The sequence below is a fragment of the Erithacus rubecula genome (genome assembly GCF_903797595.1).
Source record: "Erithacus rubecula genome assembly, chromosome: 1".
NCBI lineage: Eukaryota > Metazoa > Chordata > Aves > Passeriformes > Muscicapidae > Erithacus > Erithacus rubecula.
In genome coordinates, this window is record NC_136658.1 from 23299055 (window position 1) to 23370425 (window position 71371).

A 71371-nucleotide genomic window follows, 5' to 3' on the forward strand; every position below is an offset into this window, starting at 1 on the left:
CATAGCATTAGGGACAATGCCCTTTGAGTACTTTACTGATCCCCTTTTTCACAGGGGCTTGGCAAGAGAAAGCACAGGGAGGGAGTGAGGCACCAGAAAGATCTTTGCTTCTGTCCAAAAGGCAGTTTGTAATCTGATTCCTGAAATGGGTCTTTCTTTAAGCTGAAATGGGTCTTTAAGCTGCAAGGAAGTTCTCTAGCTTTTTTTTTTTTTCTTTCTTTTTTTTTCTTTTTTTTTTCCTCCTATAAATAGCTTAGCATCTTTTAAACCCAGCAGAGTGTTCTGGGAGCTGGGCCAAGACTTTGCCCCGGACCTTCCCCCATGGTCCCCATTGTCATTAGATGTCATCTTCTGCCAAAGAGGTGTGAGAGTCATCTCACAGCTGTACCCCAGGGGTGCGGACCAGCAAGGGCTGCTTTGCTAGAGGTCAGTGGTACAAGGGGCAGCAAGAAGGCAGGGGATGATGCAGTGCAGTGGATTGACCTGGAGTCTTTAGTCTCAGGTAGGACACAGTCCTGCTGACACAGCCTCATTACCAGCGTCACTGCTGTGCTCTGCTGTTTCCAATTGCTAGTAGCTGGTCTGCACTGCATGGTGTGGATGTACCTGGGGTGTGAAAGCAGCCAGGAGGCAGCCTCAGAGGGCTGCTTCTTGTGCTCAGAAGTGTGCTTCTTGCCTATTTGCCCATCCTCCTCTTTGGCCCTGCAAGTCCAGGCATTGGTGTGCAACTGGCTGTGTGTGAGACTTCCTCAAAGCCAAAGCTTTGCTGCAGTGGAGAGGAATCCAGATAAAATCTTGGCCTCTTTTCACTGTAAGACTGTAAGTCAGTGGCAGCTGGGAAGTAATATGTTCCTGTCTAATTAATTATTTTCCTGGGAATAAAAGGTGATGTTTTCTATTTGGTCTCTGTAATGAATCCATCATTTATTTAGGTATGATGTGCAGACAGACATGGACAAGCAGCTGGTGTCCTCAGCTCTGTGTTCATGTTGGTGTCTGGCTGAGCAGCTTCATTCTGGGATGGGAAGCAGCTGAGATCTCTGGGGCTGTTCCTTTCCCAAGGGAGACAGGAGACTCATCACTCCTCAGAAACATCACAAAAAATACTGACCCTGAAAACATGGAGTAATCTGTGATTTCCAGAGTGCCTCCCTTGTCCTTTCCTCCTGCAGCTGTTTCCCAAATCATTGACATAACCTCTGAGCAATTTTGGGTCCACAGAACCTCTATATTAGTGACTGCTGCAAAGCCAGAAACTTTCTCCTCCATGCTGCATTATGGGAGCTGAAGTATGTTGCTCTTGATGGGTTTTCCTTCTCCCTTAATAGCTGGCCATGCGCACCCCAGGGTGTGCTGTGGTACAGCACCCCAGACAAACCCCTCAGCTGTGCTCTCCATCCAGGACAGGGAGAAGGTGCTCTATAACTTCGTGTTCTTGCCAGATATCTCATGTTAGGAGGGTCCTCACTGTCACTGGGGACAGGTTAAGACCAGGTTTTGGAGTACTTTGGATATTAACTTGACAATGGTGGGTTAATGGTCAGACTCGATGATCTTAGAGGTATTTTCCAACCAAATTAATTGGATGATTCTGTGAAGAAACTGATCAGCTTGAAGCACTTCGTGAGCTTGAAGCACTCATAATACAATTGTATTATGAGGGCATAATACAATTCCCAACTTTATCTGTATAAATACCTTTCCAATATTTCTAGTTAATATGCTATTATATGTTTTTAATAAAGGGTTTTTTTGAAGATTCCTCATCCAAATGTGCTGATGTTTTTCTTCTCAGTGTGGACAGGGTTAGGCTGGCTTTGTTCCTCAGGGCCAGCAGTGTCTTTCAAATGCCTGTTGTTTCTACTTGTGCCAGAGGAGCCCAGGAGCACCTGGGTCTGGGGTCCTGTGCATCATCTCCATACCACTATGTTACCCATCCCTGCAAGGAAAACACTCAAATTCAAGCTGCCATCTTCTTCACAAGGGGCATTGCATCATTCAGCAGTTTGGTTATTAGCATTTTGGGGCAGGTGAGGTGCTATGGGTAAATGGGAAAGGCTTTGCTGCCTACCCATCCTCATTGCTGCAATTCTTCCTCTGTGTCTATGCTTTCCTGACTTTTTAGTTGATTGTCCCAAAATGCTAAACAGTTCCTGTTTGTGGGCAAAGACAACAATGAGAACTGTAATGACAGACTGAGGGAAGAGAGGAAGGGCAACCCCTTACCTGGCACCATGAAGGAGTAGCAGCTGTAGGATTAGCTCTTTCTTGCATAACTCAAGGGAAATTTTCCATAAATGACTGGCACCACTCCCCAGTATGAGTTCAGCCTTTACACTTCTACATTATTTATTTCTTTTTCCCCTAGAGGTCTGTTGCTTTGAAGTGTTTAAATACCTGTGAAACACCTGTGCACTTGAACATGTCCCTGGTGCTGTTTGTAGGGTCTGCCTGCTCTGCTGGGGTAATCTGTGCCTCTCAGAGTATCTAGAATAGGCCACTTCAGAACAGAAGGGCATCCACAGTGGGCAAGGAGCACACAGAAAGCACTCCGGCAATCAGCATGTCTGGAGATTATGCCAGTTAGGAAAGGCAGTAGAGGAACTTCTCATCATTCTTCATGTTTGGAGTGACTGATGAGGAGGCACGTGGCCAGTGCAGGCTGTTATCTTGTGCAGGGTGAAACTGTGTGTATTTTGCTCCTGAGAATACCCAAAGCTAGTTCTTTTCTCAGGTCAGTAGTTTTCCCTTAATCACAGGCCAGGAGACTACCAGAGGGCTACTTCCTGCGTCCTTACCAGTGCAGGTAAATGAGACCTTGAGTCCTACTCCCTCCCTCTCTGAGTTGGGTCCTCCAGCAAACCTCTTGAGTATAAAGCAGAAGGAGAGTGCTGGGCACCCTGTCAGCCAGCAGAGAGTAGGGTGTGAGTGGAAGAGAGGAGGAGACCTCCATGCTGAGAGCACTCTGAATTTCAAAACTTTTGAAAGTTGTTCGTCATTGCAGAGGAATAATTTGGTTATTCTCCCTGAACAAACTTGGTTCATCTTCTAGGTAATCATAAGGAAGCATGGAAGAGCAAATGGTTGATGTGGGGGCTTTGCTGCCTTGTCTATTCTTCTAACAGACTGTATCTGAAAAGCACATGTTGAGAATTTGATGCTCAACAAGAAGCTTACTTGGTCTACAGTCATCTACCGTGTATTCATCTACAGTATTCATTCAAGTGCAGAGAGACAGAGAAAAATCCAGCTATGTGTTGTTCGTACTGGCATGTTCCACCAAGGGGATATGGCACACATGGGAAAATATCAATACTTCAACCTTTTTATACCAGTACTTTCAAATTTCTATTTCAGCTAACATAGAGAGAGTCAAAGAAGCTGATCAGCAGGCAGGAGGAAAAAAAAATCTATAAAATCTTGCTTTGCAGTTTGTGTGATAAAGGAAATATATATATAGTGTGAGAAATATATATAGTGTGTAAACCTTGTTTCTCATCAGGCTGATTCACATTTGTATAGCTCTGATTTTTCTGTCCCTTGCACTGTTATTTCCCCTCACATCATGTACTTCTGTCCTAAGCCAGTATGGTCAGATGGTCAGAACAATGTTTTTGTTAGTAGCAAGAGAGGAAATGTGTACGCTACCTTTTCTAGCAACTCTGAACAACTGAAGAACATTTTTATAAATGTATTCATAAAGATAAAACCATCTCTGAACTCTCCATTCATTGCACTATTGCCAAACATAAGAAGCTAAGACAATTGAAATTTGTCAGCATGGGAAAGCAGGGAGACCTAGTGCTGCCACAGTGACCTGCACATGGATGGTGCTGCACTCGACAGGACTGTGGTACGGACTCTTGGTTTTGTGAGTCACCCCCTTGACTGCAAACTGGTACACTGAGCTCCTTCTCTGCCTGCAGTCAAAAGAGGCTTACATGGGATATCTAAGTCTCTAAGCAGCAAGCAACTGTGCAACTAAATACTCAAAAGCCAAACAGAATCCTTCCACTGGTCACACCCCAAAGGACCTCAGCCCCTATCTAATATGTTTGTATGGATGTGTTCCCTCCCAACACCTTGATCATAGGAAAAGATGCTACATGGGCTTTGGGTGAAGGGTCAGCAAAAGCTGGAAGGTCATGGAAAATAGGAGTGCTTCAGGGACAGCCCCTATGAATGTTTCCATTGATTGATTCAGCTTAGTGCCCAAGCTCAGTCGTCTGGACTCCCATTGGGCTCAGAGCTCTACCGGCCTGTCCAGCAGTTCACGAACTCATGAGTTTTTTTGTCTCATGTCAGGCCCCCTGCACTGACTCCAGCTGTGACCTGAGCTTTTAAGAAGAGAGAGGTTCAGACAGGGGACCCTGTGTTTGGTTTTGTATTGCACTGCCAGACAAGAATATCCTGTCATTATGTGGAATCACTGAAAACTTTAATAGCATCCCTAGAACCTCCCTCCCCTCCCAAAGCATTTTTCTGGCTCTCAGCATGTTAGGGAGTAGCTACAGACTCCCACAGCAGAACTTGCAGGATTGAGTGGTCTTGGCAGAGTAGCTGCAAAGGGTATTGTGTTTAATAAAAGGGCTAAACTTTACAGTTACGGTTTTCCCTATGTCTTGAAGTGAGATTTGGTCTTTGGATGTTAAGTGCTGGGCTGATGAACACAGAAAATACAAACTGGCTCCCTGCATCCCTCTGGCAGCAAGCAGGCAGGCACTTTTCTCCTGCCCTGGGACACTCGGGGCAGATTCCCTGAAGATTCCTACTGTCCTTACTAAGGAGGCATGATTTGCAGTGGTGCTGGGTGCCTGCAGGTGCTACCCTCTGCAAGGGCAGTCCTGGTGGCTCAGCACCGCTGGGAATCAGGCGAGGGGGTCCCAGCAAGGGTGAGGGCAGGGGTAGCGGGGCAGGGCGGGGGAAAAAGAGGAGCAGCGGTGCTTGCTGATGCTCAAACATAGGTCTTCCAGTGGAGGGACCTGCCACAGGGCGAGGGCTCTTGGGCCCCACAAGTCAAACTGCACAGAGTCACAGTTAGTCATCATCATCTTCATCATCATCATCGTCGTCATCATCATCATCGTCATCATCGTCGTCATCGTCATCATCGTCATCTTCATCATCATCATCATCTTCTGTATTTATCTTCCCAGAAAGCACGTCCTCTATCCAGTCCTCCAGCTCCTCGGCTGTGGGCAGGTCATCATCATCTCTGATGTCCATCCAGATGCTGTCAGCCTGTGGGGAGAGGTGATGAGGGATTAGCTGTCCTCAGGGACACAGGGAAGAGACAGGGGTACATGGCTATTGGGGGGTGAGGGTTGCAGCTCAGGTGGGATGCAGGGCATTGTCTCCCTCTTTCTATAGCCTGTGGGAAGGCTCAGCCAGAGCATCTCTCTTCCCATGCATCGGGATTCCCACTTCCCCTTGGACTGCTGCTGTATCTGACCAGGGGCAGTGGAACTGCTCAGCAGGTTTGCAGGAGTGTGTGGTGCTGAGTGCCCTGATGAGATGTGTGCCCACTGTCTATACCTGTGAGCAGGAGCATTGCCCATTTGATATATTCCTCACTCTATCTGGACAGTTCTGTAGACTCCAAGTCTATATAAAGAGATATCAAAGAGACCTCTGCCAGCACCCACTGCATCACCCCAGTTTGAATGACATCACAGTGTTTCCCTCCATCCATCCAGAGCCCTTCTGGAGCCTCTTCCTTGAAGCCTTCACAACTCCCTGTCAGCACCCCTCTCCCCAACCTCTTTTACAATCACCTTTACCTCAGGACCTTGCCCTGGACTCTCCATATGTGATAATGGTTCCTGTTCTTGGAAGACCTTTCCCTTAGGTCATCTCAACCATGCTCCCATGCATGGCCAAGATAGCACACCATGCATCTCAGCTGAAGAGTGAGAAACACAAATTCCCTGGACTGCAGGTGACCCTGCTCTTTCCTTCCAGCTACCATTACTTCCATAAACTAAAGGGGATGGGAGAGTTCAGTAAGAACATGACAAATTTGTGACTATTACCCAGGAACAACAAGCTTATGTGATCTCTGAAGTCTAGAAATGAAAGTTTTTCTCTCTGCTTTGCTATATGTTCCTTGGGTAAATGCCTCTCCATTCACTGTTTCCTCTCCATAAAACAGGATCAGCCTCCTATTTTGCAGAGGCACTGTGAGGTTATCTCATTGAGCACTTGATGCTGCAGAAGCATCTTCACATACCAGAAGATAACTACTAGGTTTTGCAAATGCGTCCAACTTCTTTCCCTGTCAGTGGTACCTAATTCTCTTTGATTTATGGCTTGCTAAAAAGCCAGACCAATTTCTGCTCAAGGAAAGCTGTGTCTCCCATACAATATTTTCCTCCTAAATCACCAAAACTGTAATAAAAAAGAACCCTGGAGAGGTGTGCAGCTCTTGATTCACTGAAATGTTCATATCCCTAACCCCAGGGCTGTGTGTGTGGAAAAAAAGTGACACTTAAATAATGGGAAGAGGAATGGCTCCATTTCACCTTGAGACGGTGCTGTGCAAATAAAGCAGTGATATTTTGCAGGGGATCATGGCCCTAGTCCTGAACCACAGTCACCACAACGTGATGAGCCAGCTGGGGCTGCTGGGAGCTCTAGTGTTTGCATTGGCAAGTTTTTACAGAAGCGATGGGGTCATGAGGATTATGTCCACTGAAGCCAACAGCAGTGTTTCTTTTCACTCTGTTGTGTAAGTCCCACTTTGTACCTGTGTAACTTGGCTGAATGCAGTGATGTAACACTGAAATAACAAAATGAGCTCAATGTTTGTTTTAGATATCACCCACCAACCTAGAACTTTCCTAAATCTCTCTTGAGAAATAAAAAAAGAACTTAAGAGTAATGAAATAAAACCTGCAAATACTGTAATCAACAACCTGAAACATTTACTACATCAAAGCCAGATAATGCATGAATTTTACAGGTCTCTGAGTGATTGCTGAATAACAAGGCATATGTTCTTACCTAATTTTGCTTTCCATACGATTCTCATGCCGCTGACACTCCTTGACTTCCATGAACTTCCATCAATTGCTGTTTAATGTAGCTTTGATATGTCTTAAACATGAACAGTCACACTAAGTATAATGAAGGGAGATACTGCACTAAGGGCTAGTATTAAGGGCAAAAGACTGGAAGATTTGGGCTCTCTTTCTGGCTTGTCCATTCATTTCTCTCATGATCTTATGTGACAGGTGCTATTTTGGCCCTTTTTCCTTTTGTCTCTCCCTTAACAATTCTGCTACGAAGCATTAATTCACTGGGTCTTCACTCTCTAGGTCATGGTCTGGTGAAGTACTGCTCTATTACAGGCAAAAAGCTCACATGCAGCCAGGGCTGCAAACTACTCTGTGACTCCCAAGTCAGCCTCTCAACCCCCTCAGTGGGATGAGCAAGATCCAGGGGCTCTGCTTTCTTCACGACACCCCTGCTTTGCCTTCCTCACCAGGTCTCCCATGTTATAGCCTTGCAGCATCTGTTAGAACCAGAGGCACAACCAGCCAGTACACCCTCGCTGTCCCTCTTTTTCTCAAGCGAGACAGGAGAGAGAATGTGGAGGCTGGAAGCAAGGTCAGTGTTGAGCCAAACCAGCACCCAGCCCCACACACTTGTCCCAATTTTAAATCCCTCTCTGCTCTTTTCTGATGAAACATCAAGTTCACTTATGACTCAAATTTCAAACATTAAGTCAAGCACCAATTTACAAACACTTCTTTGGTGAAGAGATTTCTACTTCCAGAGACACTTACATAGCCACACAGGTTTATTTTAGAGAGATTAAAACAAACACCCAGCACTTAAACATTAAAGATAAACTAAGGTAATAGGTGAGCCAGGCATGCTGCATTACGGGGTCTCTGATCATCTGGACTGTTATTGTCAGAAAGAGAAAAGAATGGTTTCTCTCTGTGTCAGGGCAGTGAAACAAGTTACATAGCACTCAGCAGCTCTCCTGAGAGCTCTACTGGTGATGCTCAAATGGGTTCCTCTCCCATCTGCCTTAAAAGCTCACAGTGTGTGGGTAACACTGGATCAGTCCCATGGCTTTCTGGCTTGAAGGCAACCACAGTGAAAACAGTAGCTGCTAGAAAGTTGTCCCAATAGCACAGCTGTGGGTACTGTGGGTACTGTTGCTCCCTAAGCTGTGCCAAAGTAGCACCTGCCTCTGAAGGTCTCCCTCTGCAGCTGCTGCCTGTGGGATGGCACAGAAACCTTCACTATTACCACCTGTGGGCCAGGCAAGTCTCCTCTTCCCACCCAAATCCCTCCAGCACTACCTGCACAGCAGCGGCTGAAGGGAAGGATGCCAGTTCACCCTCCTTACTGCAGCAAGATCCCTTGATTACCAGTTTATGCTGTACTTCTGTTAAAGCTGTGTGTTTATTTAGCTTTTTTCAAGCTGTGCAGTTTCTCCTGTCATCTGTTGGGGACAATCTTTCCCTCCTATACTCAAGCTGTGCCCTATTGCTTCTGTAGAAAAAAATAACCTCATTTTTCTCCTCTTGTCCTCCCCTAAGCATGGCTTTCTTTTCCAGCTACACGTACTTTTCCTCCACAAAGCCACCCAAGCTGTTGGAACAGGGAATGGACAGACATGCGTGTTGTGAGTCGGGGTGGAAAGGCAAGACCTTAAAACCAAAACTGAGCTAAGCCCTGAATCCCATGCCACAGAGGCTGGTGCTGTCCTCAGCAGATGTGGTTTGTGTGTGATTTGGCAGCAGAACCACACTCAGACTAAAGCCCTCAAGCCCAACCTTAGAGGTGTTAGAAACCCTGCAGCAGGTGTTACAAACCCCTGGTGAGTTCATCATACTTTTCCCCAGGGTAAAAAGCCTGTTCTACCTGCACTTAACTGTGGAAATCCCACTGATTCCAGTGTACCTCAGGGTCCAGCCTTTCCAGCACCCTAATTTTGGGATCACTGAATTTTCTGGGCACATGCTACTCACATCCGTGACATTCACCACCCCGATCTGTGGTCTGAACAGGTCGATCTTGAAGGTCTTCTCCCAGTAAGTGATGAGCTGCAGGAGTGAGACAGAAGGCTCAGACAGAGGTGCTTGCAAGGCCCCCTTGCATTAGTTCAGTCAGCTGGGCTGTGGAGTGAGGAATGTGCATCCATGTGTGCACAGGAGAGAGGAGAGGGTGAACGCAAGCTAGGGCTGCCATACATGGCAAACTAAAATGCAGACTCCAGGGCTGTTCCCAAGACAACGCCTTCTTGGGAGAGAGACCCAAACCAGCAGCTTTCAAGGGGATGGCCTGTGGTCCAGTTTCCCATCTTTCCCTGTCCCAGATTTCCTGGGGCAATTTCTGCACTTGTATGTGCACATGCACACCCCACACACCCCCTCATGCCCACCCCATCCACAAATTAAACCAAGAAAGGCAAGAAGCCTCTGATGCTCACCAAAGGAAAGTCATCAGGGTCAATCCAGACAATGCTCAGGTCGGGATTATCGGTGTTGTCCCTGGCAACCTGCTTCAGGATTTCCAGGAACTCAAAACCATCTGAAATGATATATGAACCACTGCAACTCTCCTGCAAATACACAGGCACTTTTCGCTTGTGAGGTTTCCAGCTTCCCTGGCTCCCCTATGGACACAGGAGTTGTTTATAGTTCTCATTAAAATGCTGTTTCCCAGAGCTTTCTTTTGATAATAAGGCTTTTAATTTCAAGCATCCTCCTCGGGTATTGAAATTAGTTACACATGAATTAAGCTCTATAATCCTCCAGTGGAATGGAACAATGTCACTATTTTCTCATGGTGAGGGAAAAACTGAGCCCCCAAGAGGTCAAAGCTTTCCAATTTGCTGATGGCTCTGAGAAGCACTCATACCACGGCTTTTCAGGAGTTGGTGGCTTTGGGTTTCCCACATGCCTATCCCACACTCAGCCCTCAGCACTCTTCCAGAGCCAAACAGCAAGATGGATGCAGAAGTAGGGAGCAGATCCTGGTACTGGGATGGAGGGAATTACCTTTTTTTCCCAGGCAATCATCCATTTCTATCCAAAATTTGAGTTCTGACTAGCACACTTGCTAGCATAAACATCCAATGGGTGTTTACAATCCAAACAAAGCAGATGAAAATACACTTTCTTGAAGAATGGAGAGTCACACAAGGAAGAAAATGGCCTCCTACCTGGGTCATCTTCTTCAGCAAAGGCTACGATGTGGATACCCTCCATGTCATCTTCCTGGAAACAACACAACTATTACTGAAGGTCTAGGGAGGGAGGACAGAGTCTGGGTGGTTGCTGGAGATGAGGAGCAGTGGGATGCCTTCAAAAAGGACAGTTACAAAGGGAGGGTTGACTAGAGCCCCAGTGAGAAACCAGAAATGGGAGCCGAGGTGAGGTTGACTCATGAAGGTATTTAGTGCTGAAGGGGGTAGTTTGGGTAGTGTTGCTGGAGCTCTTCAGATAAAAAGGAGGTGAGCACCATGATGGCAATGGCAAGGATGTGAGGCAAAAGCTTCTCTACAGAAAAGGTCAAGGGCTCTCTAGCACAAAAACAGAGGCTCCACCTTCATGCCTGTGGCCACCTACCTTCATAAATTTTCAGCTCCCAGAAGATGATTTGCAAGGAAACAAATGAGCCACCATGCTCAACCCCAAAACATGCTCCTTTAGGGCTCACAATTGCTTCACAATATAAGAGGCAAGATGGCTCATTTGGGCTCCTTTTTGGAGGTGAAATGTTTCTGATTTAGGTGAGGGTCTCCATGAGCAGTGAGGGAAATTGAGTGGGGGGCTCATTTCAGGGCTCCAATGAGTGGAGGATAGTAATTACAGTCTGGTGGATTACTTTTCTCCATGAAACACGAGTAATGGTATTGGCAAAGACCAATGGATCTGCTTGCTGGTTCATCATCTGTCTGCTATGAATGTCGTCTCTGAATTATCTCATGGATCGGTTTCACCTTCCTCACCCGCTGTTGGTCCCAGCTTCCACTTCAATTGGCTTTAATGAAAGAAAAAAATCCCATCTAAATGCTAATTTCCTTTCCCTTCTGAGCCCAGAGGTGATAAAGCCACCATCAAATACTGAAAGGGAAAAAAGCCCTGAAAGATTAAGTGGAAAATATCATCTTTAAAAATAATAGTGGATGCTCATCCTTTGTGGACGTCTTCAAGGAATACATTTTTACCAGGACATTCCAGGCAGATTTACTTGGGATTCAGACCACTTACAGCTGGCAAAATTTACACTGTTGCTTTTTCTCCATATTTACCAGCAGCATTGTCAGACAGCAAAATAAAAAGTATGTATCTATATGCCATATATAATTACGTGTATATACCAATATAATGCAGCTCTATTCTGGCCTACAAGGTAGTGAACAAAACTGGACTAACTCCAGTGAAGGCAGGGAGGATGTTGTAAACTTGCAGTGAGATCAAAATCCAGCCCCCTGTCTTCTGTAGTTATGAGTCTACTGCTCATAGCAGAGGCAAGCTCTGTATTCCCAGGCTGCTGGTTGAGCAAGCATCCCACCACTGGTAATTCACACTTTTTGTGAGGCTACTTTAGAATATAGTCAAAATGAAAGTGAAATCACTGTATGTGTAATTTGGGACTCACTAAAATTCCATTAAAAACTTTGGATGGGCTTTGGTGGATCTTAGAAGCTATGCTCTATACGTAATCTGTATTTCAAAACAAAATGAAAAGCTATCTTGCCTAAGTGACTCATAACTCCTGGTTCAGTTTTATTACTTCTTGTTTTGCTGTATTAAAGACTCCCAAGGTTTTTGCCACTTTGGAGTCCCATGCTGTTTCATGTTACACAGCCAAGAAGGGGACATCTGAATATTGTTATACATGTGTTGAGCTTTTTGGAAAAATGACTGCATCTTCCTTATGTCTGTAAAGTACCTGTTCAGCTTTGTTTTTCAGCATTCATCTGTCAGTTGAGACCCTCTGACTAGCTTTTAACACCATATTCACTCACAGTGAAGGGATAATTTGTTATACACAATTTTTCTTTCATTTTCACCCTTCTCTTCTCCCCGACCCCTTCAGACCACATGAGTGCTGTGTGTGTGATAAGGGCCAAAATGGGGGTTAGTTCTTCACAGTTGCTGATTTGCATCTTGCTTGCACTGTGAGAAGTACAGTCAATGTACGATCTACTTTGAAATCTGTATAATTAACTGTACTGCCTGCCTTCACTTCCATTTTGAATTGTACAACTGTTCTGGTACGTTTACAAAGACATGAAGTGACAGGATAGGGGAGAATGACTTTAAACTGAAAGATGGTAGTTTAGACTCTATATTAGGAAGCAATTCTTTACTGTGAGGGTGGTGAAGCACTAGAACAGGTTGTCCAGAGATGTTGTGGATGCCTGGAAGCGTGCAGGGTCAGGTTGGATGGGCCTTTGAGCAACCTAGTCTGGTGGAAGGTGTTCCTTCCACATCAGGGGGTTGGAATCAGATGATATTTAAAGTCCCTTTGAACTCAAACCAGTCTATGATTCTGTGAGTTTCCATGAGACATCTGCGCAATCTCCATAGCTCACCCAGCGAGTAGGCCACAGAAATCACCCTACTAGCACCATTGATGTCGCTTAGCTGAGATGGAGCATCCTTGGGTAGGATCACTACAAAGGCCCCACACCTGCCTGGCACATTGCTTAGCCTTCCCTCTTCCTCCTGTGAAGCAAACAGGAGCAGATCTTCGTCACTGCTGCACAAAGCATTTAAACACCCTGTTTGAACTGAGGCACTAGGCATCACAGCCAAGGCTTTCCCTTTTTCCCAGAAGAGGGAGAGTAATTTTGCAGGGAAGGAAAGATAATGTTTTGCCCAGCCAGAGGCTAGAGCTCTTGAGCAGCAGTTTCTTGTTGGAAGCTGGCAGAGGACACAATGGTTCCCACCATGTGCTTACCCATGTCTCAAACATGTCCTCTGGGCGCAGCTTCCTCAAGGTGGCCCTGAAAGGAAAAGCGAAATGCTCTTTGAGGAAATATCCAGCACTGCCACACATGACACTGTCAGCATCACAGGAAAGATCACCATGGCACATTTAGCTGGTGGCTGAAGTCAGCCACTACATTTTGAATGCAAGAATGGGGGCACTGCAGGTCAATTTATTCCTCTATTTATGGCAATAAAACCCTGCCCATGTCTCATTGGAGTCACTGCAGCCACTGTTTTTGCTTGGGAAGATGAGACACTTCTCTGTGCTGGGATATGTTGATGCATCAGTCCCACACATGGCAGATTGTTCTGTCTGCTGACAGCATGAGACAACATTCACTTTTGTTTCAGAGTCCCTGGGACATTCCTAATTGGCTCTGTCTCCACATTCTCCTGGTTTCACCCCACATAATTTCCAAGCAGAAATCCTTTCTACCTCCTGAAGCAAAGAAGACAGAATAAACTCTGAGGAGAAAATTTGGATGCTAACAACCACTAAACCCTAAGACTGGTCAAAGCAAATTTTTTTAAGTAGCTCATAAAGGAAGAAAGATTCATAGCAAATATTTTCAGACATGTCTGCACCAGGAAGCCTATCAGAGAGCCTGGCAGGCAGAGAGTTGACTGGTGTGTTAGAGGCACCCAAGGAACACAAAGCCATAGAAGACATGCACAAATATTTTGCACATCTGCTTGCTGTGACATCAGCTGTTTGGGGAGGATACCCCAGCAGAGCAGGTCTCCCTGGCTCATCTGCCCCAAGACCTGGTGCAAAGAGAAGTGTCAGTTTATGAGGTTTTAAAACAGATTGGTAGGAGTGGCAGCATGTTGCCAGAACAGGTGGAGTAAGTGAGATATGTAACCTGTCGCTTCAGTTTGCCTTACAAACAAAGCAATGAAAACAATGGAACATTTTTTAGAGGTTCCTAAAGGACTTGAGGAGCCACAGAACTGAGTTCCAGTTAGATCAGAGGAGGGGAATCTCCTGTAGATTAATGACATTGGAAGGGTGGAAATGAATGGCCAGTTTTCATGATAGAGGGAATTAACCAATTAAGATTCATTGCATATTCTTTGGCATGATCATATGCATAACATATCCTCATATAATCTGAAAAAAGATGGGAAATAGGAATATGGCAGCATTTGCTTATGATAGCAAATTCTCTGGCAACCAACAGAGGCCTGACTATGAGTTGATACAGAAGATCTCCTGAAACTTGACTGTGTGATAGGCATATAGCAAGTAAAACACTTGCAGAAAACCAACCCTGATTGCACAGGTGCAGCAATTGGTTCTAAATTAGCTGTAATTAATTATTGCCTCTCAGGAAAGGAGCCCAGGTGTCACAAACTGAGAAAGAATCAGCTCCAAAGGAAAAGCACCAAAAGAAGGTCACAAACAGTTGGGAAATGACCAAGTAGTAAAACATACCACTATGGCAATGGACACTGTGAGCTTTGACAGTAAAGTTATGTGTTCTCTGGTCATCCCTTTCCAGAAATTATATAGAGAACTGACAAAGACACTTGCAAATGTGGGAATGGTGAGTGAAAATATGGAATTACCTCTATATAGGTAAGAATTCTTTATCTTGTGAAAGAGGTGACTGAAGAGGGTTTTGGCAGGTATTCTAAAAAAATGGGAGTGGTAAAGAAAACATTAATAGCTTAGAACATGGCTAAGGTTCTAATAACATCAAGGTTGCAGATTTGATTCCTGCACAGGCCATTTATTTAGGAGTTGGACTTGATGATCCTTGTGGGTCCCTTCTCAGAATGAGTTATGATTCTCTGATTCTTTCCCTGTAGATAACTTTAAGTATAAATCATTGTTCCTCTTAAGAGTCAGTTGGTGTCCAGAGAAATATTTAGGTAACAAGTATAAACAAAAAAATAAGAATATTTTGTTGATACAATGTATATTTTAGCTGCTGAACTCATTACTATTTGGTACATTCAGCATCAAAACAGAAATAAAGTAAAAACAGCTACAGAAATTGAAGACATAGCCACTGAACACAAGATCAGGGGTACAATTTTTGAACCAGCAAGTCCTTTCATTGTTGATGGTCCAATACTAGAGATTAAATCAGGTGAGTGCATATTATGTATTTAGACATACTTGTACTTGACCTTTAAGACAGCTTCCCTATCTGTTCTCTGGAGGAAGCTCTTGGAGAAAGGAAACTCAGTGGGAAGGATGTGGTCACACCACCGGAACCGATTGCTGTGTTGACTCAGGATACATCCCTGTGTTGGACGAGTGAGGCAAGTGGGATTTGGGTAAGCAAGGGGAGCAGAATTCAGCCCCTGTGTTGCTGCACCACAACTGCAGAGAAGTGGGGGTCCAACCCCAGCATTTTTGTATGTGAAAGAGGCATCAGCTCGGAGGACTGCACAATGTAATTTGTGTTTGTGCAGCTGAGAATGAAATGTAGGCTGAGACCTTGGTGTGGTGGTGACCACTGTGCCCAGCTGGACACCCATCTGCACAGCTATGGACGCACCATCCCACGGTGCTGCACACCAGCTTTCTGAGCTGCTGTGGAGACTATGAACTTTCCCACCACAGCCTGCAGCTGCACAGGGAGGCCTGAGCTGGGAGCCTGTGCATGAGCTCCTCCTGGGCATCTGCTTCAGCTCCAGTTCGAGGTTGCAATGAAAACTCAGCAAATCCCAGTTTCTGTGCAGGGTTGGAGGAAGTGGCAGTGAATCCTGCCTGGGCACAGTAGTGAGAAAGCTGTTTCTGGAAGGGCTATTTAAGGTATGCCGAGGAGCCTGGGTACAGCTGCCAAGTTCTAGCTTTTCTCAGTGATGTGATGGGGCTCCTTCAGTGGGATGGAGAAATGGCAGTGGGGCTTTGCATGTCCAAGGAGGGATAGTCGATCTCTAGGAAGAGAGAAAGTCTGCTGTGTGATGGGGAGAGAGCCCCTGGTCCCCTATACCTCCCTGCGGGAAATATCCTGCTGAGCTGTCTATAAAGAACTAGCACATGGCATCTGTTGAAGTTGCTTCATTTTAATCTACAGATCATCTCCATGTCTGACTAATTCCAGCCTGTGGCTTTAGGTCTTTTACTGGTGGCATACTGAGAAGCTCAGCATGAACTACTGGTAACACATCACCGTCACCCCAGGCTTCTTCCCCTGCCATGGCAGCACCCTGGCATGTTTGGGATTTCAGGCATACGATTTTATGGGCTCTTTTTAATTATTTTCTGAGCTTTGGCACTTGCAAAATATATGGCCCATCCCCTTGCTTCTACCAAGCAACACAAAACCTTTTGATATATCTAAGACTTGGGGGAATTCCACTGCAATTTTGTGCTGGTGAAGAATTTTCTTTACTAGGATAGCATTTAAATGGCTGTGTTTAATCAGCCTTCTGGTACTGCTGCTTAACAGAAAGAGCTTGGGGGAAAAGAGAATGGGAAGGACTAAGGCTGAGAAGCCTAGAAGGTCAGCAAAATGAATTGTGGGTAGATGGAACATAAAGGAGCCCTTCACATTTCAGGAAAAGCAGAGAACTGTTTCTGCTGAGTCTCAGATTCTGGAGATGATCTCCTGTCTGTGTGAACACAGTCCTCCACCTGAGCCTGGTTTGAGATCCCCCCTCTAGATGAGACGGCCCTGCTGTCCTCAGACTTGTCTGGTCCCTTGAATGTCTCCTGAGAAATGCAGTTGTAGGAGCAGCAGGAAGCCTGTGTCACTGTCCTGAGTGGTATTAATATTTTTCAGTGAGGACTAACCAGGGAGGAGGAAGAGCAGGAGAAAGGAAACTGTGTTATCACAACTCCATTGTGGTGAACTATGACTGCTGTGCAGATACATGCACCTCTGGGAGTAGGAAAAAATCAGCAATTTCACAATTTCAAACCTGGGTCAGAAAATAATCAAAAGTGGTCATCATCCTAATTTTTTTTGAGAATGATGTCCTAGAGAGGCAAGGTCACAATGACAGATACCTTAATCCACTTGCCTTGTCCAGGAGCATCCTGTATACTACATACCTTCTGTGCTCTCTCACAAAATCAACCAGCTCCTCTTCTGAGTAAGGCTTATCAGGGATGTGAACAGGCTCATCCATAAACGGTTCATAGAAGTCCACCTCGTTCATTTTTAGGCCTAGCTTCTTGGCAACCTGTTGCAGTACAGAAGTCACAGGTGAAAGAACCTCATGTGCTCCTTTGGCTACCCAGAGTCTGCTGGTGGCAGAGCTGGTGGCAAGGTACCTGTTCTCTCTCTCAGAGCATGAACTCTTAGGAGTGGTCCATAAAATAGACTGGATCTTTCCTTTTTAAAAAACCCACTGATGTACCCTACACTATTGGTGTCAAGCAGTGAGGCAGAGCAAAGCCACAGCCCAGGACTTGCAGACCTAGAGGGGCTGAGTTCCAAACCCACATCAGGACCTGTCTTCATGCTGCAGAAATGGCCTTTTATCTTGCAACAGGGCCAAAATATCAATGCAGGCACTGACATCACAAAATCCAGGAATGCCGAAAATGAGAAGCTGAAACCAGACAACAAATCTGGGAACATCCTGAGCTCTCAGCAAACAGATGATGGTATATGTGAGCTACAATGAAGATGTATGGATGCTTACCCCTTTGTCAAAGGTGGCAAAGAACTTGATGTAGGGCTGGAATTGTTCAGCAGCTTCTTCAAATGCCTTGAAATCTGGAAGGAGAAAAGGGGAATGAAAAAGATTTTTCACAAACAGCTGGCCACACTGCTCAGCCCAGAAGGCATTGAGGAAGAACAAATACAAATTACTGCGAACTCCATCAGGTGATTGCCCAAATGTTTCTTCCACTTTTACAAAGAAGGATGATTTCATGTGCAGCAACATTCTGTGCAGTCCCACAGTGTTTAGGAAATCTGCAGAGCCCAGCATGGCACACTTAACTGGGGCTGAAATCAGCAGTTATGTGAAGCAAGTCCAGGGTGGTTCAGCCTGGGAAATACATGGACTTGCTCCAGCATTAAGGATTGCTGGCATTCTCTAAAGAGGTAGTTAGAGAGGAGGAGGATGCAGGAGGATGGGGCAGAAACCAGGCAGATCATCCTGCTACCAGGTCATCCTGAACCTCAGGGTTCAGGAAAGATCATCTCAGCCTACAGGGGATTTTACAACAGGCATTTCCCACCTTTCTTCCAAGTAGTTATTACTGAACAATGTTGGGGTCACAGCCCTGCTCAAACTGCCCTGCAGCCCAGTTTAAGAAAGATGAAGGGAGAAGTGGGTGGGCCATTGCATTGCAGACCTGGTGATATGTGGCTTGTTTACATAGAAATATGTGTCTTTCTGCTAAAGACAGAACATGCCAGGATGGAGTGCATACTGCCAGCACTACTCAGAGAGCAGGGAGAGTACTTGGGGCTGGCAGAGGAGACTGCAGGGTTTAACAGGGAATTACTCACATGAGGATTTTTCTAGGCTTGTGAAAGTTGGGTTTGCCCAGAATGGTCCCTGGTTGCACGTCCCTCAGGTGGGAGACCAGCCTCTTCCCAGTCTTGGGGGTCAGCAAGCAGGAACAGGTCAGTACCTCTGCCAGGCTGCCCCAAAGGGACCTGCTTACTGCTGCTGTATGTTTGCCACAGTAGTGGTAGTATTTAATATTTTTTATTTTAATAGTATTTAATATTTCCCTTCCCCACCCTATTCTCTCCTTCCTTCTTTGAATCTTTGGGCTCACTGCTTACAAGGGAGATGTCTTTTCGTTGCTCTCTCAGTGTAACTGTAACCTCAGCTGTTTTTTGGGTGAAATAAATTCACTTTACTGCAGGAGTCCCTGGTTTATGGCCCTCTTCTCTTGCCAGCAGACACCTTGCAGAAGGGTCATTGATGTTGGTGTAGGACTGGGCTCATGCATTGTACCAGCAGAAACCTGCCTTCCAGTGCACATCCTCCAGCAATTTTTTCTCTGTCACAGGTTGCCATATACCACAACACCCTTCATGTTCATGCAGAACAACCAGTGCCCAGCCCCTAGAGCTCCCAGACAGACTCCAAAGCCCATGAGGAACATGTTTATCTTACGTTCTGAGTCTTCTCCCTTGAAGTAGCCAATGAGTTTGATTTCGTCATCAATCTGGTCAAAGGCCTGAAGCTCCAGCTTGCTGTTTATGACCTCCACGGGGTCCTCTAGCAACTGCCATGACAAATGCATGTGGTAACGAAGTGATTTGCAGCACCAACCTATGCCTGGCAGGGTGTATCACAAGCAGCCTAAGCAGGGAGAAAGAGGTCACCCAATTTCTCTGCTGTTGGAAGCCCTACTTAGTGCTCTCTGCCTTCATGTGAAGAGCTAAGAGAAGCAGGTCACCTTCCAAGGCAGATGGTAATAGGTTAACTGCAGAGGTAGAAGCATAGAGAGGGAGGCTCATAGAGGACTGAGTAACCCAAATGAATGCTCAGGAACCTACTGTAATGAGGGTTGGTAGTAGCAATTGCAGCTGGCTTTAAGGAGATCAAGAAGAAAGAAGAACAGTTTAAAGGAGCTGGTATGATCATTATGAACATCTGTGAATGATATCTGTGTATCTAAATCTATATATACTTTTTTTCAAGTGTCATTTGCTGGAAAAGATCATTGCAAAGACCTTGCTTTTGAAAAACATTAAAACCAGCATGCTAGAGGGTGGCCAAACAGTGGTTTGGAGCAGTAGCAAGTCTAGATGTGAATTTTTCTGGCTGATTCTCCTCTTACACAAAACAGTTTGGTCCTACACATATCACAATGTTAATGAGAAAGTTGGAAGACCTGTCTGGCACTTTAGAGTGTCACTGATCCAAACCTTGTTTCTCTTTTCTTAACTAGTCACTGCTGATGAAAAGGTTCAATCTCATTATTTTGCGCAGCATAAATCAAGTGTGTTTTCACCAGAAGAAAAAAAAAAAGCAGGCAAGCTACTGCCTACAGAGGAGTAGAGAACCTCTGGGTTTCTTTTACTTTTCAGATCAGGCTGCCAAGGTATCACAGATGTGTCTGGTTGTATTTCCTTGCCTTGACAGGCATTTTCCTTCCTGAGAGGAAAATGAAAAACCAGAAATCTTCTCTTTCTTTTCACAGGACATGATTTTTCAGTGACCCACCTCATGGCATAGCAAGCAAAACCTCATGAAGTGCCTTACAGTGTTCTTCAGAGTGATGCTCTGGTGTGAGGCTATGCCTCTGCTGTGCCTGCAGCAGCATGTACAGTTTCCTGCTGCCAAGCCACTGCCAAATGTTTTCATTTATCAAGCAAAGACCATGGTTTTGGTCTGTTGCCTCTTCTGGAATAAAAGAGAAGAGAATTGCCTCTTCTGGAATAAAACATAAATGAAGAGAAGTGCAACATGTAGATGTGGGATTCAGCATTGCTTTTACATTTAGGCACAATGATGAGTACATCATTGTGCCCATGCAAAAAATGACCCAAGACCGTTTTAGTTCTAGGACCCTGATCTCCTCTCACTTGTGGCAGTGCAATTTGGCAAGTTTATTGAAGGGATGCTATGTTGCTTGTGTCTAGAAATGGGCAAATAGTTTGCAACATAAGCCTTTTTCAATGCACTGAGGTCTTTTCAGTTTCTCTATGAAAATCCCACTTCTTGAATATTCTTTTTTTGAAAATAGCTCTTTCTTAAAAAAGAAAGAAAAAACATGAAAAATTTTGCAAATGGCAAAGTGTTTGTGCACAAGCTTGCTAACTGAGGTGGGTGAATAGCAGTCAGTTATATGGATCATAGCTGATTTCCATTCAAATACTCTGTAAATAGGAAAGAGAGGAGGTTATCTCTAAGATATAATAAAGTGTTTAGTGGCATGTAAGGGTACCACCTTTCCTGGGAACTCATGGTCAGACGGGTATTAGGGAAGATGTCAAATGCCGTCTCTACCTGTGAATAGCGAACAGGCATGAAATTTCAAACAAAGGTATAATTGGTTTTTTTGCAAACTAAGTGCTTGCAATGTCTTCTCTGAGAGGTTTTATCTAAGCTTATCTAAGGTTTTATCTGAGCTTATATGTGCTTACATCCAAGAGGAATTCCACCAAGACATCTGCAGATAGTTCCCCATCAAATTCAACCAACCGCTCGTCCTTAAAGACATAAAGACTTCCCTCTTCAACCAAGCCTAAGAGAAGAAGAGGGGAAACAATAAGGTGGTTAATATGTTGTTAAAAGCGTGCTTAGTGTAGAGTGTCTTGTTTGTTATCCAAGAAATTCTTCCTGGAAAAATATGCAATTTCCAGTTTGCTGTGGTGGTCTAGTTAGAAACAACCTGAGTAATGCCCTGACTGATGTTTCATGACACAGGGGACAGACTTCAGCCAAAACTGGTGTAAACTTCTCAAATGTTGAATTTTTCATTCGGGTTACAGTTTGGTCTCAGCTGGAAAAATTCTGCACCAAGAACTTGTTTTAGCTTGGCTGTCTGTCTTGCAGTAAACACTGGGTTCTCACTGGCACCTCAGATTTTAACAACCAGTTGCTATATGGAAACTGGATTTTGATTTGGGTTGTGCTAACAGTCCGGAGAAGGCTGAATTATGTGAGCGTCACCAATGACCTGAAAGTGATCTTCAAACTGTCTGAGACTTAGCTGGCCTTGGCAAAAGGGTTAGAAACCAATGATGGAGATACCACAAACTGCAGGGTGATAGATGTTAATGCTATATCACTAAGCTGAGGACTGAGTGCCACAGAACCTTGCTGGAGGTTCCAAAATCAACAGCACTGGCCTCCTGCAATGCAAGATATTAGGGTACCACTGGCCAAGGAGGTTGGTAGTTCATTCCTTCTTGGAGAGGCAGAAGCTCTTGTCTTTAGTTTACTCCCATTAGTACTCACAGCCACTAATTTAGGAAAGAAAATTACGGTCCAGTATGCTTAAACCTTAGGTTTTGTGGTATCTGTGTGAGCTGTTGTATTAATGTGACACAGTATTTCATTATTGCTTTGTGAGCTAAAATATGAAGGGACGGCCAGACCCTGGAAGGCAGCTGTGTCCAGGGGTGTGCAATGCATCAGCCTTCCACCTTTATAGCAGATTTCCTCTTTCACTCTGGTGAACAAGGCAGAATGATTAGCGCCTGACTGACATGCCATTGCAAGGCTGTGACTGTCCCAGTTGTTGACAAGGGGTCACTGTGTCATGGGCCTGATGGTATTTGGGGGACTTAGTGTTTTGCCCGTTCTGGTTCTGCACTGCTGTGTCGGTCTTGTCTCTGTGTAGGAAGAGCTGGAAGTTACTCCATGGCACATACTTACTATTTCTGCACAGAAAGCTGTAAACTTACACCTTGTCTTCATTACAGCATGAATTGCCTTTCTTTTTCAGTTTGTGTGGTTTGTTTTGGCAGATAGACAGACCTTTTTTCTAAAAGCCCTTTCTTTGGCTTATTTCTCTCATTCTCACTCCCGACCCCTGATCCTGCCCCTCTTGGGGTGGGCAGGTGGTCAGTGTGCAAGTGCCACCATCATCCTCCCCATCCCGGTAACAAGGATTTGGTTGTCCTGTACAGGGCTGCCTGTTGGACATCACTCCCACAGTCTCTCCAAGCTATTCCAGAGATGTCAGACCTGGAACTCACCTAACTTTCTGGCAAGTTTGGCATCCTTCTTGGAGTCCACCATCCCAAAGCCAATGCTCCTGGGCTCCAAGACCTGAGCTGCCAGCTGTGAGAGGAAGCAGAGAGACCAACATTAGTAGTGTTAACACCACAGTGTAGCTAAAGAGCATCATGCCCTGCTAGCATGACATGACAGACACAAGTGACCCATATTCTGCTGTTGAACCAATGAGTTGGATGTGTCACATGTTGCCTCTTTGCTGAGATAACCCAGAGGTCACAAGGGTTGGGTTTCTTCCCATTGTGTTGCATCAGGGAGTTTGCTGGCACTGCCATGTACTGTTTACTGCTGTTTGACACTGGCCTCAGAAGAGGGCTCCTGAGTGAACTGGGGACATGGCTGGAAGCAAGTCCACTAATACAAAGCAAAACCTGTTTCTCTGTGGTGCCTTGGCGGCCTCCTGCAGGGGAGCGCAATGTGGGCACCATGGATATTTTAGCTCTGGAAGGGCGTGGTGCCAGGCAGCATGGACTCTGCAGCACCATGTTTTCTTCATGCATGCGATGGGGTGGCCAAAGCAGGCTCCTTTTCCTATGAAGTGCTTGAAGTCATGCCTCCTGTTCAGGATTCAGTAAGCCCCCAGATCCTGGTCCCCTGTTTTTACTAAAGAAATCTAAGTCCCGCCATGCTCATGTTCACCTCACAGTTTTGCAAAACCACTGCACCCTGTTCCTACCATCTTTGATGAAGGGGTCTCTTGAAGATATTGAGTTCCTGCCCGTTTTGTGCAAATAGATATATGAGGAAAGGAGAGATGCTCTGGAAGGGCCCCATGGTGAGAGCAATCTCGGGTGAGACCCTGTGAATTCCAAATTGGCTCCTAGAGATGCAGTGTCCCTGTAAAATGGATCCACTTATGGACTGGATGACTGACAGCTCCACCACAAGCATACTAGGGACCCTACAAGGTAGTAATGATGCTCTGAGAACCACCAAGCAGCTAAGAGCCTCCTCCTTCCTTTCTGCTGAACAAATGCCTCTGATGCTGATGTCTTTTTGCTGTTCCTCCTCCTAGCCCTGCTGGATGGCAGGGGATGATGGAGATGAGGGGTCAGGAGCCTCTGGGGCAGAAATGTCCCTATTAGGGCACAGCTGTCAGTGCTTGGCAGCAGGAGGCTGGAGGGGGGCAGGAGACAGCCATGGCCAGAGAGACGGTGGATTGATTTATGAGGAAGCTCTCCCCTGCCCAGCCTCATTTTGGCTCCCTCCCCCAGACTCAAAGCCAGTTTGAATGTCACCCAGCACTGCCGCCACTGTGGCCATGTAGCCTCTTGGCTCCCCTGCTATAAATAGCTTCTGCCTATGCCAGGCCTCTGTGGGAGTGAGTGGTGATTAGAGGCATCGGGGTACAAAAGTGGCAGGGCAGCCACCTTGCCTGTGCAGCGAGGTGTCATGGGCCCAGCCAGCTCCCTGTGCTGTCATCACACAGCCTGTCCCTGACATTCTGGGGGATGGTAGCAGGCACCTTGGTGATTGGGGCTCAGGGACCTTGCTTGAGCAAAAGAGAGAAATGGAGAAAGTAGTTGTTTTTCCCTTTCCACCAGTTTCACTTCCTCAGGCCTGTCCCAAAGCCCTCTAGGAGGACACAGACTCCACCAACCACCACAGCATTGCTGCAACTTTGATCGTCCTGCAGCCACCTTCCCTATTGTCTTTAGGCAAAATCCACCATGTGAGGCAAAAGGGATGCCTGTGTTACACAGGAAATGGGCGTCCACGCTCTTTCCTTGCTCTTTGCTAGTGCTTTGAAATGAAGGTAAGGCTGCACATTCAGAGCTTGTGCTTACAATGGACACTACCTGAAAGGGGCAGAGCACTGGTTTGTGTTTGCACATCCATTTATTAGGCTGATAAGGCACTAGTCTGATTTGACATCCTATCTGGTGGTTCAGGCCACCTTGGAGCACCTGTGAGCAGCTGGAGCCCCGTATTTGCAAGGAGAGATGGACACCTGTCATGAGTTCTCCAGACATCTGCAAGTGAGTGGTGGTAAGAGAAGAGTTTTTCTGTTTCCCATGATGGAGATCTGCCCTGACTGGACAAAAGGATGGAGCCTGTAGGATAATCAGCTTTCTGAGACATTGTCAGCATGTTCCTGCTTTTTGGTGGTTGTATATACCAGCAGAGGTTCTTGAGAATCACCACTTGAGACTCGGGCTGCTCTGTGACTGGAGGAAAACACAGAATGGCCACAGGAAGAAGACTTGTTCAGTCATTTCCAGTCCAGTCCATACTTGATTTAATTACAGTTACATCAGCCATGTGCCAGACAAAGTCAGGGCAGTTTAAGCCCAGTAGTTCTTGACTCCAGCACACTGGAGATATGTTTAGGGTTTCTTGTGGGTGTTAGAAGGTCAGAAATATGTAGAAAAGCTGCAACACCTGCTACAAACAAGTGGTTGGATGTGAGCTGGGATGTGTGCAAGAGAGGAGACATTGATCAGGAGTCATGTATATCAGCATGGAGCATGCACAAAGTAACTCTTCAGAATGGTGTGGCAGAGTGGCAGCTCTGTAGCTATGAACATAGAAGCTTGTTGAAAAAGAGTAAAAGTGTCAAGAAAAGGTGGGTGATGTGCTGACAGCCTCTCTGTGTGAGACTGTGGGAGTGCTCAGTAGTCAGAAATGGTCTTAGTAATGCTGGAGGTGTGTTTGTATGGCACGCCTTGTGGGACTGTGTCTAGCAAGACTGTCTCTTGGAGGTGTATGTGTGCTGGGTGAGTGTTTGGAGGTGCTCCTCTGAAGAGGCTTATCCCCAGAAATTTGCAATAGTTTGGGCATATAGGAGAGTGCTTGTGTGTGGTGTGTGAGTGTGCCTGCAGGGATAGAGCTGGGTGCTCAGTAGGTAGCCTGCCTCCTCTGCAGGGACCTTCATGCCTATGAGATAAGGAGGAGAACAGCACAGCCTGAGCTCCTCTCCAGAGCAGGGTCTCACAACAGGGAGGTCTTTGTGCAACATGAGAATTGTGGCAGACCCTGGAGGCAGGAGATTTTGCAGGGTGTTTATGGTGGATTTTGCAAGTGCAAGCTATGCAGGGACTGGGCATTCCTTTTGGCCTTGCTTTCCCTGCTTTCCACTGCAGCAGGTGAGTCTAACTCATGCATAGGTGGCGATATATTCCCACACCTATATCTGAACCCCCAAAGGCAGCAAAATATGGAGTATGCCAGAGGCACAGCAGTTTGGCAAATTGCCCCCTACTCATTACAGTATCAAGCCTTTATATATCCCCTTACAGTATTTTCTGATTCCATAAAGCTAGTGGATTTTGAATGCAGATAATGTTTCTAATCTTGACAATCCTCTTGGCTCAGGACCTTGGGACAGAGGCATCTGTAATCTAAGAGCACAGCCCCTCCTCCTCCTCCTACCTTTAAATTCATATTGCTCAAAGTCTTGGCTAGCCAAAGCCCTTGTCTTTGTGTCAGCCTCTATCTCTATACCATGTAATTTAGCTTCAACAGCTGCACGGAGACATGGAGGGTAGAAACTGCTCGGGAAGAACTGAACATAACAGATCATGCAGTCCCTGAGGTAGAGCAGGAGCCTTAGGCTATCAGAGTTGGCTGAGCATGAGCAAAGAGCCTAGTAGGCTGTAAGTTCATGTCCCATGAACATTTTGCAGGCTTATTCTCATGTACATTAAGTCTTTGCAATGCATACTTTCTACCCATAGGATCTCAAGCTGTGACCTGTGCAGCACTAGGAAAAGGAGGTGCAAGCTCAGCAGCATTCTTCCTTTCTCCCATATCTCTCAGGTAATAACCACACTTGAATTTGGGTGAGTTTGAGAGGGTGAATGGCCCTCTGGGATGTGTGAAAGGTCCAGCCCAAAGTGAAGTTTGAGTACTACCAAGTATGCAAGAACCCTGCCATCTTAGATGGTGTCAGCAGTTGCAGGCACTCAGAATAATAGATATGTAAAGGCACAACACCCTGCCCAACATCTCAGCTTCACACTCCTATACCTATCTGAGCCTAGGTGTGATGCTGGGAAGTTTTGGGAGATTTAAGAAGTCCCAAATGCTCATTCTGAAATCCTAGGTTATACAGCAGCAGAAATGTCACTGTGTGCCTAACTGTGTTCCTATTCCCGCTGCAGACAGCACTGATTGTACCAAAGCTTGCATTTGGTGTCAGTTTTGCTGCTAAATGGCAGACAAAAGCCCTCAGAGAGGGTTAAAAATGAGGGTGGGAGGAGTGGCTGTCTCAGCATGGTCAATTTTCATTGTAAAGGGACATTATGGCATTCTGGCCTGGATTTTTTTCCCACTTCTCATGCCCAGAGCTTCCACAGACAGTAAGACTCATCCCTCCCAGCTGCTCAAGCTGGGAGGAGGGAGGCTGGGGGAATTTGGGTGTCTCTGAAAGCCATCATAAGTACACTTCTGACCATGGGCAGCTTTCTGTTTTGCTGTTAACAGTGGAGGAAGAACAAAACTCCAGCAATACAGGGAGAAGAGCAACACATGATGATGAGGAAACATCCCTTAAGCAATCTACACTCCTCTGCTGCTTCCCTTCTACTCTCTTTAATGCTGCAGTTGATGCTGATGGTCAAGAACCTGGTTGATGAAATGATCATTATTTTATATCCCAGAATGTTAGGTTTTTGTTTTCAGAAACAGCAGGAGGATTTTGCAAGCTTTTAGTGTATTCCCCCAGAAGTTTTGAATCCTTGAGCAGGATTCCCACCTACACTATGTTGGCTACTTGTTTGAGACATTGGGCAGTTTCTTGGAGAACAGAGGCTGTTATTTCTCTTCCCTAATGCTGTGCTGTCCCCATTAGCATCCCCTTGCATATCACACTAGTAATGTCTTAGGCTCTTCCATAATTCAGGCTGTTCTGAAGCTCTGTGGTGATCAAAGACCAGGGCCAGAAGCCCGCTGAGCAGCTGCCACTAGAAAAGGTACTTTGCTGGCAGTGGGGACTGAAGGAGAGTACACTTTTCCACCACCTGAGCTGCTTGGAGAGGCTGAGCCTCCCCTCCTAGGGATCACTGCTCCTTGGACTAAAAGACAAGTCCCCAGATATGGAACATGTAAAGGTCACTCCCTCAGAGCTGGCTTTCACAGGTAATGCTTTAAAAATGCTGCCCTGGAGCTTTAATTGTTGCACAGCCACTCAGCGGGGTCAGACATATGGCAACGTGCTCTTTGGCTGCCTCTCTAAAGGTTTCACATAGCTAGGGCTGTATTTTTATCTGCTCCTGGCATCCCTAATTTTAGCCAGCTACAAGCCAAAGCACAGCCTCCCCAGCCGTGAGTTAGCTGAGGCTGGTGCCCATGCCACTGAGCACCCATGGCTGCGGGGGCCACCTGCCACTGCTCCCAGTCAGTCACTGCTGGCACTACATCGCAGATGTTTTGACAACTCAGCTGTGCAACTTGCATGTCAAGGGCAGACAGGGAAGATTGTGTGTGTGTCTGTGCATGTATGCTGCCCCTGGGGTCTGGGACTGGGCGGGGGCCACACTGCTAAGCTACCTTTTCCAAAACAGAGACTGGCAGTGTAGTTTGGGAGCTGTTCTTGACAAGAGTGAGGCCATCACTTCCTGGTTCTCTTTCTGCCCTCAGAAAAACTGCCTTGAAACTGACGGCTGGATGTTGCTGTGAGGCCCATGCAGGGCAGAAAGCTAGGGCTTTTAGTGGGTGCTGGAGGAAGGAGGCTTAATGGGTATTAAGCCCATTCACCTACACAAGCCTATGTAATTCCTATGCCTCTGGCTCTCAGTAACAAGCCAGATTTCTCCAGTTTCTGACCCAAGTGAGCATAAGCCAGCACCTCTGAAATCCTGGAGAGTCCAGGATGCTGCAGGCAAGAGCTGGGAGCTCCTATCCTGCATCCACAGGAAGGATCAGTGAGGAAGGGCCCTGGGGGGAGCACAGTGGACCTTGAGACAAGAAAGCTTTCCCCCAAGAAGTAAGCAGAGAGAAATAAGAACTGAGGAAAGCTTTAAATATACACAGCCCTCCTTGCACTGGGTTTGAGATGTCAGAGGTCTGCTAGCTGATAGTAGTCTCTCCTGCCAGGGCCAAACGGGTTTCCAGAAAAAGAACATATCATGTACAGCACCTGGCCTTCACTGGAGCTGTGTCAGAAAGCACGCAGGAATGAGCACCATCAGCACTGCTCAGGAGGGAGTGCTGACCCTCTGGGGTGCCAGGCAGAGGAGGAGCAACTGTTTGGGAATTGAGTTCTTGGTCACTGCTTGCTCTATTTCCTCGGGCAAGCTTTTTTTTTATCATGTATATAGGTAAATCCCAATGTGCAAAGAAAAAAAAAAAAAAAAGAGAAAGGAGAATTTGGACCTCGCTAAGTCACTTCTTTCCTAGGTCATGGATTTCGTGCCTGGTTGCCTATTATTTAGATACAGAGGCTGCAAAAGGACATCTTTGGTCATCAGACTCAGAATCGTGTCATTCAATCTCTCTCACACAGCAGTAAATGTCCACTTAAAACTCATTGGACTGTTCTCCCCTTCCTCCTCTGGTGATTAGGGACTTTGTAGTTCCAGGCTTGTTTTATTCATAGCCCATTTGTTCTTAGGCTTTGCACTTAAATAGCTCTTCTCCCTCGCGGGTGTTTAGAAAGAACTATCATATCCCCTTTCCTTCTTCCCACAAATGACACCCAGGCACAAAGGAAGGGCAGTCATGGGCTTTGATTAGTTTGGCTTTAGATGAAGGGCATAGGTAGACCAGGCTCTGGTGTAAGGTCAGGGTGGGTGAGCATGGCATGGCCACCCCCACCCAGTCTGCCTAACAGCTGCCCCAGCCTGTGGTCAGCAACTGCGAAATGTCAGGGTCCAGGGCAAAGAACTTGAAATGGTAACTACAAACACCACACATGTCCACTGAGTAGGGTGAGTGTGAGCTCAAGCTAACCCTTCTTGGGCCCCTCCCTTGGATAAGGCCAAGAGAAAGAAATTCTCTATTGTGAGCCTGGTGAGACTCTGGAACCGGTTGCAGAGAAAATGTGGGTGCCCCATCTGTGGAAGTGTTCAAGCCAGGCTGGAGGGGCCGTTGAGAATACCTGGTGTGATGACCCACCCCAATGAGGAAGTCACATCTCATCTAGTGGAAGGTGTTCCTGCACATGGCAGAAGAGCTGAAACTAGGTAATCTCTAAAGTCCCTTCAAATCCAAACCATTCTCATTTGTATGAAAGACATCTTATTATACAAAAAGAGACCCTGCCTACTGAGTACCAGCCCAGCACAAAGACACTGGGAACCCTAGCTGGCACTTTTAGGAGAACCTGACTAGTGTGGCAGGATGGCAAGACCAAAGAGGACGGGCTTTTATACATTTTTCCTCAATTGCATTTCTGAAGGGAGGAGTGACTCAGAAACTTCTGAGTCTCCATTCATCTTAAGGTCTTGCATAGAAATGGCCTCAAATTCCACCAGGGGAAGTAGAGTCACCATTCCTGAAAGTATTTAAAAGAACATGTAGATGTGGCACTCAGAGATATGGTTTAGTGGTAGGCTGTGCTGGGTTAATGGTTGGACTTGATGATCTTAGAGGTGTTTTCCAATCTAAATTATTCAATCACACCTACAGAGGTTGTCTGCAGCTACTGGACTGTGATAAGGGCTCCACACTTCAGGGCCAAGAAAGGCTACAAAACCTGAGCAGACCTGGCCTTGCACTCTGCCAACAAAGCAAGTCCAAGCTCTCAGGGGTCTGCCAGGTCTTCAGGAGACATTTGCATTCTTTAGATCCTGAGATTACAGCTGGTTTCTGCTCATGTCAGAAGAATTTATGTCAGTACAATCCTCTCCCCAATCATAATTTAGCAGATGAGAAAGGATGTGCATTTCAAAGCACAGTAATGGCTGTGAAAGTGGGGTCTTAGGAGAGATACTGCTCATGCAGCCAGTCCGAAGTCACTACTGGGAACTGACAGAAGGACTTCAAAGAAAGAAACATGGCAATAACAGGTAACTCAGCCTTGAAAATTATTTTTGCCATGCTTTAACAGAAAGATCAAGGCACATTGTTGTCCCTAGATGTCAATGTGCCCATCTGTGAAAGGGAGCTTTTTGTAACCTGTTTTTGTGACTGCCATATCAGCGAGTGAAATCCTCCTGGGTGCTACTGCTAAAAATCAGTACTCTGCTGGCTGTTGATGAGTTAAGACCTACTTACATGGTCTCAAAGGGGAAGTAATCAATGCACACTTTTCCCTTTTCTTCTCCAGAGAACTGAGAATTTCTGTGACACTCATTGAACATGTCTTGTATATCCATATTTATACCTCAACACTAAATTATGTTGAGGCACTGTCCCATAAACATGGCCCTTTTCAAAGACAATGTCTAAAATCTGAGTTTGTGAAACAAACAGCAAAGGGTGCTTAAAGAAAGAGCTTGGGTTTATATTTCTATTTTTTATTATATTTTGTATTTATACATCTGGGGATGGGGATAAAGTAGAATCTCATCTCCTGATTCTTATTGATTTTTGGGATAAAGTATACAGACCTAAACTGGTAAAACTTTATTCTGTGTTGCCTTTGAAGCAGAGAGATACCTTTTACTATGTATTATGTGGCTCTGAACTCTTATGGGAATATCTGCTCTCAAGAGAGTTCAAGATCATATGAGTGAAACTACCCCCAAACTAGCTCATCTCGTACTACTTTTTCCATCCTGAGCTGTAAGCTGCAGTAGTTTCAGCACTTGGAAATAAGTGAATTAGAAGGTAGAGCTTACACATAGTTTAATCCTTGCCTTTTACTGGACTCAAAATCCTCCTTTCCCTTTCATACCACAGGGAGATACTGGCTATGTTTCTATGTGTTACAGAATTGGCCAAATATGTTCAGGAGTTTCACTTTGTTTTGCCATTTATTGCTAGAGGCTCAACTGATCCTAGGCCTCATCTGGAGAGGAGAGTATTACATCCTTCTTCTCTTTCCTCTTATCAGACTGGTTTGTGCTAGAGCAGTTCTCCACAACTTTCAGTCCAGGGGCACTGTTGTATTGAAGGGGCTGAAATATCTGGGCTTGATGAGCGTCTCTTTCTTAAGGATATTACACGTGCACATATGACAAGGGAAGAATGGCAGGGGAGCCAGGACTGAGGGAGTTTGAGCAGAAAGAGTGCATCACAGGCAGTCTGCTTTGATAGTGAGACCACCTCAGCTGCTGCAGAGAGGTTCTGAAGTGTAAAAGGAAAGCTCCTAAGACCAATGGTCATTCATTCTTGCTACATGATTCCTGGAGACAGAGGCTGGCCCACTGGAAAGCCAAACTCCCTATTTAGGACATTCAGAGATGAGAAGGGAGATCTGAGAAGTGATGGTGTGAGACAGGCAGAACAGGTATTTCTCAGCTTCACTGCTCCAATCTTTTCCCCTCTCAACTCTTCTTCATTAAAGTTGAGACCATTTAGGACAAGTAGATTTATTTTTGACTTGTCTGATAATGATTGTGATTGCTTGGCTGTTTCATCTTTTCACTGTGTTCATCTCATGGAGAGTGCAGAGTTCTTGTAAACATAATCACAGGGTAGGAATGGCCACTATTATCTCTGGGACTGCCTGGATCAAACTCTGAATTGCACTGTATGGAGGGCATACTCAAGGTACAGGTGCTTTCTAGTAGTCAGTGGTACAGAGTGGAGTAATAAGAGAAATGTACACAAAGGAAAGGAACCCTTTAACCTGAGCTGTGAAACAGCCTGTGCACATGATATCTTTGTCCAGGGTTGTCTTAGAACAATCTTTCCCCAACTCTTTTCCATCCCAGCCAGAGAGCAGTAGGCATCTCAAATCAATCCTTTGACTATTTTTCCTCACAGACCAACCCAACAGCCCCTATCTTTCCAATCTGGACCTGAGGGGCTGGCAGCTGTTTTCATGAACAAACGATGGTCCAAAGAAGCTGCTTTTGCTCCCAGAGGGGTTCAGTTGTCCCTGGACCCTGTTGTCACCAGGTGGCACCAAGCAGTGTAGATGGTAAGAGCTGTTAGGACCACTTCATAGTGATCATCACCTTCATTCCCCTTCTAAACTGGAAAGTGACCCTGGTCTGTGTGGGAATTTGTTGATCCAGTACACCTGGATACAGGGAGCTGAACACCCTATGTGCAATATCATCTTGATTACATCATTCCTTTTTTGGTAATAGTGGGTGTGTGTGTACCCTCAGCTTTTGACAGTGTCAGTCACTTTTACATGCTACTCTTCTTTCTTGGGAAGGAAATTTTTCCTATCATATCACTTCTTGGTCTGTTGTTCATAGTTATGTTTTAGTAAAGTCCTTAAATAAGTGTTTAACTTAACATATGTGCTGTCTGGTTGTCAGTTTGATTTCCTAAGTGTATGAGAGCCTTATGATTATCTTCTCTCTCTCTTATTTAGCAGCTGCCTTTCCTAAAAAATTTTCTAGCTATTGGCTGTTTTCAATCAAGTTTTCCAGAGTCAGTGATCTCAAACATGATAAAGCTATTGCAAGTTTTGTGAAGAGCAAAGACTTGGAAGGGAAAAGGCTGAAGTGCCCTAAAAGAAAGAAATATTGACATATGAGCTCAACCTCCATGGAATTTCAAAAGACCCAGTTAAGAGAAAGCCTCACGTGCCCTTCACTCCTGGGAGAGGCCTCAGTCAGAGCTTGTTACTGATGAGCTACATATTTCAAGGAGCCTTGGCAGATGTCTCTTGCTCTTTACTTTGGTGTCTAGGGCAATTCTTCATTTCATTGATCTTTGGAATTGTGTATTTCTTATAAGGTACATGTCAGAGAAGCAGAAAGGGTGGACTATTTGGGGGTTTTCTGGAACCTCCCAAGCCAGCTGGCAGGGAATAGTGAAGGCTGGAGTATTTACCTCTTTGATACCTCATTTCAGGTGTAAAGGACCTTCAGCACTTAAAAATCCTGATACCTCTACTGACATTAGATATGTAAAACCATTCTGAGTGAACTTTTCTTGGGTTTGGCTGGAATGAGAGCCCCGTCACTGCTTCTGGTGCCTACAGAGCAGCTCTGTAAGACTTGCTCAAATTACAAAAGAGCTGGGTTCAGCTGCAGACTGCTTCCAGGAATACTGATCCCAGGCAGTTCATCTCACAGGCGAACAGTTCCACATCTCACTCAAGGAGTCAGTGCAGACATTTCTTTCCTCCTCCCTGTGCTGGTGAACATGCAGTGAAGTTGGCAGCTGAATGAGCTTGCACAGGGAAAATTAAGAGTGACCCCCTATGGCACAGCACATTATGGCTTGAACTGAGGGAGTTGATTACTTTCACAAGAAGGAGCAGATTACAGCCTTGCCCACTCCTTTCATGAGTGCTCCCATGGTTGAGTTAGTACAGAAATTGGGAACAGTAGCACCATGCTGGCTTGTGTCTTAGGCAGAATAGAACATATTTTCTCTGTTGTGTTCTGAGACCCTCTCCTCTTCAGATTCCTTCTGGGTGGCAGAAGTGAAGAGTGCTCAGTCTGCAGATTTCTCTTATGCCTGGGCTGTCAGATTGCTGCTGCTGCAGTTCCAGTCCAGGGGAGGGACTGTTCCAAAACTGTGATACATACTTTGGAAATTTTGAGGTCAAAGCCACAAGCGCCAGTTGATGTGTGGCACCATTAGTTGGAAGCTGAGCACTAGGGGACTGGAGCAATTATGTATACAATTATGTAAAGTCTGCTGCAGGTCTAACCCTCAGTCTCTTGCCCAAGGTCACATAAGAAGTCCATAGCAGAGAGCAATTGGAAACTAAATTAATTACTCGAATCCTAAGCTAACGTACTCACAGCTGAAATCCAATCCTGAAAAATAAAAGCTTAAACCCAGATTGTATTGCAGCTGTTGCACCCTGGATATGGGTCATTGTTAGCATGGATAATGGTGTCATGAGAACTTAGACTAATGGTAGATGTCAGACCATAGAGTCATGGAACATAGAATGGCCTGGTTGGAAGGGATCTTAAAGATAATCTAGTTCCAAGCCACTGCCATGGACAGGGACACCTTCCACTACACCAGGTTACCCAGTACTCCATTCAGCTTTGCTTTGAATATTTCCAGGGATCGGACATACTTCTGTCAGGTTTCTATAAATATGCATCTAGTAACTCTTAGACACCGATCAAGCACAAAATAGCTATCCTATTAAGCAACATTATTACACTACTGACAATACTAATTTCAGGTGAGGTTCAAACATTACTTTTTTTCTTTTCTTTGCCAAATATTATTTGATCACTCACCTGCAGAAAGTAACCATTGCCTGACATGTAAGTAAAACCTGTTTGGTTTTGGATTCTTTCTTTCTTTCTTTCTTTCTTTCTTTCTTTCTTTCTTTCTTTCTTTCTTTCTTTCTTTCTTTCTTTCTTTCTTTCTTTCTTTCTTTCTTTCTTTCTTTCTTTCTTTCTTCTTTCTTTCTTTCTTTCTTTCTTTCTTTCTTCTTTTCTTTCTTTCTTCTTTCTTTCTTTCTTTCTTTCTTTCTTTCTTTCGTTCTTTCTTTCTTTCTTTCTTCTTTCTTCTTTCTTTCCTTTCTTTCTTTCCTTTCTTTCTTCTTTCTTTCTTTTCTTTCTTTCTTTTCTTTCTTTCTTTCTTTCTTTCTTTCTTTCTTTCTTTCTTTCTTTCTTTCTCTCTTTCTCTCTTTCTCTCTTTCTTTCTCTCTTTCTGTCAGCAGGCCTTGAACTTGACACTGGACTTTTTTGGGTCCTAGCCCTCAGCAAGCATATTTTCTCATTCACATTTCCGGCACTCTCAGGGGTGCAATACATTTTCTCTCTGGATCTGATAAATAAAGCTGAGGTGTTTCTTCTGCAATTCTGAATTCACTTTCTTTTCAAATATGTCTTTTAGTTAAGAGGGAATATTTGCAAGCCTCTGATAAGAAACATGCACCTAACAATCGAGACTTGCAGCTGTATGATTCCCTAGATTACAGCTACACTACAAGAAAAAATGCTATGAATCTACATTGTCACATTTACCAGGATTTATTTTACTGAGAATTAATAAATCATTCTTTCATGAAAGAATTAACAACACTTTTTTCCAGCACAGAAGTGAATGGTTGCATTAACAAGCAGCTATATATTCCAAGCAGGCAAGCAAGCGTCAGAAAAACAAAAAGGGATTTAATGCTGCACCAACAGGGAGGTTTTGAGATGGGGAGCTAGGACACCCCTTTGCTGCACTGATAAGGTTTCTTGGCTGACTGCTCCTAGTGGGATAAAAAATGGGACTCAATCCAGAATATGAATGGGATACTGGCTTGCACAGAATGAGAAACGATCAAAAAATTTCAAGCTATGGCCTCAGGTTCCGAGATGTGGGAAAGCTCAGCTGAGCTGCGTTCATGTTTCTGAGGTTCCCAAAGTTACTTTCTACTGCCTGAGTTTCTGACAGACAATCCAGAAAAACTATTTCCTAGCAAACTGAGAAGAGGACAAAAGAGTCTTTTTCCTGAGCTTTGCAGAATTCAGGCAGGGTCTAACTGAAATCCAACTAAACAAACTTTTGTATGCCCAACCTCTCCTGCATGAGACCATTTGACTCTCCTGTCTTGTGACTCTTCTCCACGACTGAGCAGTGCTGTGGTACTGACCCCGACTGGGACATGCAGTGGCACTTACCTCCAGGACCATCTCTGTCATCTGGAACTGCTTCTGGGATACCTTGTCAGAGCTCACAGGCTCATGGAAGAGCAGGCAGAGCATGTCATACTTCTTCAGTGCCTGCTTGTAATTCTTCTCGTTCAGGTCAATCACTCGATCTTTCCCATCGTAAGTAGGGAAGTTCAGTCCCTCTTCTGCCTTGCAGCAGAAAAGCAGGTAAAAACCTGCCAGGATCCAGCAAATTGCCTTCATAGGGGCACCCTTGGAGTGCAGCAAAGGGTGGATAAATATCCCACCCTTTCTTAATTTGAGAAGAGAGGGAGACCAAAGACTCCAGGTGAAGTTCAAGCTAAGTTTCTCTTAGTTTCTCTAAGTTTCTCTCTGCTGCTTTCCTAGTGTTGAGCCCAAACACTGCAAGGCTGGTGGAGAGCAACAATCTTTGCTGTCTTGTACTCACAACAAAGAGGGAGACAGACGGGAGAAGCTGTCAGGCCAAGCCCTGGATACCTTACATAGCTGTGTCCAGCTCCCGTGTCATTATGAACTCCATTTTTAGGAAGCAGTTGTTTCAGGCTAAAAATAAACCCTGCAATGAATAAAAAGGACAGATATGACACCATTGAGGGACTTGCTGGCACTCTATCATCTGAGAGAGAGGGAGTGGACAAGAGGGGAGGGAGGGCGTGGAAGATGTCAGTCCTGGGAATATGCAGGCAAGTTTTGAGAAGGGACAGACTTTACTTGTTCAGGGGAACCAAGGCACAGGCTGTCCTACTAGGATTTGACAAAAATAGAAGTTATTTACTGCAATTTATAATAAGAGTATCTCTCTTTATATCCCTTTGGGCATCACAGTGATTAGGCTTTTGATAACACATCTCAGGTTAAACAGTTTCAGAGCCTCATTTGCACCACTAGAGGAAAAGTCCTGTTTCCTCAACAGCAAAAGATCTGAACAGTCCTGGGACTTCTTTCTCTTGCCCAGAGCACCATTTAGAGCTGCTAGCTGGCATTCAAGGTGCTTTCTGAGGCACATTCTCTACTTGTGAGGCAACAGGAGAATTGCTGTCCCTTGGGCCTATAAGCCAAAAGCAGAGGGAAGCTTATGTTGCAGCCTCCCATTTTTCACAGCAGTTCCCAAGCTGTATACATTGCTGGCGAGTGGTTAAACCTTATCATGCTGAGGGGGCTGACGGGTGGGAGGCATGTGCCCAAGCCAATGTCTTGGGGCAGGAGGCAGGGCTTTCCTCAAGAGGGTGGACAGATGGCACCATCGCTGCCAGCTGCCCTTTCTGGGACCCGCCTGTTGGACTGTAGCAGGTTTTTCACACAACCTTCTTTCATTTCCCAACAAGCTATCCTGCATATTCTTCCTTCTTCATGTCCCAGGGATGGTGGCCAGTTCCTCCTTCTGTGTGATCTCAGCACAGCTGCTGCTTTGCTGTATCACCTGCACAGTGCTGCTGGGGGAGAGCAGTTCAGAGGCACAGTCCCTCAGTTCTTCCCTTCCTCTGACCATGGTGCCACCTCTGACCCATGACTAGCAGCAACAGGCGGGTGGAGGCAGGCCAGCTGGCCACAAGCCAGCCCTGGGGCTAGCATGGATCCACTGGAAAAGGCCTGCTGAGGGGCTGGCAGAGAAGAGTTTGATAGGAGGCACAGCACCTTCCCCCTGCCAAAGTGATATGCAGACAAGTGGTCTTATCAGGTCTTTTCCTTGCAGGCTGCTCCATCACAGCTTTGCTCCATCCACCCCAGAGAAGAGACATATCCCTTCTTAATGCAATTGTTTCCATTAAATTGTATGTCTGGGATAGTTTCAACATTTGGGGCAAAAGGTGAGCATTACTTAGGAATTACAGAATCATAAAATCCATTAGGTTGTAAAAGACTCTTAAGGCCATTGAGTCCAGACATTAATCAAACACCGCTAAGACCACCACTAAACCATGTCCCTAATCATCACATCTACATGTCTTTTAAATATCCCCAAGGATGGTGACTAGAACACTTTCCTGGGCAGGTTTAACACATCACCTGTGTGACTTAGGAGCACACATCCTTTTACTCCTATGTCAGCTTTCACTTCCCACCTGAACAGCCTACAGCATACTGACTGAAACCCTCTGGGTAATAGTTTCCAAATCTGTCTTATTTCCAAAGCCTTTGAAAAGTTCAATATTTGCTGTCAAATTAAAGTCCTAATGACAAAGCCTGAGAAATATGGATAAAAGCCAAATGGGCAAGACAGCCTCCAAAATATACTTCTTAGAGACAGCCTTCAGGGGTAGTCATTTTTAGAAGGAGAGATAAGTCCGAAGAAGTCTGATTGCTTTTAGTGGGAGACACGAGACTTCTGTCACAGTGGGTGGCAGTGACTGGTTAGGTTTATGCTGAGGGTTTAGGATGTAAAACACAAAACCAAGTTTGTGGGATGATTAGACATACATTAGGCTAGTTGCTTGCCTTTGAAGGACCCCCATGGATCTGGGGTACAGGGGCAGGCTTCACTGATGTCACAAAGTGTTTTAAAGCGGGAGCATATTAGACAGGGTGTGAAAATTAAATGTTTGCAGCTACTTCAGAAACTGGCTTATGAGACTCCTGACCTCCTTTATTCTGGTAGATCTTCAGCAATTGGTCCACTTTGATATTGCTCAAGCTATTTTTATGCACTTTTTGTCTAGTCTGATTAAGTTTTTAATCTACCTAAAAATAGATATAATCCAATTTTCATTTTCTCCTTTTTTTTTTTTTTATCAAAAAAGGAACAAAATTGCTTCTTATTCACAAAAATTGTTGCTTTGTTAGCCCCACATGAATCTTGTTTATCTGCTTGTGGCATGAGCAGCAAATATTTGTGATTGTTAGGCTTCACCTCTGCATCAAAGGGAATTCTTCCAGCAGACCAACCCTGGGTGTCATGGTCACCAGAGTCCATCTCTTTGTGTCTCCACTCAGAACCTCAGTGGGGCTGCTAGGGCAAAATCTAGTGGACATTTCTGTGGTCTTCTTGCTCTACTTGCATCTATATGAAATTCAAGACACCTTGTTCACTAAGAAGTAACAGTGAATTCCTCAAAGTTAGAACAATTGCCTCAATCACCTGAAGTTCTTAATTCCAATAAGCTTTAGTCAAAGCAGATGGTCTTGTTGCAGTCCTGCCAATACAGATCTGAAATCCTGGATTCATGTGTTTTGAGATGTTCAGAACAGTAGTCAAATATTTGAATCTGAGCAGAGCTGCTTTGTTTTTTCCCTGAGGAGTAGCAGAACTGGGGCTGAAGCAGATGCTCCCACAACTGGACAAAGGCCATAAGTATTGTGGGTTTCTCTTCATCATGTGTCTTAGCTAACAGGACCACACTGAAATGTGCTCATTTCAACCCCAGCAGTAAAATTCCTTGGAACTTCAAAGCATGTCCATTCATGCTCAGATAATGTTTTAAATTTGGAATTTTGGGTCAGGCTCACTATCAATAAAAGTACAGTGTTCAGACCTCATGCATTCGAGGAACTTGAGTTTTGTTGAAGGTCCATTTCAACAGGGCACTGGCATAAGTTTTCTCTGCATGTTAGATCCTCTTTCATAGGGTAGTAGCAATAGCAGTTCCCCCTGAGAAGGAAGGACCAGAGGAGCAAAGAAATTTCACAGGCTTCTCCGTGAAACTTCACATTATGCACTCCGCTGTTCACTGCAAATACTTTGTGCTATCTTCCTGCATAGTCTAGTAATCTAGTGTCTTCCTGATCCATTTAACTGCCCATGGTTTCAACACATGTGTTTCTGTGGGCAACGTCACACAAGGGAATGATATGGGCTGAACTAAATCCTGAGACACTTTGCCTTTCAGCTCAGATATCTTATTTCCTGGCAAAGCTGGTATCTGTTAGTTTCTGATATAAGCTGACTACAAGGTTCAACCTCCCAGCTCTGATTACTTAGTCATTGACTCCCTCTTCCATTCTGTTGCTGCATCTCTCAGCACTGCCTCAAGAAACCAGCACAATGCTTTCACCCAGCTAACTATCCCAGAGATATTTCTCTGAAAGCTTTCTGAGGAATGAGCTGGTAGGGCTCACTGCCTGTCCACCATGACAGGTGCCCATGTTATTCAAACAACCTTCAGAACTGGCCCACAACTTGAGGCAAAGAAAGAGAGAATTAAAAGGAAACACTTTTGATTTATTCACTACTGTCAACTTGATGGCTCATCCATCAAGCAAAATCCTAGTTCCACAGTTAGGTTGCAAAACCACCCCTGAAATTCATTGAAGTAGGATTTTACTTTATTTCTTCCAATTTTGTGAGGATAGGTAGTCAGTAACGGAGCTCAGAACAATACAACCTCATCCCTTCAATTCATGTTTGCAGAAATGCAGAGTAGGGAAACAGAAAAATAAAAATATCCTTCTTCTTGATTTTTTTTCCTACTTGTATTATAAATTAGGAATATACACTTGCTGTTCCTCCCTCCTGGCCACTGCAGCCGTACTCCATGCTGTTATTCTCACCTTCACTGTCCTTTCTGTCTCACATAGTAAAAGATGTCCCTAGCCACTGCTGATCCAAATGCTTCAGTAAGCCTTTTTTCTACGACTTCAGGATTTAGGTTCTGCTTTAGCTAATCTCTTTTCAAGCTTCTAAGACCTTGTGTGTTTTGCAAAATAGGAGCATTCATAAAATATGTCTTTCACCACCAGCTAGCCAAGCAAGGTTATAGCAGGTAATAGCTTGCAGTGTACTGCTATGACCAGGGTGGGAACCTCTGAGACACACTGAACCTTCCTAAAGAGACCAAAGGGAACACTATAATCCTGAGAAAAGTTCTGCAATGTTAAAAAATCTAGTTTTCTCTCCCTTCCCTTCAGCCCTGAAGGGTGATAAGTCCTTCATGGTGCTTTACATTGCCTGTACTCCAATGCAGTCATGCCAGTGATGGCAGGCAAGTACAAGACAGAGGAACTATATCATTGGCATTCCCTTTTCTACCTGTTACAAACTGCCAGAGATCTTTGTAGTACCTACCAGTACTTTGACTGGAGTGTCTTGAGACCTGCTGTGTGATAAGATGCTATAAACCCATTCTGACGCAAGGACACTGGTATTCATAAGGAAACACAAATACAGGACAGACAAAAGCACTTCTATGAAATTATGTAGAAGTTGTAAAGGGCAAGTCAAGAAGATAATCCAGGTGTCCTAACTCATTCTCAGACACATAGTAGTTTCAAAAAAATCTTATGTTTTTTAGGCATTGTGTCCCCCAGAGCAAAGTTGGTCTGGCCACCTTAGGGGGAACATTGCACGTCTCTGCCTTTGGGACTTTATCTGGCACCTGTGACTTGTACATTTCAAAAAGGTTAATTTAGAAGGTCAAAACTGGGACTGTCCCAGAAGGACTGGGATAGTTACATCTTAATGAGCTAATAATCCCTACACAGCAAGAAAGGATTTAACTAAGACATCACTGTGGCCAAATGGGAATGTCCCCATTGGCATGTGTGGAAATGGGAGGGAAAGAGAAAGAAATTAATTGAAAATGCATAAAGTTAACTGCTTCATGCAGAGATCTGACAAGGGACATCTGAGGGCAATCTGTTGTGGTGGCTAGGGAACCCATGAGGTGGACTGAAAAAGGTAGCAACAGGACACAGAGGCAGTGGCCTGTCTACCCCTCTCAGCTGGGCTGGGAGCTCTGCCAGCCTGTGGGAGCAGGGTTGTATTTGTCCACATGCAACTTGCCCTGGAAAGGGTGGAAGGGCTCCCTGGAGGGCTTCCTGCATGTAGCATTGGGATGGGAGAATTTTGTGCCTGTGACAGCCATAGGCTGGTTAGTAAAATCTTTGCTTTGCTGGTAATCACATGAGTTGGGGCGCTCCAGCTGTGACTTAGAACTATTCCAGTCATGCTGCATCAAATAGCACACACAGAGCCTGGGCCACAGTGCTGCCTGCAGAAGGCTCCTGCCCATCTTCTCTTCTGCAGGACGTGGGAGCAAGAAGGGGTCTGGCACACATCTAGTGCTGGGACCTTCAAGTTTTGTTTGATGTATAAACTCCTAAAATATGCTGGTGTCAGTGCATATCCCTGCACAACAATTTTAAGCTGATTGATGAGAGATATTATTTTTTTTTTCCACAGATACTTCTACTGCACCCTACTTCAAAAGAACCACCACATCATTTCACTGCCATCCTGCCCTGTATAATGCCACTTTCTTCTGCTGAGATATCACAACTGATGAGTTAAAGCAACTGCCCCTGAGATAGTAGTATAATCTCCCCTCTAGGGAAAAAGTGTAGGTAGGTGCTTTATGAGGGACAGGAAGTGGCTGTGGGTAGGAGATGGATGTTCAGATTTTCCACAGTCACTGGCTTCCCACAGGGATTTAGAAAAATCTTTCCAGGCCTCAGTTCTCCATGTGAACTGTGCCAACAGAGCCTAGGAATGATACGGTGCTGCAAGGTGCTTAGACAACAAACTCAGGGATTAGTGCTTTAGGCAGGCAGGGAGCTTGGGCTGGTCTGGGCTCCTGAAGGTTTTGGCATCATGGAGAGCTGCAGAAGGAGACACAACTGCTGCTGACCATATTTTCAGGACAGCTGGATCAGAAGTCACTCAGACATGTTCCTGTGAGAGGGGCTGAGATCTCTGTGAAAGCCCAGGGATCCACAGCCAAGCCGTGAGCCAGTGTGAAACTTTGGCCCAAAGATGGTGTCCCAAGAACTGGGGTGTGAATGGTGCAGACTCAGCCCTGACCCAGGGACCTTAGCAATTACAAATAATATCATAATAATTTAATCATTTTTAATAAAGCAAAAGAAATAAAACATATGAGCTGATGCAATATATTCCCTTCTAAAAAAGGGGAAAAAACTGGCCATTTCCATCAGTCCCCTGCCTTTTTCTTGGAGGTGATGGGATCAATGGACTCTTGCCCCGTCTCGCCCATGATCGGTATGTCCGAGCATGTGTCCATGTGTCTGTCTGCACGCAGCCATGCACACATGCATTAACCACTGGCACTGCTTCCACCCAGCTCTGTGGGGCCAGAGTTTAAAAGAAGGATCCCACATGAAGCACACCCATTTGGAGTGGACGGGTCTGGAGTAACACCTGCACCTCAGGTTTCTCCTAGCCATGACAGCATCAGCATATTTAATAACAGCTTGATGACTGAAAGGGTGTTTAATTTAGTGGTGTGGTGCCTGCTGCTGCTGACAGAGCTGTTCCCAGCAGATTTACACCTGTTTCAGTGGAGTGGCTGCTCAGCTCTCCTCTGCTTCCAGCCTCTTGTGCTCCCCCTCAGAATCTACCCCCTCCCCTGCCTGGACAGTGACGCCTGTTGGGGCACAGCTGACAGGCTGTGAAGTGCTGGGGCGAGCTCACTGTGCCACAAGGAACCTCATTCCTTTTGAATGATGAGCCAGACAAACTTAGCGTGCTCCTTAAGGAGACAGAGAGGATTTGCTGCTCTTGAATTTCTTCTCCATTTTTACCTTCTTCTCCTCTAACTGGGTTTTATACTGTCTGGAATGGCCCTGCATTTTTCCAGTTAATTAAAAGTTAGTTCATCAGGAACTTGCATTTCTGGGGTGAATAAGTTTCCAGGCTGTACCAGATATCTTCCAGGCTGTCCATTATGCATGCTCTGGGTATGCTTTTTTTCTTTGGTGCTGTCCTCGTTTGAAGAACAGGTATCTGCCAATAAAGGCAGAAGTTTCTCTTTGAAATGGAGAATGTAAACCCCCTCCCTCGAGATTCTTGTAATTTTGAAATTAAGGGACTCTCAGGCAAAGATATGGGAATTAGGAATAACAGAACAGTTTTTTACTAGAAAAAATAAAATAATAAAATTATTTGCCCAATCTGAACCCTTGCACACAGTGCAAAAGGACCTGGTTACACTTGGTGAGTAATGGAGAAAGATGGGAAACCCATTGTGTATTGCAGGGAAAGCTAATCTTAAGTGAAAACTGTGTGTAAGGTTTTCATTATGAAAATGGTAATAGAATAAGGGGTGGATAATGTCTTGGGTTGCAATATAGGATATGGCCAGAAATGTGTATTCTATCACCATCTGTTGAAGCTAGGTGGGGTAGTGACCCTTATCTCTGTGGCACATACTATCTGCTAACGGGCCTTCTTTAAGAATAGATGGGGCAATCATCATTATCTTTTCCACAACCCATCCTCCCTCCAGGAAGGTATCATCTGCTGCAGGGCCATTAAGTCCCACTGTATGACTGTGTGCAAGGGTCCAGATTGGGCAGGACCAGCTTGATTGATGGACCCTTGCTTGTTGACCATCCAGGTGGCCTTCGCTCAGTTCATTTCTCAATGCTTGAAGGTTCCCCCACCAAGTGCCTTAAGGGTAATCTTGAGTAGGCCCTTGCACCATTCAACTTTCCCAGAAGCTGGTGCATGGTAAGGGATATGATATATTCATTCAATGCCATGTTCTCTGGCCCAGGCTGTTCTTGAAATGGGTCCCATTGTCCTACTCGATTCTCTCAGGGGTGCCATGCCTCCAGAGGACTTGCTTTATCAGGCCCAGGATGGTGTTCCGAGCAGTGGCGTGAGGCACAGGGTAGGTCTCCAACCATCCAGTAGTGGCTTCCACCATGGTTAATACGTAGCGCTTGCATTGGCTAGTTTGAGGCAGTGTGATATAGTCAATCTGCCAGGCCTCTCTGTACTTATATTTGGACCATCACCCACCATACTAGAGAGGCTTCACCCGCTTGGCTTGCTTGATAGCAGCACACATATCACAGTCATGGATAACCTGAGAGATACTGTCCATGTTTAGGTCCACCCCTCGGTCTCGTGCCCACTTATAGGTAGCATCTCTGCCCTGGTGACCTGAGGCATCGTGGGCCCAACAAGCCAGGAACAATTCTCCCTTGTGTTCCCAATCTAAGTCTATCTTTGAGACCTCTATCTGTGCAGCCTGATCTACGTGCTTATTGTTCCTGTGTTCTTCATTAGCCCAACTCTTGGGAACATGGGCATCCACATGACGGACTTTCACGGGTAGCTTCTCTACCCGAGTGGCAATGTCTTTCCACTCATCAGCAGCCCAGATTGGTTTTCCTCTATGTTGCCAGTCTGCCTTTTTCCACCTTTCCAGCCAACCCCACAGAGCATTGGCGACCATCCATGAATCAGTGTAAAGGTAGAGCTTTGGCTACTTCTCTCTTTCAGCAATGTCAAAGGCCAGCTGAACAGCTCTGAGTTAAGCAAGTTGACTTTACCTTCTCCTTCGGTAGTTTGTGCAACTTGTCATGTGGAGCTCTATACAGCTGCTTTCTAATTCCGGTTCATCCCCACAATGTGGCAGAGTGTGGCATGTTTCATCTGCTGGCAGCTGGTTGTATGGCGGAGCTTCTTCAGCCCAAGTCACTTGTTCCTGCTCCTCTTCATCTTCACCTTCGGACCAGTTTGTAATTATCTCCAAAATCCAAGGGCAATTCGGGTTGCCAATACGGACGAGCTGCGTTGTTGGGGGTTGAGTGTTTTTCTGTTACTGTGTCAATTGAAAGAATTTTTCCCATTATCATGCCAATGGAGCTGGCCAGGTTACACCCAGGATCTCTGATGAGTCCAGACAAAAGGGGTGGGTGGGAACGGCTCCCGGAGGGGCCTCTGAGGCTTCCGGGAGGGGACTCGGGTTTCCGGCGAGCTCGGAGGAGGACGCCCGGAATCGTCAGCCCACGCGGCCGAGCACAGCAGAGCCAGACCCTCTGCGATCACCTGCCCTGCATCTGCCCCATTCCAGCCTCCTGCCTCTGCGGACACAGCTGACCACCCGGACACACACGGTGAGCGAGGAGTCGCTGCTCCAGCCCGTTCCCACCGAGACCGGCGTGGTCGCTGCCGCCCCACCCCCCTCCCTCCTGCCTTTGTTCCCATCTGCCCTCGGCAGATCCGGGCTGTGGACTAAGCACAGAGACAGCGTGCTTGCATCTAAAGGGACTGACACCGAGTTATCTATTTTGTTCTGTTAGCAATTTTAACTGTTATTGTTTTCTGCTTGTACAGTTAGATATATTAGTAAAAGAGCTGTTATTCCCACCCCTTTATCTCTGCCTCAGAGTCCTTGATTCAAACAATTATAATACTTGGGTGGGGGGGGGGGGGGGGGGGGAGGGAGTGGAACCAAAGTCTCTATTCCAAAAGGAAACTTCTGCCCTTACTGGCAGACACCTGTCCTTTCAAACCAGGACAGATTTTGGCGCCCAGACGTGGGACAGAGGGCACTGAGTTGAGAGTTAAGACAGGAATAACAGCTCTCTTAAGTGGCAATATGTTGTCTGGTTTAATCTGGTTTGTGTTCCATGTGGTCACAGCCATCTCCCTCCCATTTGCAAGCCCTTATCTGAATTTGGGCCCCCTCACCAAAGTTACTGTAGCTATTATCCGATTAGTTTGGTGGATTGATTATGTCAGGAATTCATGGGTTTTTAATTTTTTCTGGGAAGTGGTTGCATGGATCCGGAGCTATCGTACTCTAACTGCGTGTTTCTGGGGCTATTTCAGTAATGGTACTTACTGTGAGGTAACGAGTGCAAGGGAAATTTTCTCCCAACCCATTACCCAGTTTTTTGAGGCTACCCCACTAGTTCTCAAGGATTTCAGATCTGTTTTAATTACCAGTGTTATTATACAGTGGCTGGTGTAGCTGATAAGCTTGTTCTACTTAGCATTCAGAAACAAGGGAATATTGGCTTGGACAACAACTCTGATACCTGCCCCAGGGACTAGGGATGTTGCCCCAGAACCTGCCTCTGCCCCAGGGACTAGGGATGCTGCCCCAGAGCCTGCCCCAGGGACTAGGGATGCTGCCCCAGAGCCTGCCCCAGGGACTAGGGATGCTGCCCCAGAAGCTGCCTCTGCCCCAGGGACTAGGGATGCTGCCCCAGAACCTAACCCTGCCCCACAGCCCACCACAGAAATGAGCCACCCAGAGTGGGTGGGGGCTCTAGTGAAGGATATAGGTCAAATGTTGAAGGAGCAAAGCCAGATGTTGAAGGAACATAGCCAGATGTTTAAGGAGCACAGCCAGATGATGAAGGAGCATTTTTCTCCAGCTGGTGAGAAACCCTCCCCCTGCCCTAAAGAGGGAGAGTCAGATGGTGCTGCAGTGGAACCCATAGATGTTGTATCTGTCCAGGTTCCAGCTGGATCACAGGAGCAGCCACAGCCAGCAGCAGTTGCTCCTGTGGGAACTAGGAAATCTAAGATTAAAACGAGGCACTTAGATAATGGGGATCAGCAAGGAGGGTCCTCACAACCAGCAAGGGAGCCAGAGGTTGAGATTGTCACCGAGTCCCTCTCATACGATAGTCTCCGTAACCTGCGTAAAGACATTGCTCGGCGGGGCCGTGAGCCTTTTACAACTTGGTTACTCCGGGTCTGGGACCTTACGGGAACAGGTGTACAACTGGATGGAACTGAGGCCAGGAATTTCGGATCCTTGGCCCAGGATTCAGGTGTGGACCAGATATTCGTAAGGGAGCAAGGCCTCCTTTCTCTCTGGGACTGGCTTTTAATGAGTGTGAGAAAGAAGTTTGTCCACAGAGAGAGAATGCAGAAGCACCACCGTAGGATGCGCTGGAAGACCCTTGAGGAAGGGATCCAGCAGCTGAGAGAGACAGAAGTATTAGAGGTACACTTTGGGGGGGATGGACAGCATGACAATGACCCTGACAAGGTCAAGTGCACAGGGCAGATGTTATGGAATCTGGCAACCTTGGGTCCATCTCAATATACCACCTACATAGCAATGATTTATGCTGATAACCATCCAGAGACAGTGTGTTCTGTTGCCAACGAACTCAGAAATTTCGAGAGCATGATGAATGGCCCAATGCAGACCAATGTCTCTGCCGTGGCCGGGGACCTCCAACAGGTCGAAGATAAGATGAGGGATATGAGGGAGGAGATGAGGGAGAGAATTGAGGAGGTGAGGAAGATCAGTGTAGCACCAGTACGAGTCACAGGCCCCCGAGTCAGAGCTTCACACACCCAGCTAGGGAGAGAGGGTACACCTCACAAGCTGACCTGTGGTTTTTCCTGCGAGACCATGGGGAAGACATGGAAAAATGGGATGGGAAACCCACTTCTGTCCTGGCAGCACGGGTGCATCAGCTCAGGGAGGGAAATGCTAACCGAGGGAATCGCACTAAAATGAAGGTAGCCTCAACCTCCCACAAGCAAGGTGCAGGGTATTACAGCAAGGAGGATGTTCTGTCAGATCCCCTGGAAGGAACCTCCACTATGTATGCCCAGGAAAGAAATAATAACCAGGGCTAGAGAGGCCCTGCCTCTAGCCAGGGAGAGGCATGGGATGACAGGATTTATTGGATGGTGTGGGTGCAATGGCCTGGCACATCAAAGCCACAGAAACATAAAGTGTTAGTTGATACTGGTTCACAATGCACCCTGATACCATCAGAACATGTGGGGAAGATACCTGTTTCCATTGCTGGGGTGACGGGGGGATCACAGGAATTCACTTTGCTGGAAGCTGAGATTAGCCTGACAGGGAAGGGCTGGCAGAAACATCCAATTGTAACTGGCCCAGGAGCACCGTGCATTCTAGGCATAGACTTCCTCAGGAATGGCTACTACAAAGACCCAAAGGGGTTCAGGTGGGTTTTTGGAATAGCTACTGTAGCGACAGAGAGCATTAAGCAGTTGAACACCTTGCCTGGACTGTCAGAAAACCCCTCTGCAGTAGGACTCCTGAAAGTGACAGAGCAACAGGTGCCAATTGCCACCATGACAGTGCACCGCTGGCAGTACCGGACAAATCGAGGTGCTGTGATCCCCATCCACAAAATGATCCGTGATCTGGAGAGCCAAGGGGTGGGCAGCAAGAGCCACACACCCTTCAACAGTCCTATCTGGCCTGTGCAGAAATCTGATGGAGAATGGAGACTGACTGTGGACTATCGTGCCTTGAATGAAGTGACTCCACCGCTGAGCGCTGCCGTGCCGGACATGCTGGAACTCCAGTATGAGCTGGAGTCCAAGGCAGCAAGGTGGTATGCCACCATTGACATTGCAAATGCATTCTTCTCCATTCCTTTGGCAGCAGAGTGCAGGTCTCAGTTTGCTTTCACCTGGAGGGGCGTGCAGTATATTGGGAACCAACTGCCCCAGGGGTAGAAACACAGCCCCACTATCTGCCACGGACTGATCCAAGCTGCACTGGAGAAGGGTGAGACTCCAGAACATTTGCAGTACATCGATGACATCATTGTGTCGGGGAACACAGCAATGGAGGTATTTGAGAAAGGAGAGAAGATCATCCAGATTTTGCTGGAAGCCGGTTTCACCATTAAAAAGAGCAAAGTCAAAGAACCTGCCGGAGAGATCCAGTTCCTGGGATTGAAGTGACAAGACAGACGGCGCCAGATCCCCACTGAGGTCATCAATAAGATCACTGCAATGTCTCCACCAACAAGCAAGAAGGAGACACAAGCTTTTCTAGGTGCTATCAGCATTTGGAGAATGCACGTCCCTGAGTACAGCCAGATTGTGAGCCCTCTCTACCTGGTCACTCGCAAGAAGAACGATTTCCATTGGGGCCCTGAACAACAGCAAGCCTTCGCCCAGATCAAACAGGCAATCGCTCATGCAGTGGCCCTTTGCCCAGTCAAGACAGGACCAGAGGTAAAAAATGTGCTCTACTCTGCAGCTGGGAACCATGGTCTGTCCTGGAGCCTTTGGCAGAAGGTGCCTGGTGAGACCCGAGGCCGACCCCTGGGATTCTGGAGCAGAAGCTACAAAGGATCTGAAGCCAACTACACTCCCACAGAGAAGGAAATCTTGGCTGCCTATGAAGGAGTTCAAGCTGCCTCAGAGGTGATTGGCACAGAAGCACAGCTTCTCCTGGCACCCTGACTGCCAGTGCTGGGGTGGATGTTAAAAGGAAAGGTTCCCTCTACCCACCACGCCACCAACGCCACATGGAGCAAGTGGATTGCCCTCATCACGCAGCGCGCCCGTATTGGCAACCCGAATCACCCTGGGATTTTGGAGATTATTACAAACTGGCCAGAAGGTGAAGATTTTGGTCTCGCTGATGAAGAGGAGCAGAAGCAAGTGACCCGGGCTGAAGAAGCTCCACCGTACAACCAGCTGCCAGCAGATGAAACACGCTACGCCCTTTTCACCGACGGTTCCTGCTGCATTGTGGGGATGAACCGGAAGTGGAAAGCTGCTGTATGGAGCCCCACACGACAGGTTGCACAAGCTACCGAAGGAGAAGTTGGGTCGAGTCAACTTGCTGGATTCAAAGCTGTTCAGCTGGCCTTGGACATTGCTGAGAGAGAGAAATGGCCAAAGCCCTACCTTTACACTGATTCATGGATGGTAGCCAATGCTCTGTGGGGTTGGCTGGAAAGGTGGAAAAAGGCTGACTGGCAACGTAGAGGAAAACCAATCTGGGCTGCTGATGAGTGGAAAGACATTGCCACTCGGGTAGAGAAGCTACCCGTGAAAGTCCGTCATGTGGATGCCCATGTTCCCAAGAGTCGGGCTAATGAAGAACATAGGCACAACAAGCAGGTAGATCAGGCTGCACAGATAGAGGTCTCAAAGATAGACTTAGATTGGGAACACAAGGGAGAACTGTTCCTGCCTCGATGGGCCCACGATGCCTCAGGCCATCAGGGCAGAGACGCCACCTATAAGTGGGCACGAGACCGAGGGGTGGATCTAACCATGGACAGCATCTCTCAGGTTATTCATGACTGTAACACGTGTGCTGCCATCAAACAGGCCAAGTGAGTGAAGCCCCTCTGGTATGGGGGGCGATGGTCCAAATATAAGTATGGAGAGGCCTGGCAGATTGACTATATCACACTGCCTCAGACCCGCCAAGGCAAGCGCTACTTGCTGACCATGGTGGAAGCCACCACTGGATGGTTGGAGACCTACCCTGTGCCCCACGCCACTGCCCGGAACACCATCCTGGGCCTGGAAAAACAAGTCCTCTGGAGGCATGGTACCCCTGAAAGAATTGAGTCAGACAATGGGACTAATTTCAAAAATAGCCTTATAAACACCTGGGCTAAAGAACATGGCATCGAGTGGGTGTACCATATTCCCTACCATGCACTAGCGGCTGGGAAAGTCAAATGGTGCAATGGTCTGCTTAAGACCACCTTAAAGGCACTTGGTGGGGGGACTTTCAAGAACTGGGAGATCAATCTACCAAAGGCCACATGGTTAGTGAATACCCGAGGTTCCACTAACCAAGCAGGCCCTGCCCAGTCAGAGCCCTTGGGAGCAGCAGATGGAGATAAGGTTCCAGTGGTACACCTGAGAGGCATGTTAGGGAAAACTGTCTGGGTGAACTCTGCTTCCAGCAAAGACAATCCTGTTCGTGGGGTGGTTTTTGCTCAAGGACCAGGTTGCACTTGGTGGGTGATGCAAAAGGATGGAGAGACTCGATGCATACCCCAAGGGGACTTTGTTCTAGGGTGAACTATCTATGATACACTGCCTGTAACTACATGTATGTATATAATTTAAAGGTTTCAATATGATGTAGCATGTTGGCATGGAAAAAATTCGGGGTGGATAATGACGGGGGTTGAGTGTTTTTCTGATACTGTGTCAATTGAAAGAATTTTTCCCATTATCATGCCAATGGAGCTGGCCAGGTTACACCCAGGATCTCTGATGAGTCCAGACAAAAGGGGTAGGTGGGAATGGCTCCCGGAGGGGCCTCTGAGGCTTCCGGGAGGGGACTCGTGTTTCCGGCGAGCTCGGAGGAGGACGCCCGGGATCGTCAGCCCACGTGGCCGGAGCACAGCAGAGCCAGACCCTCTGCGATCACCTGCCCTGCATCTGCCCCGTTCCAGCCTCCTGCCTCTGCGGACACAGCTGATCACCCGGACACACACGGTGAGCGAGGAGTCGCCGCTCCAGCCCGTTCCCACCGAGACCGGCGTGGTCGCTGCCGCCCCACCCCCCCTCCCTCCTGCCTCTGTTCCCATCTGCCCTCGGCAGATCCGGGCTGTGGACTAAGCACAGAGACAGCGTGCTTGCATCTAAAGGGACTGACACCGAGTTATCTATTTTGTTCTGTTAGCAATTTTAACTGTTATTGTTTTCTGCTTGTACAGTTAGATATATTAGTAAAAGAGCTGTTATTCCTACCCCCTTATCTCTGCCTCAGAGTCCTTGATTCAAACAATTATAATACTTGGGTGGCAGGGGGGGGGAACCAATTCCAAAAGAAAACTTCTGCCCTTACCGGCAGACACCTGTCCTTTCAAACCAGCACATGCGTGATAAGGGCAATCCACTTGCTTCATGTGGCATCGGTGGTGTGGTGGGTAGAGGGAATCTTTCCTTTGAACATCCACTCCAGCACTGGCAGTCAGGGTGCCAGGAGTTGTGCTTCTGTGCCAATCACCTCTGAGGCAGCTTGAACTCCTTCATAGGCAGCCAAGATTTCATTCTCTGTGGGAGTGTAATTGGCTTCGGACCCTCTGTAACTTCTGCTCCAGAATCCCAGAGGTTGGCTTCAGGTCTCACCAGGCACCTTCTGCCAAAGGCTCCAGGACAGACCATGGTTCCCAGCTGCAGAGTAGAGCACATTTTTTACTCTGGTCCTGTCTTGACTGGGCCAAAGGCTACCTGTTTATCTGAGTGAAGGCTTGCTGTTGTTCTGGGCCCCAGTGGATCTTGCAGGTGACCAGGTAGAGAGGGCTCACAATCTGAAGTGATGCAGGAACGTGCATTCTCCAAAAGCTTATGGCACTAGGAAAGCTTGTGTTTCCTTCTTGCTTGTTGGTGGAGACATTGCAGTGATCTTATTGATGACCTCAGTGGGGATCTGGTGCCCTCTGTCTTGTCACTTCACTCCCAGGAATTGGATCGCTCCGGCAGGTCCTTTGACTTTGCTCTTTTTAATGGTGAAACCAGCTTCCAGCAAAATCTGGATGATCTTTCCTTTCTCAAATACCTCCACTGTCGTGATCCCCCACACAATGATGTCATCGATGTACAGTTCTGGAGCCTCACCCTTTTCCAGTGCAGCTTGGATCAGTCCGTGGCAGATAGTGGGGCTGTGTTTCTACCCCTGGGGCAGTTGGTTCCCAATATACTGCACGCCCCTCCAGGTGAAAGCAAACTGAGACCTGCACTCTGCTGCCAAAGGAATGGAGAAGAATGCATTTGCAATGTCAATGGTGGCATACCACCTTGCTGCCTTGGACTCCAGCTCATACTGGAGTTCCAGCATGTCTGGCACGGCAGCGCTCAGCGGTGGAGTCACTTCATTCAAGGCACGATAGTCCACAGTCAGTCTCCATTCTCCATTAGACTTGTGCACAGGCCAGATGGAACTGTTGAAGGGTGAATGGGTTTTGCTGCCCACCCCTTGGCTCTCCAGATCATGGATCATTTTGTGGATGGGGATCACAGCACCTCGATTTGTCCGGTACTGCCAGCGGTGCACTGTCATGGTGGCAATTGGCACCTGTTGCTCTGTCACTTTCAGGAGTCCTACTGCAGAGGGGTTTTCTGACAGTCCAGGCAAGGTGTTCAACTGCTTAATGCTCTCTGTCGCTACAGTAGCTATTCCAAAAACCCACCTGAACCCCTTTGGGTCTTTGTAGTAGCCGTTCCTGAGGAAGTCTATGCCTAGAATGCACGGTGCTCCTGGGTCAGTTACAATTGGATGTTTCTGCCAGCCCTTCCCTGTCAGGCTAATCTCAGCTTCCAGCAAAGTGAATTCCTGTGATCCCCCCGTCACCCCAACAATGGAAACAGGTACCTTCCCCACGTTCTGATGGTATCAGGGTGCATTGTGAACCAGTATCAACTAACACTTTATGTTTCTGTGGCTTTGATGTGCCAGGCCATCGCACCCACACCATCCAATAAATCCTGTCATCCCATGCCTCTCCCTGCTAGAGGCAGGGCCCCTCTAGCCCTGGTTATTATTTCTTTCCTGGGCATACATAGTGGAGGTTCCTTCCAGGGGATCTGACAGAACATCCTCCTTGCTGTAATACCCTGCACCTTGCTTGTGGGAGGTTGAGGCTACCTTCATTTTAGTGCGGTTCCCTCGGTTAGCATTTCCCTCCCTGAGCTGATGCACCCGTGCTGCCAGGACAGAAGTGGGTTTCCCATCCCATTTTTCCATGTCTACCCCATGGTCTCACAGGAAAAACCACAGGTCAGCTTGTGAGGTGTACCCTCTCTCCCTAGCTGGGTGTGTGAAGCTCTGACTCGGGGGCCTGTGACTCGTACTGGTGCTACACTGATCTTCCTCACCTCCTCAATTCTCTCCCTCATCTCCTCCCTCATATCCCTCATCCTATCTTCGACCTGTTGGAGGTCTCTGGCCACAGCAGAGACATTGGCCTGCATTGGGCCATTCATCATGCTCTCAAAATTTCTGAGTTTGTTGGCAACAGAACACACTGTCTCTGGGTGGTTATCAGTATTAATCATTGCTATGAAGGTCGTAGATTTGCCAGATTCCACGATATCTGCTCTGTGCATCTGACCTTGTCAGGGTCATTGTCATGCTGTCCATCCCTCCCAAGAGTACCTCTAATACTTCTGTCTCTCTCAGCTGCTGGATCCCTTCCTCAAGGGTCTTCTAGCGCATCTTATGGTGGTGCTCCTGCATTCTTCAAAAATCTGCCAAGATCTGTCCTGGTTTGATGGTGTCTGCCAATAAAGGCAGAAGTTTCTCTTTGAAACGGAGAATGTAAACCCCTTCCCTCCAGATTCTTTTAATTTGAAATTAAGGGACTCTCAGGCAAAGATATGGGAATTAGGAATAACAGTTCTTACTAGGAAAATAAAATAGAAATACAATATTACAAAAATCAATCCCAAAAACATTGACAGAGTCAGAATACAACCTGACACCCTGTCAGTCACGGTGTTGGTAGCAGTCCCATTAAATGGTGGACTACAGTCCTCCTGCAGTGGCAGATGTGGCCTCAGTTGAAGCAAATGGTCCTGTAGAAGGGTGCAGCCTTCCTCCAAAAGTCTAGGGATGATGTGGAAAAGTTCAGCTTTCCTCTGGATTCCAGTGGAAAGAAGGTATCTTTCTGTCCAAAATCTCAGTTTTTTATCTAGTTAGGAAAGGCTTGGCTCATCCCCCTGGCTGGAGCATCTCCCAATGGGATGATGTAATTTTATCAGACACAGTAGGACTTAATGGATCCACAGCAGATGATACCTTCCTGAAAGGAGGATGGGTTGTGGAAAAGATAAAGATGATTGCTCCACCTAATCTTAAAGATGGACCATTAGCAGAAAATATGTGCCACAGAAATGAGGGTCACTACCCCACCCCAGCTTCAACAGATGGTGATAGAATACACATTTCTGGCCACATCCTATATTGCAACACAATACAGGCATGTAGAGCTTCTCTGAGCAATCTGTTCTACTACCTCACTATCCTCAGAGTAAAGAATTTCTTTCTAGTATGTAATTTAAACCTATTCTTCTTCAGTTTAAAGCCACTATACCTTATTCTATCACTACATGTCCTTGTAAAAAAATCTCTGCCTTATTGAAAAAATGTCTCTGCCGTACTGAAAATCAGTCACTACTACCACAATTCATGTGGTTAGCAGAAACACTTGGGCAGCAGAAACATTTTGCAGCTTCTTCTGAATCTTTTTGCCCCCTCTTTAGATATGGCCACTCACTCTTGAAGAAAAATTGGCTTGCCTTGATGAAGAGTCTCATCCTGGGACAGAGCACTGGCCCATTGGCTGTGTCCTGCTGGTGGGAGGCTGGGAAGCAGAGGCTCCACCTGGATAGGCTGAATGCTCAGAGGAGCCCTGGTTGAAGGAAGATACCTCAGAAACAGCCTCATGCACCAACTTTGTCCTGAGAAAGAAAGAAAAAAAGCCCAATAACCCCAAAAAACATGCAGCCAATGCTTTCCTGGAAGAAAAGCAGTGCCTGTGACTTTCCAAGCCTAGGGCTAGCAGGGGTTATACCAGAGCATGGTTTCGTTTTTTCTTTCTAACCTGAAGTTTCTATTTAAGTACCACCTACCAGCACCCTTAAGCTGCAGCCGCCTGGGTCATGGTTCCATAAAGGCTGCTGGGTTCACTCTACTGCCCTGGCATGGTGTGTCAGCTCACATAGGTCAACGGCCTCCTGGGAGTGGAGGATCATTCCACAGGCTGTGCTCCTGTTCCATCCTCGCCTGCTGGGGGCCTCCCACCCCCTGGCAGTTTGGGTCTAGGGTGGCTTGCTGAGGAGCATGGCAGAACAGTCGGAGACACAAGGAAAGAGGGTGCACAGGAGCTCACGTGTCTGGTTTTTAGTGTAATTCTAGGAGGCAGGTGTGTGACTTTCTCTAGTGCTCCAGGGAAAGTGGGAACCAATAACCCTGTGGGAGACAGGCTATCGGCAGGCAGGTGACTTTTCTTCTTCAGGTGCATTTTATAGGTACTGTTGCAAAAAGGATCACAAAAACAAGGTATGGTCCAGCTTGGTCCCTTCCTCTCAGAATTCATCAAGGATGGCTTCAGACTGGCCTCTTAGAGCTGTCAGCTATACCATACGGTACATACTAAATGAAGTTGTACCAAAGGGAAGATCAGACCACAAGAATGCCAGCCTGTGGCCAACATTCAGATATTCCTCATGGCTTGGCAGCAACCATGACATTGCTCTCAACAGTCCCTTCCTGGGTGCTGTGGTCCTAGTAATGCTGAAGATCGTAGAGCAGTTTTAATTGTTCCATGGGTTGGGCTGCTAGATGGGTGTGCTGGGTTGGAGCAAAAGACAGGCACTGGTTGTTCCTGTAACAAGACTTAAGCAACTTTATTGTCTCTGACCATCCTTAAATAGGGTCTTTGAGCTTCCCAGTCCTCACACAGGTGGTTGGTTACTATTTCAGGTTACTCATTCTATACCAGTGATACATCAGCACTTGGGGTCCAATAGAGGAACTGGGATTTTTCACCCCATGTACCTGCCTGCTTAACAGGCTATTAGGTTCAAATTGTGTCTGTTAGGAAAGCTGCAATATACACTGCCACAATTCACCCTTTTTCAGTTAAAATTAATTTTGTAATTGAATTTTATAAGCTTTAGTATTCCAAGTTATTGATGTGCTTCATCTATCATTGGGAGTTGTGGTGGTTTTATATAGAGAACTGTAAATGATATAATTTTCAGCTTGACATGTTACAGGCTCAATGCTTAGAAACTATAACGTTACAATCAATGTTAAAACAAGAACCATTCAGTTCAAAACCATAACATTTAAAAAAAAACAAGAAACATTTCACTTAAATCATTTAATTAAGAACATACATATTTCCTTTATTCCTTACTCCTCTTTCTTTGTTTTATTTATAAAACAAGAAACTATTAACTTAAAACTGTTCAAATAAGAACACATATATTTCTATCTCTCCTTTAGATATTATAACAGGAAGAAAACATGTACTTTTGAATGATGTGGTGAGAATTATAATTGTTGATATGTTACCAGCCAAATTTATTGTTTAATACCGTAGAGGGCTTTTTTTTTCCTTTAAATGGTAGCTTAGGAGAATCTTCTTCTGGTAAGTGCTTCTTACAGTTTTAAGCTTTTGCAAGGCTAAATCAGGTAATCAAAATTACTTGTTTTCATCTTTAGTTTGGAAATATCTTGGTTAATAATTTTCCTCCTTGTCAATCAAATTTCAATATGGCCACAATTGAAACAGACTGAGAAGGCTTTGATGGTAAACATTTCCTTTTGCTTAGTAATCCCAGCATGGGCCAGAGCTGAGACTTTAGCCTAGGCAAATTTTTCTATTATATTTTAAAAACAAACCTTTATTAAATTTTAAACATTGTAAACTGAAGTGGTAAGAAGTAGCTATTTTAAAGAACTGTGCAACTGTAATTTGTTAATGAAATATATTTTACTAAATTAATCCACATAGATTTGTTTTGTTGAACTTATAGTATTAGAATATTCAAGATTTTCAAAATTTTCAGCATGGCTGATTGAGTATGATGCTAGTGCATGTATAATGAATAAGTTCACAAGCATTCTACTGTGAACTTCACATACACTTAAAAAATTGTAGACTATATTTGCAACATTGATGAAACACTTTTTCAGCAGCTGTAAAATAATTGGTTTGTGAAATTTTAGTTTCAGTACCTGTGAACAACAGTAAACATGGTACTTCTTTAGGACATATTTAGCAAACTGCAACCCATATTTGCAGCATTGGTATGGTATCTTCACTGTAACTGTATAAAAAACAGATTAACAAAGCAAATATTAACTTAGTAAAGTTTGCAAAATATACAGGATTTGGCAAAGTTAAATAAGATGTGGTGAAGGCAGCTGTTGAGCTCTACTGAAGGTGAACATTGCTGTTTGCATTGCCTCGGCTGGAGTTGTGAAGTTCTTTTAATTTTCACTGTCTTAAGACATGAGTCAAGTAGTATGTTGTCACATTTGTTGAGAAGATGGTTTGTTCTCTATTGCTGTGTTCTAGCTTTTTTATGTGTCTGGTGATATCTTTTCAGGTTGGCTTGTTTGTTACTGTCTCTATGAAGCCTTATTTTGGTAATTTTTTTTTTACTATCTTTTGCTTGGTGGGCATTTTGCAGGGGTTTTTCCCACACTCTGATTTTTGGTTCTGATGCTAGTGTGGGTGTTTGAGTCCCTCCCCCTACCCAGGATGCTGGGAGTTTTTTGTGATGGAGGCTGTTTTAGAATGCTACGTGGTTTCAGACATTCCCCTTTATATTTATGTGTTTCTCTCCCACCCATAGCTTTGTGGAAGGCTAGTGTGTAGGTGTTCATTTCTTGGGAAGAGATTTCTCTGTTCCCACAGACACTTTGTGTTATGGGGCTGTATTGTAATTAAACTTGGGACTTGAAAATCTCCTCCTCTACCCTGATAAATTTAGTTTTCCATTGGACGTGTAGTTGCAGGCTTGGTTTCAGGGATTGCAGCAGCACTTAGGGTTCAGTAGATGAGCTGGGATTTTCACCCAGGTACCTGCCTTCTTAACAGGTTGACAAGGTTTCAAATTGCATCTTTTAGTAAAGCTGCTATATACACTGCCACACAAGATCCCTGACTGAGGCATATTTTGATGGGCAGGAGACAAAAGCCACCTTGGAGGATGTGACAGGTTTTAGAAGTCAGGCTGTATGCTGATGGTGTTCTTCATCTTCTTGTCTCAGAGCATGTGTGTGGGGTGAGGAACCAGCACTGCCAATTTGGCTCTTCTGCCTCTCAGGAACTGCATATCACAGCTGTGTGTAGCACCTGCACACTGACAGCTGCAACTAAGATCCTACAAAGCTCCCTGGATTAGCAGGTGTGGATATACAGTGCAGGGATACAGTAATTTGACCTGGAGTAGTTAGTGCCATCAGGCAAATGTCATAAGTAAAAAGAGGATCTAAAATGATCTAGCACAGCAGTTTGTACTCAGTTCTTACTGGCCAGTAGCAGGAAACCAAGATAAATTTAATTTAATAGGTTAACTGATACTTATTCATGCTGGTCAATGTGTTTTCTTGTTGAGTTTTTAATCCTTCCGTCCTTCCTTCCTTCCTCCTTCCTTCCTTCCTTCCTTCCTTCCTTCCTGCCTTCCTTCCTTCTTTCCTTCTTCCTTCCTTCCTTCCTTCCTTCCTTCCTTCCGCCCTTCCTTCCTTCCTTCCTTCCTTCCTTCCTTCCGCCCTTCCTTCCTTCCTTCCTTCCTTTCCTTCCTTCCGTCCTTCCTTCCTTCCGCCCTTCTTCCGCCCTTCCTTCCTTTCCTTCCTTCCTCCTTCCCTTCCTTCCTTCCTTCCTCCTTCCTTCCTTCCTTCCGTCCCTTCCTTCCTTCCTTCCGTCTGCCTTCTGCCTTCCGTCCTTCCTTCCGTCCTTCCTTCCAGTCCTTCCTTCCTTCCTTCCCTTCCTTCCTGTCCTTCCTCTTCCTTCCTTCCTTCCTTCTCGTCCTTCCTTCCTTCCTCCTTCCTTCCACTTCCTTCCTTCCTTCCTTCCTGCCTTTCCTTCCTTCCTTCCTTCCTCCTTCCTTCCTTCCTTCCTTCCTCCTTCCTTCCTCCTTCCTTCCTTCCTTTCCTTCCTTCCTTCCTTCCTTCCTTCCTTCCTTCCTTCCTTCCTTCCTTCCCCTTCCTTCCTCTTTCCTTCCTTCTCCGTTCCTTCCTTCCTTCCTTCCTTCCTTCCTCCGTCCTTCCTTCCTTCCTTCCTTCCTTCCTTCCTTCCTTCCCTTCCTTCCTTCCTTCCTTCCTTCCTTCCTTCCTTCCTTCCTTCCTCCTTCTTCCCCTTCCTCCTCCTTCCTCTTCCTCCTTCCTTCCTTCCTTCTTCCTTCCTTCCTTCCTTCCTTCCTTCCTCCTCCTTCCTTCCTTCCTTCCTTCCTTCCTTCCTTCCTTCCTTCCTCCTTCCTTCCTTCCTTCCTTCCTTCCTTCCTCCTTCCTTCCTTCCCCGTCCTCCTTCCTTCCTTTCCTTCCTCCTTCCTTCCTTCCTTCCTTCCTTCCTTCCTTCCTTCCTCCCTTCCTCCCTTCCTCCCTCCCTCCCTCCCTCCCTCCCTCCCTCCCTCCCTCCCTCCCTATTATATGACTTTTTATATGTTTTTAATATATTTTTTATATGTTTTGCAAGAGTTAAAGCCCGCAGATTTATGAACACAATGCCCTTTTACAGACCAATTTTAAGCTGCAGTCATTTCAGAATCATTATTTAATTTGCAAGTAGCATATTTTGGGGTTTAAATAGCCAATTCGTTACTTAAGGCTAGTCTTGTGAAGATGTGAAACTCAAATGTTTTTTCTGCTCCTAAAGCTTGTTCTGATTGCTATTTGTCTAGATCAGACTTACAGAGAAGAGATTTAGGCACCTAGATGAATCAGAACAGGGTCTGAGTCATTGACGTGTTTAAAATTTTTTAAATCTGATGAAGACCCTGAGTGTTTAAGACTTAAGTCTTTTTGACTTCCACGTGTTGTGATCATATACAGAACTATGTGGCTGAACAGCATCACTTATCCTGACGGTGTCAACCCAAATGACTGCACATGCTGCAAAGGGGAAGACTACCCAGCAGTCATCTCAGGAAGGCTTTCTATGACATTAATTGAAGTGCTAATTGAAAAAATCCAGCTAAAACTCTCCAGTGTCAGAAAGAACAGATCCTGCAACATAAAGGACTTTTAAAGTGTATTTTAGTTAGACAGAATGGTTTGGAGTGAAAGTATGTCTTTCAACATTTTGAACTGCAATATTTTCATTTTTATCTGGAATTCTCTTCCTGTATCTAAACCATGTCTCACATGAGAGATGAGAGACTGCTTGAGGATCCGGGCTGTCCTGGTTTGAAGGACAGGTGTCTGCCGATAAAGGCAGAAGTTTTCCTTTGAAATAGAGACTTTAATTCCACTCCCCCCAAGTATTATAATTGTTTGAATCAAGGACTCTGAGGCAGAGATAAGGGGGCAGGAATAACAGCTCTTTTACTAATATATCTAATGTACAAGCAGAAAACAACAGCAGTTGTTAAAATTACCAGCAAAACAGAATAGATAGCTCAATTCCAGTCCTTTCTTTAGCTTCATGCACACTCTCTCTGTGCTTGGTCCCGGTGCTCCAGACAGACAAAGCCCGGCTACCGCAGAGAGCAGGCGGGAGCGGAGGCGGGAGGAGGCAGCAGCAGCCACGCCGGTCTCAGGTGGGAGCGGGCTGGAGCAGGCAGCTCCTCGCTCACCGTTTTGGTTCTGGTGGTCAGCTGTGTCCGCAGAGGCAGGAGGCCGGAACGGGGGAGATGCAGGGCCGGTGATTGCAGAGGGTCTGGCTCTCCTGCGTTTGGCCGCATGGCTGGAGATGGGGGATCCTCCTCCAAGCTCCCCGGAAAAGACGAGTAGCCCCGCCGGAAGCCGCTCCGGAAGCCGCTCTCACCGACCCCTTTTGTGTAGAGTCGTCAAAGATCCTGTGTGTAACCCGGCCAGCTCCATTGGCATGATAATGGGAAAAAAATTCTTTAAATTGACAGAGTAATAGAAAAACACTCAGCCCCCAACATGGCCCTAACATGCGCGTGCGCACACGCGCACACGCGCACACGCGCACACGCGCACACGCGCACACGCGCACACGCGCACACGCGCACACGCGCACACACACACACACACACACACACACACACACACAGACACAGACACACACACACACAGACACACACACACAGACACACACACACATATTTCACATTTACTGGAAACATTTTGAATGTGTCCTGGTTTGAAAGTCAGGTGTCTGCTAGGGAAAGCAGGGCCTTCCCTTGAAATGGAGAAAGTAAATCCCTCCCTCTGAATTAGTATAATTTTGAAATTAAGGAAATCTCAGGCAAAGATATGAGGATAGGAGTAACAGTTCTTTACTAGTACATGTAATAAGGCAAACAAAAACAAAACAACAACAACTATGGAATTAACAACAAACAGAACTGGAACACAGTTCAGTCCTCTCGGCCACTGGCAATTTTCCCTTTGGTGCAGTTCCCATCACAGCTGCAGTGAGCACTGGCAGGCTCCTGGTGGACAGGATCTAATACTAATTCAGAGGGAGGGATTTACTTTCTGCATTTCAAGGGATCAAAGAGGAAAGGAAAAATCAACCCCCACAGAAGGAAGCCTGGGGAGCTTGATACTCAGGAATAGGTTACAGGAGCAGCCAAACTTGCCCAGTTATCCAGCCCTGAGAGATTTCACTTATTAAACTCTAGTAAACCAAACACCATGACCAGCTTCAGTCTTGTAGCTATCCAGTGACAATATCTTGCCTTTTCTTTTGGCCTGTAAATTGCAGTATACAGGTGGGGAATTTATTAGCATAAGTGAAATTAGGAAGCAGCACTTCCATCTATCTCCCCACTGACACTGGTAGGCTGTGAGATGTTGACCTTCTCTGAAGTGTTAGTCTGTATGGCCCTGAACCCAGGGAAAACACAGGGAAAACCTCTGCTTAATTTTGCATCCTATTAGGTCCGCCCTTGCGCTAGAAGTTAAGTATGTGGGTCGCTGCTTTCCTGGATCAGAGCCCAACTCCTGAAGGTCCTTCAAGATTTAGTTAGATAGACCTTATTAAATGATATGATTCAATTAATGTAATGGGATTCTGCTCTCTTTTCTATTAGTGGCTGATTTGTGATGGGGAGGCTGGGCTGCACAGAAGGATATAGCAAGCCATCAACAGTTTATCACAGACTATCAACTATAAACACATAATTTTTAATTATCAGTCTCTGGGAAATCAGCCTTTTTGTAGCTGATAAAGGTTGTGCCTCCTTGCAGACCCAGCATCTATATGCTGAACTCTAAATTAAGAGCCAAACTCTGAAGCTTGAAAGTGACTTCACTTTAGATAGGAGCTGTCAGAAGACTGAGAGCAGCTACTGTAGTATGATCAGGTCTTCAGACTGAGCTGGTGGCTCTTAAGTCTCCATGGTGGTGGGATATAGCCCCCTGTATCACATGTGGTGTGCCTGGCATAGCAGGATTCAGAGACTGATCTTTCCATCTCTTCTGACAAAGGCAAAAGAGGACACTGCAATCTAGAACCATAGAATCACAGAATGTTTTGGGTCCAAAGGACCTTAAAGATCATCTTGTTCTAGGAATTTGAGAAGTTTCTTGCTCATAGTATTTCTCCAGCATGGCAGCTTCAGGGTGCCTCTGCTCAAGCTTTTACCTGCAGTCACAGAAGAGAGAAAAGCTGCTCTATTAGAGCATCTCTGTTCAAAAATGAAAGTGGAAACGTTTGGGTAATAGCATGAAACCTATCATGAAGAGCTACAGAAAGATCTGAAAATCATAAACTGTATGATGATACAGTGGAAGTTTAGCAAAAATTTGGAGACCTTGCCACCCTCCTTGGGATGGCTGAAAACTGCTGCTGAAGCTGATGGTTGGGAAGAGGCATGCCATAGAATCAGAGTCAAATAGTAGTTTGGGTTGGAAAGGGCCTTAAAGGCCATCTCTTCCAATCCCCCTGCCATGGGTAGGAATACCTTCCACTAGACCAGGTTGCTCAGAGCCCCATCCAACCTGGCTTTGAGCACTTCCAGAGATGGAGCATCTGGAGCTTCTCTGGGCAACCTGTTACACTGTCGCATTTTTGAGACCCTCAAAAGCTTTTCTTCAGCTTTAGATACTTGTATCCAGCCAGTCCCAGTTTTCCTCCCCCTCCACTGTGGCCGCCGTCCGACCCCTGTCCGCGGCCGCAGCCTCTCGGGGAACCGCCAGGTGGCGCTGCCGCCCCGCGTGTGGCGCTGCGCGCCCCGCCCGCCTTGTCTCGGCAGCCGCGCGGGGCGTGAAGGGGGGGACACGGGAACAGCCCGGAAGGGACAGCCCAAGTGACCAAGGACAGCCCGCCGTGGCACAGCAAGGCAGTCCACACTGATGCCGCTTGTGCCGTGCCCCACGCATGCTTCCTGACCCGTACGCAGCCCCGTTCAGAGAGCGGGTCCGGTTCTAGAAGCACCTTCGCCTTGTTTGGCACTTACTGGCGCCAGTAGTGTGCGCCGATGGCCAAGAAGTCCAGGAGTATGCTGGGGTGCTTTAGGAAGAGCAATGCCAGCAGACCAAGGGGAATGATTCTATCCCTCTGCTCAGTCCTGGCGAGGCTGCATCTGCAGTGCTGTGTCCAGTTCTGAGCTCCTCAGGACGAGAGACATGGACCTCCTAGAGGAGGTCCGGTGAAAAGTTGATTAAATGGTAAGGGACTGTGAGCATGTGCCTTGTAAAGAATGGCTGAGGAAACTGCACCTGTTTAGTCTCGAGAAGAGAAGACAGAGAGAACCTTATCAATGTATTCAAATATCAGAAGGGAGGATGCCAGGAAGATGGGGCCAAACTCCTGTCGGTAGTGCAACAGGACTAAATGGCAACAGGCAGAAACTAGGACACAGGAAGCTCCACCTGAAAGTGAGAAAGAATTTCTTGACTGTACAGCTTACTGAGCACTGGAATACATTGCCCAGAGAGGATGTAGAATCTCCTTCCATGGACATATTAAAGAGCTATCTGAACAGGATCCTGTCCAATGTGCTCCCCATTCTGCTTGAGTGGGAGGTTGCACCAGATGATCTACAGAGATCCCTTCCAGCCTTACATATTATGAAATTCGGTGTTTTAACCAGGACCTATACAGAGGTCTGGGCTCCAGAGCGATCCCCATGGACCATGGCAGCTGACAGAGTGTCTGCAACATGAGAAGAACCAGCAGGGAGCCACAGGACTTCAGAGGTAACTGCTAGAGTGAGATTCAGGTCTTGACGCACCACTTTTAAATTCTGAGGCTTCCCCTGGCCCCCAAAGTTGCAAAGGGCAGCTTAAAGCCATGACCCATGGCAGAGTTTTAAAGGGTCAGAAACCAAAATGTAAAAATGCTCATCCCTTCCCAACCAAATACACACATAAAAGTCTATTTATGTAAATTAAATAACATAATTTAATAATGGTCATGTAACTTCAACAGCTGTGATTTTTGAACAGGTAAAGATGGATCTGCTGTGTTTTAGGGGTGTGATAAACCCTTCTCCCAAGGCTGAATCCAGCACCAAGGCATATCCCCACCTTCCCCACGGTGGGATGATTTTTTTATGTTCTTCCAGCACTGATGGAAACAAAGCTACATGCCCAGTTGGGCTCAGGTTTAGCCTTGTCTGGTGAGGCCCCTTTTAACACCAATTCAGACAGCCTGGCATCAGTCCCCCTCTTTGTGCACCGGAGAGAGGGGTAGGTCATGGCACACAGCACAGCGAGGAGCAGTGGGGTCTCCAGGCAGCACTCGGTGAGCGCTGGCGGGCACAGATGGTGTTATTTCCCCACGGGAGCTGCGGGGTGCCCACAGCGATGCTCGTGTGTGGCTGAGCAGGGCGCTGGGATTTGCATGTGCCCTTTGCACGCCAGGCGCCAGCTATTTAAATGACAATGGGGCGAGGGGCGAGTTAGGTATATATGTAGACAGAGAGATATTTCTCTGTCTGCATGGGCTGCTGCTGGCAGCTGCAGTCCAGCAGCCATACTCCCCTCCCCTATCAATATCCTTTCCCCTGAGCTGGATAGACTAAGGGATAATTTAGTTTTTATGCTAGTTTGGACTTTGTCTGATTACCAGCTGAGCCTGATTACACAGGCCTTGCTGTCCCTTCTGGGAAATAGTCCAGACAGCACAGAGGGGCCACTGCTCCTCCTGCCAATTTTCCCACTGCCAATCCCTCTGATATTATTTTGGGTTGCAGGAGGGGTGGCTTGTTCTCTCTGTTGTCCTCACTGTGTACCCACTGTCAGGTACCAAAGGACCTAGTTTTTCTTTAGGACCATAAATCACATTCACACACAGGGCTTGAATACGAACATGTAGAACCAGCTGGTGGGGAGCTGAGCTCTTGTAACTACTGATGACATGGAGCTGGGTCCTGCAACAAGCAGCAAAGTGGGGCCCGTCTTCAAGTGGGCCTCGTTACCCACCCCGGTTTCCCAGTTTCCCTTTTCTTTTACAATTTGGCATCTCAGTATGTGTCAGTGGGTGCCTTGGATATGCATGTAACTGGGAGAAAGAGGGAGCTGTCAGGTAGAAACCAGTCCAAGCAGCAAAGCTAAAGATCTGTTCCAGCTGAGCATCCCAGCTCCAGCTATTTCACTGAGAGTAGAGTGAGTGTCAGGCCAGGCAGCCTTGAAGTACTGAGAACTGACGGCAGCCAGCAGTTGCAGTCCAGCAGCCAGCTCATCCTCCCCCACTACTTGCCACTTAGAAGCACTTGGATCAGCCAGACACAAGATTCAGATCCATATCCACAGTTCATATATCATATCTAGAGTTCAGGGAAGTGAAGTTTTGGCTTTGGACTTAGGCAATTTTCAAAGCTAATGAACAGACGGTGTTTTACTTGCTGTCTCCAGCCCTTTTGTATTAGCTGTGATCCAAGTCTAAACACCATAGATAAATTAGGATGGTCATGTTCCCACATTCACTTGGGAGATGTGGGACATAATGTGTGGGGAGATGGAGGGACATAATGCAAAAAATTCCTAGGGCCAGGACCAGTTTAAAAACAGCTCTGTACAGCTGGAGCAGTCTGTGTTGCACAGAGAAGTTACCACAACTTCTGAAGCTTAATGAAAAAACTTGACCCCTGACTTGAACTGAGACCTGTCATTATTGATCCCAGCAAAACTTCAGAGAGGGACATTGAATTCTGCCTGCAGCAGCTCTGGCTCCTGAATCGATCCTCCTGTTTTAGGAGCTGTCACACTGAGCTGTCCCTTCAGCCTCTCTGCACTGTCTCCACACCTTGTGGGTGACTAGGACTGTACGAGAGTTTGGCTCCATCATCTCTGAGGCTCCGTTTGAAATAAGTGTCGGCTGCTTTTATACTGCGTGGTAGCTTCTCTTCACCAGTGTACAATTCCAGCTCCTAAATCCGTTTCTCATAGGTTATGTGCTCCAGGCCCCTCGCTATCTCAATTGATACTTCTGAGTTTTTCAACATCTCTCTGGAACCAGAGATGTCCAAACAGAACAGACTATTTAAGCACAGTCTCACCAACACTTAGGAGCAGATTAAGATAATTTCTCTCAATCTGCTAGCCACCTTCCTCCTGATGTAGTCTAGAATGTGGATGGCATTATTTAAACACTCTCCTTGGCCTTCCCTGGTACTTTTCAGCTGAGTATAAACAGGTATATCTTCACTGACAGATCATACAGGCCCAAGGAGGGCTCCTGGTAGCATTAGTTATGGGTGGCGTTTGAGATTTGATCCTCTGAGTTGCATTGGTGGTGGCACCCTGATTATTTTTCTGTTTCCTGTTCCATGAATCTGAGACAATATGAGAGCTTGGGGAACAGCAGGGTGTATCCAGCTGCTGAGAACTGATGCCAGCAAGTGTCAGAAGATGAAACTCAAGCAGTAATTTGTCAGGTGGCATCAGGGGTGCTGGCCTCTCCCATGGCACTGCAGGCTCAGGTAGCACAGTGCTGTCCTGTGCTCTGAGGCACAGATGGTCTGAAAGAGACTCTCTTGTACATGGTGGAGCAAAACATCACACGCAATGTTGTGATAACCCTATTGGACCAAAGAGCTGTCTGTCAATGACCTATTTCCAAGCATGACTAGCAACATCTGTGTAGGGAAAAGGTATAGCTACCAGGAGGAGAATCACTGTCAGGCCTACCTTTGTAGCTTTGGGGCATTTTGGAAATATCCACAGAGAGGAGTTTGATCAATCTTTCCATGGCACAGCCCAAATGAAGCTGGATAACTCACAGCCCAATTTGCTGATTTTGCAGTGGCATTCAGAGTCCCTTTTCATTGTACACAGGCACTTGTGCCCTTGTAGGTAATTTAAAGGTGGAACATCTTCAAGTTATTTAAATGTTCTGTATTAATATTTCACTTTCAAGCAGCTTCTTGCTTAGGCTTTGTTTAAGGTGAATCAAAATGTTTTAATTGATATGAAACTCACTTCTTTGCAAAGAGTTCTTTCTTGACGTATAATTTCAAATTCCAGGCTGCTTTTCTGGTATGGGTTGAATGTAAGAGCTGAATTTTTAGAATTTCCTCTGCTGAAAAAAACATAGGAAAACTATGGAACCTTGATACTCTTAGACTCTGGTTGACCCTTCTGTTAAGTTTAGGGGGGTGGGTTTGTTGTTGTAATGGTCTGGCTGAAAGCATTGCCATTTCTAGCTAAGAAGAGTGCAAGCTGCTGAACTGTGCCATGTTTGCCAAGCTCAAACTTCCGGGCGTTTTGCTTTGAAGAGCTTGGGGGCCTGTGTTGCTTGGTTGACTAACTGGGATTTTAGGAATAGAATCTATTTTCGATAAATTATGCCGTGTAGACATGCTAATGGGTGAAGTGTCAGCCTCCAGATAACAATATTGTTCTTACAGCATGCTGAAAATGGTGGTTGGTGGTTTGGTCTCTCGTGCTAACCATTGCTTGCCTAAAGTGCAATTGAAGCTGGTCTGAAGTCCAGTCCTGGGCTAGAGCACTGGGGAGGTGTGGTACAGAGATCTAAGGGCTTCTCTTGAACATTACTTTGTTTCAAGTGATGTGTGCTAGCGCTGGCTCCTTTTGCCATGCTATTTGTGCAGCCATCACTGAGGAGAGCTGTGCTACACCTGCTTGCTGCAGATGTGGGCCCCTGCAGGTTTATTATCTGTGCTCTGCACTGTGCTGAAATGGTGCTGCTGCAGGACATGCTCTGTGCTTCAGCTGCTGAGAGCAGTTGTGCCTGACCTGCTGTGCCATGGGGCTCGGTGCAGAGCCTTCACCTTCATGGTGCAGCTCATGTACAACCTGGACCCACTGCCTGCAGGCCTCTAGCTAGCTCTGTGCCAGTCCATTGTTGGGTACCATGGGGCTGCATTTGGGCTCTGCCCCAGGATGCTGTTATTTATGGAAACTAGGAAACTGGTTATGGAAAAAAGCTGGCAGAGGGTGCCTTGCCAATCGCTCTTGTGCTGGCAGTAACCTGCAGGGCACGTGTATGTGCAGTGGTGTTCAAGGGAGGTGTGCAGCTATGGAAACCTGTCTCTGCATGCGTAGAGAGCATGTGAAAGCCTGTGAACAGAGGTACTAATGCTCCTCACTTTGGCTCCCTTGTGATCTTCTGCAAACAGCCCTGCGGGGAGAACAGCTTCATTTTCTGCTTTGCATTCCTTATGCTCACAATACCTGGGGAAAAAATGACAGTTCTTTTTTCTTGAGACTACATGTCAAATGCCTGGGGCTGTAATGAAATATAGATCTACCTGATGCTGGACATAATACACGGGTGTTTCATTCTGCACTTGAGGAAAGAGCCTGCCATGTCTCCAGCTCACTGCAGCCTACTGCAGCTGGAGGAGAGCCATTCTCTAGCTTCACTCACTTTGCTAACAGACACCTAAAGTAATAATATGGTGCTCTTTAGGGTACAGTGAGGCTCCTTGGAATTATGATCAACTACAAAGATCAGTTGGCGGCTTTAACCAAAGACCCTTATTGGGGAATTGGCTCCTGACTATTCATTTCACCAATGCTTATTTCAGAGCCACCTCGGTGTCTGTCATGATCCTGATCTGGGAGGTCCTTGTTAAGCACCCGCAGACATCTGGCACATTTTCCTTTCAGGCTTGACCCATTTAATGCTGGGGAGGACAGGTGAACACAAGCTGAGCCAGAGCTGACCTGGAGAGGAAAGAAGAGGCAGGGGGACCTGAGTTACCCAGAAATGCTTTTTGCACTGCAGTGATGGTCACCACTCAGAAGGGGAAACAGAGCAAACTCTGTATCTGGAGGAGCCTGCCATGCTCAGACTCATTCTACTGCAGCTCCAAGCATGGCTTGAGCCCAGTGTGTGGCTGCAGTACAGCAGCTTGATGAGTTGCCACATGTCAGCCACACTGCAGTAGCCATCTGTATGTGATGATGTGTGGCATGCAGTGGGGTGCTGAGGAAGCTGCCTCACCTCTTCATCTTTGCTATTTCAAGTGGCTTTGAATTTGTCACAGGCTGTGGGTATTGATCTCTGCTCAGCTGCTATGGTGAGCCACCAAGCTGCAGAGCTTAGAGTTGCTTGCCCTTTTCCAAAGCGAGGAGTCAAGCTTTGTTGGAAGGCAATGTTCCTCACATGTTGCCCATGAAGACGTTCACTGTGACAGGAGATCACTGAGGCCAATAACTATGCCCAGTTCAAAAAAAGCATCAAATATTTATTTAAGTGGGCCTTCCATGTGATTTATCAGTAAATATGCAAGAATATGCAAGAGCCATGAGGGAAATGGAAGAACCCGGCTTTGAAGTGTTACAGCCTATTCTGGCCACAATGTTCATGAGATATTTTCAATGGACCAGTAGTCCATCATGGAGGTCAGCAGGTTTTTGAGCACTTTTTCCAGATGAGGCAGCCTTGGCCCATGCCAGGAGACTATGAACCTTGTCCTTAGTCTGGCAGGTTCAGCCTGAAACCTCTTTACATAGCTCACATCTGACCAAGACAAAACAAATGCTCCCAGCTCAGGCATTAAGCTGATTTAATGACAATCTTCTTTGAAAACAACCTCAACACCACATTGATGAAGGTTATTTTTTAAATTGGGTGGCTGGAAAAAAAAAGGAATTACCTATTAGGACTTCTATTAAAAAAATAATTTTTAAATAGTTGGTGAGGAGT

At 46.2% G+C, this 71371-nt stretch overlaps 1 protein-coding gene and 1 long non-coding RNA gene across 2 annotated transcripts; one reads left to right on the plus strand and one right to left on the minus strand.

Moving 5' to 3' along the window:
* Positions 1-3671: 3671 nt before the first annotated feature.
* CASQ2 (calsequestrin 2) lies at positions 3672-36954 on the minus strand. Its single transcript, XM_079305811.1, has 11 exons — positions 36188-36954; positions 22550-22634; positions 20990-21090; positions 19011-19122; positions 17574-17647; positions 16978-17108; positions 12934-12979; positions 10184-10238; positions 9449-9549; positions 8988-9062; positions 3672-5241 (listed from the first exon to the last, which is right to left on the minus strand). Exons 1-11 carry the CDS (start codon positions 36419-36421, stop codon positions 5038-5040), a joined length of 1218 nt encoding a protein of 405 aa, XP_079161937.1. The 5' UTR covers positions 36422-36954; the 3' UTR covers positions 3672-5037.
* Positions 36955-64577: 27623 nt separating this feature from the next.
* On the plus strand, positions 64578-70699 carry LOC306806001. The gene is made up of 3 exons (XR_013775357.1): positions 64578-65130; positions 65346-65451; positions 70330-70699. It is a non-coding gene; the product is annotated as an uncharacterized lncRNA (long non-coding RNA).
* Positions 70700-71371: the final 672 nt, after the last annotated feature.

Excerpts from the sequence above, each read along its gene's own strand:
- CASQ2 (XM_079305811.1), bottom strand. The coding sequence starts at position 36,421 with ATGAAGGCAATTTGCTGGATCCTGGCAGGTTTTTACCTGCTTTTCTGC. Across the intron at positions 17,648-19,010 it reads CAAGGGAGAAGACTCAGAAC|ATTTCAAGGCATTTGAAGAA; the intron begins GTAAGATAAACA and ends TTCTCCTTCCAG. Across the intron at positions 5,242-8,987 it reads GGGTGGTGAATGTCACGGAT|GCTGACAGCATCTGGATGGA; the intron begins GTGAGTAGCATG and ends CTCTCCCCACAG.